Source organism: Empidonax traillii, unplaced genomic scaffold (genome assembly GCF_003031625.1).
Source record: "Empidonax traillii isolate 1590-97213 ecotype Southwest subspecies unplaced genomic scaffold, ASM303162v1 scaffold157:size2224338, whole genome shotgun sequence".
In the NCBI taxonomy this organism is placed as follows: Eukaryota; Metazoa; Chordata; class Aves; order Passeriformes; family Tyrannidae; genus Empidonax; species Empidonax traillii.
In genome coordinates, this window is record NW_020955350.1 from 1,231,729 (window position 1) to 1,303,659 (window position 71,931).

The 71,931-nt window shown below is 41.3% G+C and overlaps 2 protein-coding genes and 1 non-coding gene across 3 annotated transcripts; 1 reads left to right on the forward strand and 2 right to left on the reverse strand.

Moving 5' to 3' along the window:
* The first annotated feature begins 24,493 nt into the window (after positions 1-24,493).
* On the forward strand, positions 24,494-24,566 carry TRNAY-GUA. The gene has a single exon. It is a non-coding gene; the product is annotated as a tRNA-Tyr (tRNA).
* Positions 24,567-24,785: 219 nt separating this feature from the next.
* On the reverse strand, positions 24,786-34,246 carry MAL2 (mal, T cell differentiation protein 2). Its single transcript, XM_027884923.1, has 4 exons — positions 34,059-34,246; positions 31,750-31,920; positions 27,348-27,506; positions 24,786-25,076 (listed from the first exon to the last, which is right to left on the reverse strand). The coding sequence occupies exons 1-4, from the start codon at positions 34,191-34,193 to the stop codon at positions 24,996-24,998; spliced, it is 546 nt and encodes a 181-aa protein (XP_027740724.1). The 5' UTR covers positions 34,194-34,246; the 3' UTR covers positions 24,786-24,995.
* Positions 34,247-48,919: 14,673 nt separating this feature from the next.
* COLEC10 (collectin subfamily member 10) lies at positions 48,920-68,616 on the reverse strand. Its single transcript, XM_027884924.1, has 6 exons — positions 68,169-68,616; positions 56,452-56,523; positions 54,976-55,047; positions 52,838-52,891; positions 51,470-51,565; positions 48,920-50,233 (listed from the first exon to the last, which is right to left on the reverse strand). Exons 1-6 carry the CDS (start codon positions 68,314-68,316, stop codon positions 49,842-49,844), a joined length of 834 nt encoding a protein of 277 aa, XP_027740725.1. The 5' UTR covers positions 68,317-68,616; the 3' UTR covers positions 48,920-49,841.
* Positions 68,617-71,931: the final 3,315 nt, after the last annotated feature.

Below are 71,931 nucleotides of genomic sequence, written 5' to 3' on the forward strand. Positions count from 1 at the left end.
CTTAAAAATAGGTGTGTGTATGTCTAAATTAATATCCAAATTAATTTAAGGATGTTCACGATGAAGTTTACCTTCAAATCACAATAACAATAGATCTTAACTGCTTGAAATAAAGGTGACAGGATTTAAAAATCCCACTCTGCCCATATTTGTAGCACCAGACTTCAGAAACTTTGAGGGGTTTGTCTCTTTCCAGGCCTAATGTGATGCGTCTCAGCATATTTGATTCAAAGTTATCAAACTTCACCCAGGAATTTTAGTAGAAGCTGAACCTCTCCTCCCACACTGTATATTAGTTCTATTTCTAAGGAAAAGTATGTGTGTGACAAGAAGCAAACGATCAATTAATCATTTGTCACAGTTCAGGTTCTGCCTCTGCAGTGAAGGCAGTAGAGAAAGGGATGAGTGTTAGGAAGGTACAGGAGGCCAGGAGACACCAAAGAGAGGTGACCAGAATTTAAGACTGGTCCTGCACCACCTCTCTCAAAGCCACAGTGTTAACCAGGGGTTGCCAGCCAGTGGCATTTTAGCCACATGTAGTTCATAGGTGTGTAGCCAGCCTGAACTGGGCTGTGGACAATATCTCCAATCTGCCCTAAGATCCAAGCAATGTCCCAGCTCTATCCCATTCCTGAGCAGAGCAGAAGGATTCATGGAGACCCAGGGACACCTCTCATTTGAGTCCTCTGGGGATGGTGGATCTTAGCCAAATGAGGATAGGGGGCAAAAGGATTAATTTCACCTTCCCTTGCTTTACCAGCACTTACAGCCTGACGTAAATAGTGTTTGGAGAAACTCTGTGCTTGCACCATACAGGAGACTGAGTTAGACAGAGATTGTAACCCTCCCTTCCAGCCTTTATGAATTTATAAGTTCACAGATCCTTCCCTGTATTTAAAAGACCTGGTACTACTGCTGGTAGCTGAGCATCTGTGCCTGTTGCCTGTTTGTAATTAGCTGTACAGCAACTGGAACAGGCAGCACTCTCCTGACCCACAAATTATTCAGCACACCCAGTTCAGAGTGATGCCCTGGTCAGAGGCACCAGCAGAGATGCACAAACCACAGAAGAGCTTGAGCATGCAGAGGAAGGACTGAAGGGACTCACCTGTCTTACGCAGTCAGGTCCTTGTTTCTTACAAGTCCACATCTCAAAGAATATTGAGCGATACTGTACAGGGGTATAGAGGGCAAAATAATCCACCCCTTGCTTCTGCATCAATGTCAGTAATTTTCTAAAAAGTGAGATGTAAGGAGAAACCTAAGGCTCGTCATAACCTTGTGCTAAGGTTTTATTCTTTGATGGAAAAAGTATCATATAGGCCAAACTAGTTGAAATAGTTCTCCATGGGTAGCTCACAAATGGAGCAAAGAATATTTCCATGTCAAGTCATAAATAAAAATGGACTACAGGATGATTTAATCAGAACTGGGTACTGAATGTAGAAACCAGAGTTGATATAGACTTCAGAAATATTCAGAAATATGAATATACGAGGTTATGATCCCGATGTACTTTTATTCCATTCTATTTTCTGTGCAGGAAAAATGCGGGTATATTTCTATGAAGAGTCATTATGGCATTCTTGAAGTATACTGGTCTGTTTTGACCATTCTGCTGAGTATTTAGGATTAAGAGATACAGATTTCTGACTTCTGAATTAGAGGTATGTTTTGTGACATATTATATTATATTTCTCTCTCAGTCTTCCCACTTGTGCAGTGGAGATAAAGCTATCTACTTTCTTTTTTCAAGGAAGCACTGGTGGGATTAAAATATTTATTTAGGATTTTAAAAATGGAAAAGATCAGACAAGCACCAATTGATTTTATTATAACCACGCATTTCTTGCCTTACATATACAGTGAGAGGTGTTTCCCTTTGCCTCAATTATCAGAAGATTGCGACAGCCCAGAACATTCAGCAAAAGCAATCACAGATGTTGACTACACCCACATATTTCTGAAGCTTTTGGTGATAAGCACGCAGTCTGCACGCTACAGGAATAAGCATGTACTGGTTCACATAGAAAATGAAAATACAGCAATTTAAATCAAGTGCTGATGAATTGTGTCTATTCCCCTCTAGCTATTTGCTGTGATTAAAAAAAAAAAAATTAAAAAATTCAGTACTTTAGGTTCTTCCTACACAAGAGGATAAGCTTTCATTCCTCTTTCTTTTATTATGCCAATGTGTCAAAAACGTCAGTAGATCAGATATTGAAGATCAAAGTGAGAAAGAAATTGGAATAAAACTCACAATTGAAATTCGAATAATACAGAGAAGTTTAAATGTTAAAACTGTTAAACACCTGGGGGTTTATAGTTAGCTACTATATTTTTCTGTATACACAGTTTGTTAGCCAATACTTCTGGCAGAATGGGAGGCAGGAAAATGGAAAAAACTATTATATTATGGAGAAATATTATAATAATTCATTTAGTCTTTCAGAGACAGGTTCATGCTCAAATATGCAGTGTGATACATGTGATAATTTAATATGAGGACACAAAAGTTTCAAGTTCTGGTTTGTAAACTCCAGATTTTCAAATAGAGAGTTTTAAGTCTCCAGGCAAGCAGATTTCACTGGTTTGAAGGAATTGGTAGTTCTAAGACTCAGAAATTAAGAATGTATATTTAATTAGTAATTAATTCCCAGATTTGGGAAGAAAATGTTACTCATAAAAATAGAAAAACACTTGACCATAACCTAAATGCATCTTCTCATTTTCTCTATAACTGTTTTTGCTTTCAAGCCCTGTCAGTGACAAAGCCACATGAAAGCAGTAACTAAAATAAGCTTTCTAAGCCAGTAGTTTTGCAATCACTGAGTCGTTATTCTGCAAATGGGTAGCCAGGTCCCAGGTTCTCATAGTTAGCCACAGCCCTGGCTGAGCCCCATTTGCTTCTGTCTTTGCTCTGGGCATTTATTAATCTGTTTTGAGCACACAATTACATTCCTTATGTTTTAAACTTCTCCAAGTAGCACAACCAAGCACTGGCTCTAGTTTGTGCTTGCTGATGCAATGCAGAACCTCCCTTTCTTCCCTCTGAGGATGGAAAGCCCAAGAGTGATCCATTTGCATGAACAATGTCTAACTGTGTAGAGGAATGTGATATCAGAAACAAATGAATTTAGCAAAATTACTGCTTTGACTAGCAAAAGAAATGTACACATGTTGATAAAACAATAAATACACAGGTGTCTTCACTGGTCTTGTTTCTTTACTTTTGGAATGTGTGGATCTTGAATGAAGAGACACTATAAGACTCAGAGTCCCTCCCCTTCAGTGTTCGCTATAAATGGATTTTCTGGTAACAACCTTGAACCTTGCTTTAAAAGGGCACATGAAGGTTATTTTAGAAGAGTATATACCTTAGCAATCCAGTTTTGAAACAAGTCCGTGCATCCAAGAGCTACAAATTCTTATGTATTTATGTATATGTAGAGATACTTATATTCATATTTATATCTATAGACACTGCTTTTGATTTAGTCTGGATGGGCTGATGCCCATTACTTTGAATACACCTGAAAGCAGAGCAAATGGCCAGGGACTGTCCCATTTAAAAAAATCCAACTAATTATCTCAGAAAGAACTCTGAAATACTCTTGAGTGCAATTGTGTGGAGGGCTGTTGAGTTTGGCCTAAAGCTTAGCCCTAAGACTTCTCTTATACAACAGAACAGATTTAACCAACAAGTCTGTGGCTACTCACAAACTTAAGTACTTTGTGTTTAAGGAAATGGTAGAAGAAACAGCGAGAATGTAGACTGTCAAGATACATGGTGTTTAATATTTGTAGAGTTTTAACAGAATTTTTTTTACTAGAAGATGACACCAGGATCTTCCAGCTAACACTGAGGTAGATATGAAGACAGAGATGGAATAGGAAAAAAGGATTTCTGCCCAAAGTGCTAGGAGAGAAGAGAAATCACTGTAATTCCCTGTCTCTGTCCAGGTTTAAAAATGGCTAATAAATATTGGTGAGTACCATACATTTTTTTTGTTTGACCTTTTGGTGGGTCACATAATCACAGTGCTTTCAGCTGTCCTGGCATTCCTTACAGGGGTGGGTAGGGCACACATAGGTTCTGCCATTAAAAATAGCCTTATGAGAAAGAAAATAACCTTTTGGAATCTGAACTGAAAGACAAATACATGGGTTTTGCCATAAGTTGACATAATTTGGCTGTTTTATTAATCTTGATAAATCAGGTTCTACAAATAGATTCACAACATGATTCTGCTGGTAGAGGGAGTCTGACGTGTACCTGATAAGTATCCCAATCGAGAGACCTGTGCTTTCAGTGCTTTCTTAATTAAAGACTCAGTTTTTCCTTACTCCAATTAGACAAGGTGTAGCTGGGATGAGTTCTGCCAGTGACAAAGTATCAGAGGTGACAGCACGACCTCAGCTGTACCTGCAGAAATTCCTCCCCCCCCCCAGCCACACCTCTGTCTGACTTTCACTGTGCATGTGATGGAATTGCAAAATACATTACCTGATGTGTCCTCAGGCCTGACATGAAAACAGGAGGCAGATTCTGGAAAGACAAAGACAGAAAACTCTGTAAAGCCAGGTTCTGTCTTTAGGCAGTCTGTGAGATGACCTGTAACTTCACTTTCCCTGACGATCCCACAACAGGAGCTGTTTTCCTCAAGGTCTTATGGGTACACAGCAAGCTTATTCTTAATAAAAAGCTGTCATGCTGACCTTCCTTCATGGCCAAAGCCCTGGAAGCAGGCTTGAGACTGCACCTACTGCCACAGAAGTGTAATCAGCAAACCAGGACTGGTGGTGCCTACCCTGCTCTCTCCTCATTCACTGTGTGTTACTGAGATTTGGAGACACAGTACAGGCAAGTGTCTGTGTAACTTATACCCCTTTATGTCCCTGCAGACTCTCAAAAGGAGCAGCCACAATGTAATTCCATATTAAAATGCCATCTTAGAGATATTTGGCGGGAGTTCTCATTGCTGCTGTGCCACTTGATTTAATTCTACCCCCAGTTTAAATGGAGAGCCGGGCTGCTTTCCTGTCTCTGTTTGGATTTTAAATCCTCTCTGGATCCTGCTGAAATAATCTCTGCCAGAGACAACTTATCACTAGGTATTACTGAAAAGCTCCCAAGGAGCACATTTATTTCTTTCTTATTCTTGGCCAGAACCAGGTCACAAAAAATGGGAGGAATTTTAAAGAAAATTCCCAGAAGTGGATATCAAAAATACTCCTCCTTTTGCCCCAGTATTTCATCTTCACCAGGTTTGGGGTGAGCAAGCCAAGCATGGTTTTGCTTCATCCATATCCCTGGTCTGTTTTCCAGGAACAAAACATGAAGTGATGTGCTTTGTGAAGGCAAGATCACCTGCCTGTTTGGGGACAGAAGTGAGACAGCTTTCAACGATATGGAAGGCTCTCCAGTAGCCCAGACATCCCAGGTAAAAGATGGGTTGTTACTGGGAATTCCTTTGTTTAAGATGTTGGCAATAGGCTTCTACAGAGTTGGGATTTCCTATACCTATATGCATGTAAGTATAAATTCCACCTGATGCATTTTTAAAGCCTTTCTAGTTACTAGTTCCATCTTACTGTGTCCTCCATAAACCTACGGCCAGGGAACCTGTGCAATACCTGAATTTAAGCACTTTTTCATAGCTGCCTTTCCCAATGGTTTTTGCCAGCTCTGGCCATTCAGCAGATCCTTCCTCCAGGGCAGGACTCCAGGGACAGCTGGCAATGGTTCCACCACCCATCCTACTCCCCTCTAAATCCCTGGACCTAAGGCTTCCTCTTCTAGCCTTGTCAAGGACCCGGCTTATGGTTTGGAGTTTGTGTGCTGAGCACTTAACCAGGATCCAGGAGAAGGTGTTAAATATTTGTGATACATGGTGAAGGAATATAAAAATAGGCAAGGAAGGACTGTTAACAAGCTGTCTTCTAGACTACTGGAAAGAAAGTGGCAAGAGCGACTGCAGGATTTTCCTAGTGCTGGTACCAAAAAACCAGCAAGTGTTTGAGGTAAATTAGTGATAAAGGACTCATTACAGATACCAGAAAAATTTCAGAAAAATGAACGTGGAAGATTCCAATACTTTAACTTTTTAGAGTTAACTCCTGAAGAAATGTTTAGGTTTTTATCTCCTTCAGTATTTTAGCAGGATATACTGCATTTGCAGTGAACAGAGGTTTGTATTCCTTGTGAAGTAGAAGATGTTTAATTTGTTGAGGAAACTTGTTTGCAGGAAAATAAATATGCGATTTTATAAAAAAGATGTTTTTCTTTACAGGTAGTAAACCAGACTCATTAGGAGCAGTTGACATGTCCTGTTTTTCTCACCATATTTTTTGGTTCTTGACACTCCAGGTTTTGACTATCAAAGAGCAGTAAAATGTGCCAAACTTCTATTGCTCAGGACACCAGCCAGCAAAGTCCCCCTGCCTGGACCAATTAAGAGGCTCCAGTCCTGGATCTGATTCTTGCACAGGGACTTGCTGTCCCTTCCAGGAAAGCATTAGAGAACTCTATTTGCAAAGGTTTTTCATCACTTCTGATCTTAGACTTGCATTTCAGATTTGCATTTCTAAACCAGTTGTTTAGGAAATTAGCACTATATCCTCAATAAACTGAAAGCAGTGATGCACACACCCTACTCAAAATGGCAGGGGAAAAGGAGTTGCTGACTATTTTAAAGAAAGGTAACCTTAAAATGTCATAATCTTGATTGTGGTGTTCCTATTCTTCCCCAATAAATAAACTAAGCATATAAAATAGATTGTAATAGAATGCAAGAATGCTTGGAAAAGTATAAACCATTTACTGAGGGAAACTTGAACTTCCTGTGAAATGGAAACAATTTGAGAGCAAAATTTTAAGATCATTCATTTATTATATTCATTGGCCCTAAACTCCTTATTTATGGAGAGTCAGAAAAGATGGGAGAGGTGCTAGACTTATCCCAGCCACAGTGTATATATTTCCATTATTGATACTAAACCCTAAGTTATTTTAAAGAGGCTTGGTGCCTTCAGCTTACCTTCTGCTTTTAATAAAAATAGCATTTTCAGAGAAAAACTAATAATGACTTCCCTTCATTCCTCCAGATTTGGATTTTGCTGTAGACTTCAGTATTGGAATAGGCACAAGGTACAAGGTAAGACTTCCTAATGATTACTTTTATGCCTAGCCATGGCAGTAAAATCATACTCCTTTAATATATGTATATAAATACACATAAAATATGCCATATACTCTTTAAAGGTTAGGAGAACATTCCATGAGTTACTGATGTGGTGGAGATACACTGCATACACTGTATATGTGCTCCAATCATATGAAAGCTGGTGGAAAGACTATGATGTTCCTCGAGGAGAACTGGATCAGGCTTGATTAAAGAAGCAGGTTAAACATTTCTGTTGCCCTAACTCATGGGATGTCAGCAATACAGAAAATGTCATTCAGTGGTTTTCTTTGGTTAAATTTCACTGCTTTATAGGACATCTAACACAAAGTCTCTGAGTGCTTTGTAGTTACTGCAAAAAAAAATATAGGCTTATGCCTGAAGAAAAGCCATCTGATCAAAAAACAGGAGAGAGAAATATTATCATCAGTGATAACATCCCAACTTGACAAAAAAAAAAAAAAAAAAAAAAAAGGAAGAACATCTCTCAGTGGTATAGATTTGGAAAAACTAAGAGAAAGAACTCCCCAAAAAATACTCACAGACAATCTCACTCATCACAGTTATGATTCCCTCTGCAAAGCCCAGGGACTGTTGGATGCACCTTTGGGTCTGGATGGTAATGGAAATTTCACACCCATAAGTCCAAATTTGCCATCAGGGTGCTTTGCCAGTTGCACTGATTTCAGCTGATTAATCTTTCAGGGCTGTATCTAGCTGGGGTTTGGATGTCTCCAAGGATGGAGCCTCTCTGCACAATCTGTCCCAGTGTTTGACAAAATTCACTGTAAAAAAAAAGTGGTGTTTTAACATTTAAATGGAATTACTGTAATTTAGTTTGTGTCCATGGCCTCTTGTCCTGTTACTAGGCACTGCTGAGGAGAGTGTGGCTCTGCCTTTTTTGCTTTCCCCATCAGGTGTTTACTCACATCTATGAAATCCCCTTGCACCTTCACTTCTCCTGGCTGAATATTCCCAGCTCTCTCTGTGTGTCAAATGTTCCAAGCACTTAATCACCTTCCTGTCCCCTCACTGGGACTCACTTTACTTAGACTCTCTTGTACTGGAGAGCCCAGCACTAGAAACATTACCAGGATCTGTCTCACCAGTGCAGACCAAAGAGGGAGGCTCACATCCCTTGGCCTGCTGTCCATGCTCTGCCCAGCACAGCCCAGGAGGCCACTGGCTGCCTTTGTTGCTAAGGCACACCATCACTGGCTCACAGAATCATAGAACCACAGAATGGTTTGGGTTGGGAGATGGCTTTTAAGATAATGTAGTCCAAGCCCCTGCCATGGGCAGGGACATCCTTTATCAGATCAAGTTTCTCAAAGCCCCAACCTGGTCTTGAGCAGTTCCAGTGATGGGGCACCCATGGTCAACTTCATGACCACCAGGACCCCAGGGATTTTTCTGCAAAGTTGCTCTCCAGGTGGTTGACCACCAGTGTGTACTGGTGCCTGGGGTTATTCTTCCCTGGGGGCAGGACTTTGCACTTCCCTTTGTTGAGCCCTATAATATTTCTGTCTGCCCCACTCTCCAGACTGTCCAAGTCCCTCTGGATGGCACATGATCCCCTGGAACATCACCCACTCCTCCCAGTTTTGTATCATCTGCAAACTTGCAGGTCATTAATGAAGATGCTAAAAGCCCTACTGAGAGAATATTTGAGATGCTGTGTTTTCAAGGCATTAGAAATGTAACAAGTGTGTTGGACACAGGCAGCCAGTCACTGGGACACTGAAAATAACAGAAAGAGAGGAGAAAGGAGGAAGAGATTCAGGCTTTTTAGTCCAGAGTTTGCTGGAGAGCAGATTTTGGTGGGGGGTAGTTGGCCGCTGCTGTTTATTTCAGTTGTGATTTTAGTGAAAATAAGGGTTTTTTTAAAAAAACTATTTTCTAGAAATACAGGGGTTTTTTTCCTGAGTGCATATCTAAATCATATTAACTGTTTCTCATTCAATGGGAAATGACTCTTGAGTTCAAATATTGGCTAAGCACTCAGAAAACAAAGAAAAGGTTTAAATTGCTTAGGAACATAGGACGGAGGATGAAACCTTACTGAAAAATAAACTGTGATAGCTGCTTGCCATAGATGTACTTCCCCAGATGATCTTCTTCACAGCATCCTCTCAAGACATTAGCAAATGCCAAGGACTTCATCTGAGGTTACTGGACACTGTGTTCTGCTGTCACTCGGCTTGGAAGCCACTTGGTGTGGCTTCTCTGCCACACTATGCATGTAAAACGCATCTGGCATCTTTCTCATCAGGCCTCTGATGCTCTTGACTAAATAGCAAATCTTTTCCCTCTTCCAGTTCCAGGTCAGACTCACTCAGCAAGGGGTTCACCCACCCGTGCTGCGATGATGCACTGGGAGAGTCACCACTCCTCTGCAGAACTGGCTCAGCTTATGTAAAACTGGTCTGCTGTTAGTATTTGATCTCTGTAAGTCTTTAGTCTCGTCAGCTGAACTAAGGAGCCATGAAATACAAGGCGACTTCATCAAAAGCCAAATGGGAATAGAATAACATTGGAACTGGGAGTTGGTTTTGTTCTGACTTGCGTGCAGAGCTGTCGGTGTAAGCCCCAGCATGAGCACTTGGCAAGGAAATTGTACAAAAATGACTTGCCAGAGGCTTGCAGTTTATGCCTGTGTAGATTTCTGTGGTGAAATTTGTGCCTGCCAGCCAAGCCAACTTGTACTCGGCACTTCATTGGAAGACTCCTTGCAAAGGCACGCCTGTAGCCTTCCTGAGACACCAGTGCTGGAGGCTTTTCCATTGGCACTCCAGCTCTGCTTTTCATTCTGGGACACTCAGTGCCTTGGAGCATCACAGAGTCAAAGTAATAATCAAAAGTATCTTTTTGGTATTCCAGTACAGTGTGAGACTGCAGGGGTTTACATGATATAAAACATCTGGTTTAACCCCAGAGCACCACAGAGACATTTGCTCACTCCCCCACCAGGGGATGGGGAGAGTGTCTGTAGAGTAAAAGTGAGAGAACTCATGGGTCAAGATAAAGACAGTTTAATAAGGTAAGCAAAAGCCATGTACACAAGCAAAGCAAAACATTCACCACTTCCCATGGGCAGGCAGGTGCTCAACCATCCCCAGGAAAGCAGGTGATGCATAATAGTGACTTGGGAAGACAAACATCATCACTCTGAATATCCACACACAGCCCTCCCTGTTTCTTTCTTCTTCCCCCAGCTTTTTGTGCTAAGATAATTCACTGTATGATATGGAATATCCCTTGGGTCAGTTGGGATCAGCTGTCCCAGCTTTGTCCAGCCCAGTCTCCTCACTGATGAGGTGGGGTGAGGAGCACAAAAGACCTTGGCTCTCTGTAAGCACTGCTCAGCAATAACAAAAACATTTCTGTACTATCAGCCCTGTTTTCAGCACAAATTCAAAACACAACCCCATACAAGCCACTGGGAAGAAAATTAACTCTACCTCAGCCAAAACCAGCACATAAGTGCTGAGCCTTAGAGCAGAAAAATAATAAAGAAATTCCTTGTGGAAACATACTTTCCTAATCCTCTTCGCTTTGCACGGCTTCTGATTAACCTAGATGAGGAGATGCTTTGGAAAAGCCAAAGAGTATTAATGAATGGATTTGTATGCCTAATTTCCGTCCCTAATAATAAAAATTTTGCCCTGAAATGTGTAAAGGCTGACTGTACAATTGGAATTTGGCTCAATTAAAAATCACAAAAGGATTTCTACTGGGGTCATCACTGACTACTCTGCAAAAGAGCAATGAGGTGTCAGGGCATAGAGCATGGCACTCTATGGAGAGAGCTGCTTCTCACACCCATGAGGTCTGACAGCTGTTAGGGAACATGAAGACATCCTCTAAGACAGTCTTTTGGGATTTCATGGTCTGCTTCCTAGCGAGTCAACACAGAGTACACCTGCAGAGCAACAAGGCAGGTGGGAACTCAGTATATAGAACAGCATATCTTTACTAACAGAATTAGGTGGATAAATGGCTTGTGCCTTGCTTGGTAGGCACAAGGCACACTTGCAGGACTTCTCACTGCAAGTCTTACAAATTCACTGCAGGTAACCTCTGAGCTGGGGTCTGGTTTGCCTTGAAAGAATTGTTCCCAATAATGGCCGTCTGCAGATAGATCCCGCAGGCTGTCCCATATTGTAATTCCCTGCTGGTGAGTTCTGCAACAGCTTGAGGGAATAATTTAGCACTGGTCCCTGCTCCAGGTCTTCCAGTATAGAACAAAACCACGTGAAATTCATAAGCTAGACCAGATGCCAACAGGAAGAGAGAAATAGGGTATTTCCTACCAATCTGCACCTCAGCTTCACTGCTGGGTGTGGGTGAGGGGACTGGTGTCCTGGACAGAGAAATATATGCACAGTCCTTGCCTGAAAAAAGGGGGGTGACAAGGGTACATCTTGTGCTGTGGGAACTCCTCTTGAGATTAAGTGAAACACTGAGCAGGACTGTTCAAATTAAGAATGGAAATGGAAGCACAGGTAGCAGCAATTGCCGTTTAGACATCTGACATGTGCTTCCTCATCTCTTGTACTGTTTCCCAGTATGCTTTGTCACATGATACCTTTGAAATAAAATGAAAATTAGCTATAGGCATCACAATGTCTCCTGCCCATGCACTGGGACACCTTACCTGCCTTCTCACTCTGAATCCTGTCAGGAAACTCCAGTTTGGGCATTGAGCACTCATATTTAGGTATGGCAACAGTGGTCATAATTTTGGCCTCTGGGGAGCTGACCCTTTCTGACTTAAAAAGACAATGGGATTCTTAGCATTTCACATCATATACATGGTTTTAAAAATACACCCCAAATTTAACTCATGTGGCATATTGTTACAGCTGATGCACTGCATTTTCTTATCAGTTTTCTTGTTTCTCTGAGCATAGTGAAGGACTGCTTGAAAGATGAACTACAGGTTACTCACTCAGTGGCAGCATCTAGCATGTCTTCCAGCATCCTAGAAAAAATCAGCAGCAAATCTCAGGCCAAGTGTCATATGAGGTAAGAGAGACTATCTGACATAATTTCTTTCTTAGAAACTTTCAGTGTTGAAAGTCTTTAAACTTTGGCATTTCACCAAAATCCACAATCCCCACCACAAAATTAGAAGATATCTAAAAAAGAGGTCCCTTTCCAGGAATGACACAAACAGAAATAAATACAGAGAAAGGAAAAAATATCCCACTGTTCAGGATAGATTAGACATAATATTTCCTTTTTAAATTTACAGGGCACTGGGGATTTGGTCTTAGAGAAATTATTTTCCAATTACAATTCTCAGACCTGAGTTCTGCTCTTCCCACAACTGATTATTTCCCAGAAGTCGTATTTTTCATACTTTTGTTTGGTTTTTTTGATACTGAATGAGCTGAAACCAGGAGTCTGAAGAGAAGAAAAAACAAAGACACTTAACTCTGAAGAAAGTCCTTTTCCCTTTGCTGCACTTACCAAATTTGAATAATTTATCAAAACTGCTATAAACACAACCTTTGCTACTCAGGCAAATTCTAGCAAGGTTGACCACCATTCTGTTTGACTGAATTTTAAAGTATACTTTTAGGCCACTTAATATAAAAGAATCTGCTTCTGCAAAAAAACATGGTACAGCTTCAGGTCAGTTCACATTTCCAGTTCATTTGTCTGTGGCCTTCGCAGAGACAAGCTGTTTTTCTATTCTTCAGTGAAGTTTATTATACTGTGGGCAAAACATCAAAGGGAGTTCTGGACTGAGCTGTAGAGTAAGCCACAAGGGGAACACTGTTGAACTGGAACAGTCTAGATTTTTCAAATGTTAAAGATAGGAAATATTTTAAATACTTTCTCCTGGATGTGCTGCTCAGTATGCCTTGCCCACGTTTGTGGAGAGAGAGAGAGCTGCCAGCTCCCTGCGGACAGGTACCCTCCGTGGGGCCAGCAGGCCAGGACGGGGCAGTATCATCCCTGGGATGGCAGTAGCAGCCAGGGAGGGGATTTCCAAAGCTGCTCTCAGAAGCAGGCTCACCTGAGACTACGTCTGGGGCCAGACTTCAGCACACTGTGTGCTGTCAGAAGAGCAGAAAATTCATCCATGCTGATGGTGGCTGTGGGCATTAGTAATGACCTAATAGGCCAAGGATTTGACCACTTTCTACAGCTATTGAAGTTTTAACCTGTAGCCTGTTTGGGATATTCCATAGCCATTTGGTAATGGATGACAAGGATATGATGGGAAAATGGCTATCACTTGGAGTTTGTTTTTGGCTGCCACCATGTGAAAACAACACCCTTTTGTTCACTATGGTACAGCTTCAGCATGTGTATGTATGTTTGTGAGCTATTCCAGCCTGGATGAGAGTGTGGTGCTTAAGGATCTCTTTTGACAGTAGGAGAGGTGAGTTTAAACCCATTAGGGGAATGGAGGACAAAAACACCAGTCACTTGGAAGAGCTTTCACCACAGGAGGGTTATATGAGAAGGTGAAAAGGAAAGGACTTCTCCCTAAACCTTATTTTTGGTGAAATTCTTCCCCCTCTAGCTACAGGCTTTGTTTATGTGCGTTACCAGCACAATAGCATGAGCTAGAAGGTCACTTGTCTCCCTTTGGACTTACATGACATTACTGCTAAAGCCAGCAGGCTGGAAAATGGAAAGCTTTCCAGGTCTGCCTCGTCTCCTGTTAAAGACAATCCAGGAAGCTGTGCAGTCTCAGTGCTGAATACTCAGAGATATACTGAATCCCGTGGTTACTTGCTACCCTTTAATGGATATTTGAGTAAAGAATACTCTCTGGGGGAAGTTTGTTATTGTGAACCTCTGAAACACTGGTGCTGGAAGTTTGTTCCCTTCACATGCTCCTATCTGCTTGTATCTCTTCTACTGTCAGTTGTTCCTCACCATCGTGGTGACTGCTGGGTAAAGAAATACAAAGCATAAGGATTCAAAAAGAACTTAATTAAAGGCCCGGTTAGATGCTCAGCTGATGTGAGCTGGCACAGCTGAACAAGCCAAGACAGCTGCCTCACAGCAGTAAGAGGAGAGGTCCTCAGCTTCAGACCTTCAGAAAAGTGGTGCATATACTCAGGGAAGATAGGGACTTTAAAAGTGGCAAATACTTTTCTCACTCAGTCTGAAAAGCAAACTTCATTCTCATTTACTTCAGAAAAATGGTATTTAGATTGTAACTGAGAAAATTTGGTCATAACAATACAAGCATTTTCCAGTGATGATCATACAGCTGAAATTTTATCCAAAAAAGGCAGTGTTGCTTTGGTGTCAAGGGGACTTGTTGGTGTGAAGGCTTAAAGATCCTATGGCCAGAGCAGAAAGCATTGCCTATCATTAAAGAAATGTAACACTTTCCTTTGAAAGACTTTCAGACTGAAATTCTCCATGCTGGTTGCTTATTCCCTGCTGAACTGTCTGGGAAAGATTTTATCAGAAGTCATTCAATCCTTTTAAACAGAGCAACTTGGAAAAACTGTTCTGCCTATAGTGAAAAAATAATTCTGTATCTATATTACTAAGCAGCTGCGAGTTTTACAAAGGAAAGGCAGCCACCTCCAAGGCCCCTCACTCAACACACAGAAGCAGTGGCGTGTCCAGAGCAGAGTGTAACTCCTTGGTTACCTCAAGTCCCCCAGCCCTGTTCAAGTCACTTGGAAGACAACACTCCCATCTTGAGTCTAACACAAGTGATGAGTTGGTTAAGGCTGACAACAGGGAATATTAAAACATGACACAAGGACAGTGAGAAAAAACAAGCATGAAAAATCAGCATGGCATTCTGGCCTGAAAACACTACACAGAGGAAACTGGGACTGTATTAAAAGAAAAAAAAAAGCAAGATGAAGCAGAGAGAACGGCTGAACCAGGATGCTATGGAGAGACTGGGAAGGGAATTAGACAGTAAAAACTGTGAGTGGGATGAAGAACTGTGTGTCTGTCTGTGTCTCTGTGTGTGCATATGTGTGTTTGTATGTGTGCACAGGCAGCCCAACTCTCACAGAATTGTCTAAGGAAAGGTAATGAACCAGGGGAGAAAAAAACAAGCTAGGAAGTATCTAGGAGATAACATGAAAATTTCCTTAATCTTTTTTCAATAACTTTGTACAAACAGTTTTATGATTAGCTTTCAGTTTGTCACTGATGAAAAATACTTTGGGGACAAGTCTGAAGAGCAGTACCAGAAGATAAGGTAGAACTTCCTCAGCTGAGTTGGGTATCTTGTACTGTATGCATTTACTGCTCCTAAAACTGTGTATTAGAGCATGATCTGATCTTACCTCTTGTTCTCCAATTGCCTGGTGAAGAACCAGGAGCCAACACTGCTATTCATTTGTACAAAATCAAGCTGTTCTGTTTATGCTAGGATATACAAGTTGCACTTTTTCCTAAAACTCTTAATTTTAGCTGGCTTGATTTTAAACCATCAGCTGGCCTCAGCCTGACAAGGAACTCAGCATTTTGGTGATGGAGCAAGGACTGAGCATTCAGGTGAGGCTGTATCCTGCAGGGAAACCTTGCCACGTGGAAGAAGTTACAAGCTGCAAATAAGATACGGCCTTTGTGTCACACAGTGAGCCATCTCACCCACTGCTCTGCTTCCAATGGTGGCAAGAGGACATGCTGTTTAGGAAGAACATGTGAGGCTGGTTGTTATGAGCAGTCCTTTCCCCTAAAACGCAGCATTCACAACTGTTGGATTAGGGATACTAGAGGTATGCTCCTGCCTCATCCTTTTAGCATAAAGACCCATTAATTTGTCCAATCCCTTTTTGAACATGCTAATACTGTCTGCTTCTGCAAGCTTCTGTATTGGCAAGCTTCAGAGGTTCACTACTCACTGTGTCAGCAAATACTTTCTTTTATCTCTTTTAAACCCATCTTTTGGTAGTTGCCTGAAGTGTCCCCTGGATCCCATACAAGGTCATTGTAAACAACAGCTACATGTTTGCTTTAACCAGCATGTTCATCATCCGGTAAATTATGATTACCCCACTCCATCACCTTCACCACCTCCACTTCAGAGTGAAGTCCCAGTATTTTCAGTCTTTGTAAGGCAACAGCTTTAACACCTTGACCATTTTTTCTGCCCTGTACTACAAGAATGCATCAGGGTGGGTTTTTTTTGTTTGTTTTGGTTTGGTTTTGGTTTTGTTTGTTTGTTTTGTGGTTTTTTTTGTTTTGTTTTCTGTTTTGTTTTGTTTGTGGGTTTTTTTTGTTTTGTTTTGTTTTTTTAATGTAGCAGTAACATTACACCCTCTGTCCTGTTCCTAATAACTTTCTTATGAGTTCCAACATTTTATTGGATTTTGTTTGCCATTGCATACTGACCCGATGATTTCAGAGAACCATCAGCAATGGCTCAGAGATCTCTTTCCTAAGTTGTAACTCTCAGTTCCAAGTCTGATGTGGATAATTTTTTCCTAGATGCACTGCCCTGGATTTATCTATATAAAGTTCATCTGCCACCTTTGAGCCAACTCAGTTTGATGATGCCTTCATGGCCCGCACAGAACTTGACTGTGTAAAGAACTCAGTATCATCCACAAACTGCAATGACAGCAACTTCACGGTATGAGCTGGTTCCATTGCCATTTTATATTAGTTGACCTGGTTAACTTTTAAAAATCCCTAGGAAAAAGAAATCCCTCCAAAATCCCCTTAAGGTTTGAAGGCTAGTTTGTACTTCTCTAACCTAGTGGAGCTACATGGATTTCAATCACAAATGATTTCTAGAAGTCAATAAAGCCAACTGTGTCCTAAAGGGAGAAGAGAGAAGTCTTGAGCTACCTCAGCTCCAGAAAAAGGGAATTTGCATTGTAGGATTTGTGTCCTAGGATTGTTCTTGATAAATATGAAATTTTTAACACAACCATGGTGACAAAAGTATAAGTCATGTACAGTGCTGAGCTGTTTCTATGTCTTCTTATAACAAAAAGATGAAAAAGTAAGTCCGGTCCTTTCAGATGAATCACCTAAGTTATAATGACTGTTCCTAATTGCACTCCTGGGAGCTTTGTTTGTTGAGGATTAGGGTAGGAGCCCTGCAGTGGGGCTGGCACCGAGCGGCTCCCGGCGCTGCGGCTCCATCTGCCGGTCCCGACTGCCCCGGTCAGCCCCGGGCTGCGGCAGCTTCTCGGTTATCTCCGCGGGTCTCCTTTTACCAAAATGTCTTACGGTGTATTGGATGGAAGGGAATTCGGCACGGATCTCTTCTCCTGCTACGCTTTCGGCCAGCAGAGGTACTCAGACCCCTAAAAGCCCACTGGAATTTGGTGATAACATAGCAGTTTTTCATCTTAGGATCTTTAGGCTATATTGCACCTCAAACACCCTCTCCACTTTGCCAGCCCTAAACCATTCACAAGCCATGTCTGGTCCTTCAAAATAATGAGATTCTACAAGTGCTGGATTTTTATCTTGGAGTCTTCAGACTTTCTAAGTCTGCCACGACCACAAAGGCTATCTGTCCCTCAATGGCAGCCGAAGCATATCCCGGCAGCACCTCACTCTAGCAGCAGGATCCTTAAGAGAAACAGCAAATGACACAAGGCCAAGGAATTTGTAATACCATTTGTTTCAAAGGTCAGCTCTATTTAGTGCTGAGGGAAAATTCTGCTCTTACTTCCACTAGTGAAATTCCTTGCTGGCGACTGGAAGTTGCATTTATATAACTAAAAGAACAATTTGGCCTCTTGTTCACCATTAAATTTCTCTCTGAGGTAACTATGTCTTTTTCTAAGAACATTTGCTCCAGCTAAAACTCAGCCTTGTTGTTTGACAATTTCATTATTGCACATATTTAATTTTTATTATAGGTCTGGGGCTGGACATTTGATTTGGTCTAGGAACAGCTGCCACTGCTGTGGGTAAGTCAGGCATGTCTCAGGACTCAGATGACACCTCTGTCCAAGTCCTTCTCCTTTCTGTCCCCCAGCTCATCCAGGGTCCATGGCAATTGGAGCCAGGGAACAGAGGTAGAGGAGAACCTTCTCCCAGCTCTTAGAGCTGATACCAAGTTAGACAGTGGACCTGAAAACAATTTCCCTTCTCCTCTGCTCCTGAATTTTGGGTTAAAGCATCTGGTGATGATTCATCTTGCCTCTTATTCCAACAGCCCAAAGCTCTAAGCTAGCCCTACAGGTTCCCCAGGGCTTTAGATCCTAGGCCAAGGTATTTAGTTTGAAAAACAGGTATATTATAGAGCTAAGTGCTGGATTCAATGCCAGATTTTATACAGCAAACAACTGTAGCCAAGTACTAAGGTCGTATTCTCTTTTTTCTAACTGGCAGGTCTCCCACCCCATTTCCCCATTTGCTGTATCTTATCTTGGTGTAACCACCTTAAGCCCATCCACACCTTCTTGTGCTACTCAACAGGGAATCATATTCCAATACACCACATTGGGGTTTGGGTTATTCAGCCTGTTTAGATCATTCTGCAGTTCCCTTCTTTCTTTCCAAAACCAGGTAAGAGGCAGGAAGAAGAAAAAATGCTTTTTGAGGATTTACTGTGGCATAGAGCTGTAACCAAGCTGGGGAGTTCACACTGACCCAGGTGTCTGGAAATACTCCCAGGCCATGCAATTTGCGAAGCATAAGACCTATGATATCATTAATTATATTATTAATTTATGTTAAAGTATGTTTTCCACTTTAAAAATGAATTACAAATTAAAATGGCTGTGATCCTTCTGGGGGAAAAACAAGAGTCAGCAAAGCGTTTACAGAAATTAAAACCCTTTTTGCATCATTAGTTTGGTAAAGCTTATCAAACCCAAAACACCACCTGTCACAAAGTAATGTTAAAAGCCAGTCATTGGTGAGTACTGCCAGCAGAGCTGCCCGAGCCCATAATCAGTTCACCAGGAAGTCCCAGCACCTTTGTAGAGGGTCATGGGGCTGTGAGAGGTCTCAGTTCTTCAGCAGGAGGGCAGAACCTTTAAGGTCCCTTCCAATCCAGTCTATTGTATGACACTATGATGTTTTTCTCTGCAAGGGAAGTAGAGCATTTCTCTGGCCTTGTTCTGATCTGCTGCTTTTGCCACACCACTGGTCCAGTGACATAGGCCACACCTTGCTGAGATGAACAGGAAAAGGTGTTCAGATGAGATTAAAATCTCCAGTCATTCCTTTAAGATTACTAGTAATGGTGCAATCATAATTAAACTCTGTAGGGATCCATAGAGCTCAGTCACAGAATCCCAGAATTGTTAGGGTTGGAATGCACCTCCAGAGATCATCTAGTCCAAGCCTCCTGCCAACGCAGGGTCACCTCAAGCGGGTGACATAGGGATGCAAATAGCTGTGTTTTGAATGTCTCCAGAGCACGAGACTCCACATCCTCCCTGGGCAGTCTGCACAAGTGCTCCACCACCCTCAGTGGAAAGAAGTTCTTCCTCATGTTGAGGCAAAACTTCCTGTATTTTAGTTTATGGCCACTGCTCCTCCTCCTGTCACTGGGCACCACTGAAAAGAATCTGGCACTCTTGGCACCCACCTTTGGGATATTTATATCACAAAATCACAGAACATTCTGAGTTGGAAGAGACCCACAAGGATTATGAAGTGCATAAGAGCCTCTCTGGAGACAGGCACAGTAAGTCTGGAACATGTATGTGAATATTTTGTCCATAATCTCAAGAATCCTTACAGATATTTGCAATAACCCTATGGCAAGAAAGGTGTTAAAACCACACCTAGGCATAATCATGTTTGATCAGTGGGTTCCCTTGAACAGCTTGACAGGTTAGTTGCCAAAACTTAGCTCAGGTTTCTGAACTGAAAGGTGTTATGTCCTGGCAGGTTTAAGGCAGGTAATGCTTTACCAGCACCAAGAATTTAGGGCTCAAACATGCTGTATAGGAGGGAGCAGCTGAAACTTGCAGATTCCTGAGGATCTGCTTCCTCTCTTAAAACACAGGAGGTAGACCAACACCTCAAACAGAAACTCCATGTAGCCTATTTATCACCGGATAATCAAAATTTGTTAGAACACCCACCCAGAAACTATGATGTTTGATATAGGAAAGCCAGTTTTGCACGTTAAACCTCCATTTGACTCATAACTCTCCACATTCTACCTTTTAACCCCATGTAACTAACTGCCAGAGTAATACCACGAGGACAGAGACAGGAGTGGGACCGGTCACACACCATCCGCACTACGCTGCTTCCTTCCAGCCCACAGTGGGCAGCAGTAGGGGCTGCTGGGCAGGGCATGGAGAAACTCACCTGAGACACCAGGTTTCCTTTAACTGCTCCACCACAGATCTCCTGTGAGAGGCCTTCAGCAAGTAAGTTGTTGTTTGGTGTCTCTCAGTTTCCCACCTGTGAAATGGGAACAGCACTTCCCCCCTTTCCAGGAGCACCTTGAGGATAAATAATGTAAATTCTGAGCTGGTCATATTATAAGGGTATCTAGATAAACACCATCATTGACCAAGAGAAACTTAACCCAGTGGGAGAAAGGGGTATAGTCACTCGACTTATTAAAAAAAAAAAAAAAACTAAGGGCTTTCCATTGCTGTTTACTGACTTCAGTACCTCAGATTTGTTTTTTCTTCCGATGGTTTTCTCTGTGTTTCAACAAGGCTAATGCGTCATGACCAACTGTACAAAATACAGCTAAGAAAGAAATACAACGTGCTCTCATTTTCAAGTTTTTCTTTTTGTAATATTGAAAAGAGCAATGTTCTATTTGCATCTCAGTCTGAGAACTAGTTAACTGTTATCCACAGACAAAACCCTGGGAAGCCTTTCTGTATGACTTGGGCAGCCTGGCAGAAGAACGTGAAAGGCATCAGGGCATTTGCTCAGAGACCGATTTCACGGTATCTAAACAAAAATGGAACAAACAAGCTATCAGAATTTTCAGCTCTCTTAGCAATATTTTTTCAAATTCAGATGGAGAAATTACGAAGGTCAACATTTTTTAAAGTTATAAAGCAAATGCAAAAATACAATGACTAGAGGAAGTGCAATGGGAGTCAGCATTGTCATCTTGTTTTGGAAGCAAAAGAGAAAGAAGAGCGGGTTTAGTGATTATCCAGTGCTTTAATTTTTATAATGGGCACAGATTTGTGGTTCTGCCTCTCTCACCTTTTACAGTTGTGTTTTACAGCTGTATTTTAAGGCAGCATTTTACGTAGCATAACTTTACTCACATCAGGAGTTACAACCAATGTACACAGCACAGAAATCATGAGAATCTGAACAGAATGATCTTCGCAGATCAATAATTGCTGCAGGACTTGTATAATTTTTGATTATTTTCAGACATTCAGTGAGAAAGAAGCAGAGTCTGGACTCTGCTCTGTGAAGCACTTGCATATTTTCTGACAAAATTCTAATAAAATTTTAGCTTTCTAAAATCTTAACTGTCACTTCTCTTTAGCAAAACGCAATAAACTGCTGCTTATCTCTGCACCCTTTGAAGGAAAGTCTCCTTTGAGGTTTCTCCTTATTTACCAGCAGCTACCACACAGTCCTATCCAAAACACCTAGAAGTATTTTCCAAGAGTAGGGACCTGCATGGTGTCTTCAACACTGCTGCACTGCAACTTCACATCAAATAGAGATGTTTGATGAAAACACTATTTAGCATCTGTGGTCTTCTTCCTTTCACCTTATTGAGATAATTTATCTCCCTACATTCCTTCCCACGCCTTCCATTCTTTGGAAGGTCTAAGTTTGCGTTCTTCAAGGTCATAGGCTTGGGGGAATTTTTGTACAAGGAAGAGTGAGACTTATTAGAACCAGCTTGCATGTATCCCCTGTAATACCTATCAAAAGGATTAAGCATTATTCCCATATCAGTATCTGCATACAGACAGCCAGCAACCACATACCATTTCTGAGTCACACCTATCTTTTTAGCTCCCAGTACAAAGTAATAGCAAATTAACTGCTGACTTTTTTCTTTTTTTTGAAAGAATGTTCTGGTGTGTCTTTCCTTAGATCTTCCTCAAAGTGCAGTGCATACTAACAGAAAAATTCCATTCTTTCACTCCATTTTAGGTCTTAAAGTCATTCTTCATTACTGTAGTTTTTACCTTTATCTCTTCTCTGTCCTTTGTTTGCCTTTGATACTTAAGAGGGAAAAGTTCAGTCTTTCCTCACTGTGCAAACAGTTTCCATACTACACTAACCACACTCTGCTATCTGGACTTCCACAAGTAGATTGGCAGGCTTGAGTAGCACCCATCAATCACGACCTTTACAGCTCTGGTTTGAACTTGTAGGTTAGATATAAATGCTGACAAAACTTGGGAAGCTTTTTAATTGACACCACGTGTGGGATTCACACTCTGTAGGTTTCAACAGGCCAAACATTAGGATCTGCTCTCCATCACCCCAGCTGGCTGCCAAGACCATAGTTGTGGCATGCAGAGACTGTGGTGAGCAGTGCAGAGCCAGGTTGCAGGATATAGGAGAAACACACCAAAAATCAGCATCCACTTGAAATGTTGTTGTAGCCGACCTTACCATTCTCACTAATAGTCATGCAGTGTCACATGGCAAAACAGCTGTGAAACTACACATATATATGAAACCAGTCCCAATGGAATTGTGCCTTCTCAAGAAATCTTAGCCTCAATTTTGTATGTCTAGTGTCAGTGAGTCAAAGTTGCAAGGTAGTTTTTTGACTTTCCAAAGACAAAGTTATTCACCAGACTACTGCCATAAATACATTAAGTAACTTTAATGCTGCTTAGCATAAGTCTTTGTTATATACTTTCATCCATATACTCCAGCGTAAAGGTATTTTTTACAATATGAAGTATTTTTAAAAGTATATGGCTCTAGATAAAATGTTCACAAAAAGTCTCAATACAATTAGAGAATTAGGGGAAAAAAAATCAGACAAGAGTACAAAATCTTTGGAAGAAAAAAGATTCAGAAAACATATAAAGGCAAACATCCCACTGCAGTAATTCTGGATGACCACGTGGTTCTGTAGCCAGAAGGGCTGCCACTCAGTGCTGTGTCACCCATAAGAACCTGTCCTGGGTCAGCAGGGACTGCAGGGCACTGCTGAGGGTGGCTGCCTCTCAGAGATTTTTGTACTTAACAAGTTTGATTAAGCAACTTCCACGGCAGATAGCGTTGTTGGCTCAAGGAGAATGAGTAGGCCTGGGAATGAAGGAAATCCTGCCTTCCCTTACCCAACCACTGGTGGTCTCTGCAGAATATTCAGGTGCACTGGCAGGATGTAGTCAACAAGCTGTTTTACGAATGATAGGGAGCTTTTATTCTCCCAGGTTCTATTTGGCACTATTCACAACAGCAAAAATTATTTGCTAGCACTATAAAAAAAAATTTCACCATCTGCAAAAGGACATGAGCGTCAGGGAGCAGAGTACAACGTTATCATTTAGTTTTGCTAAATCAATTATCTATATATAATATTGCATGTCATTATTACAACAGGATATTCAAGAAAGGCTCAATTAAACTTCATTTGTGTGAAAAGCAAACTCCATAGTGGTCAGACCGCTTTGCATTCCACTGCTTTCAGTAAGATGTTGCACAGGCATCTCTCCAAATAAAAACACCTTTACAACACTGCAGGTTTAGAATGCAGCAAATGACACACTGCAAGAATGGAGGTCAGACATTATTCACCATTTGGTAACATTCCATTCAAATGATATTGACTCACATAACACCTAATAAATGCAGCACTTTAAGTAACAAAAACAAATCTCTAGGAAGTAAAACAGTGCGAATATTCCTGTTAAACAAAAATACACCATGTATATACACACAACACAAATGCACTGTTTTGTTTTGCAGTATAAATAGATCTGATAAATAGTTCCGAAAACTAATGAACTACTGATTGACAGTCCCAAACGGTTTTCATCTAGTATGGAACGTAATGAGCTTCAAGGATCAGATGAATATAGACAGATATGGCAGATACAAAAGAGTATCAAAAGATTTCACTGCATGGTTATTTAAAATATATTCTCTGTACATCAAAGTTAATAATACATATATACTAAGTTGGTATCTCAAAGTCAGCTCTGATCACGCAAAGAGCAGCACACAGAACATCCATGACTCTACAAGACGCCTCAAGGCTGGACCCGTGTGGAGTGCACCGTAACGCTGCAAGACACTTAAGGTCCAATCTCAGGAATTAACAAGGGGGGAAGCTTTTTAGCTGCCTATGCAGTCAATATCTTGGCTTAGTTTCCATTTTCTTCCTCTACTGATGTAGCACTAGAGTTCTGCTGTCTGCTAATGACATGTCTGTTTATCCCTGAACTCTCTAATACCCAATTTTTTGGGAGCCCCTGGTGGTCTAGTGGTTAAGGACGCGGCGCTGTAACCGCCGAGGCCCGGGTTTGATTCCCGGACAGGGCCACTCCCCTGGGCAGATGGAGCTCATTAGCCCTGTAAGGCAATCTACGTCCTGAGGACCTTGCTGCCACCATCCAAGCTCGCTTGGCCCCGGCAGATGAACCTCAGGATTAAAGGGTGGGCTCAGTTCCGCGCACACTGTGTCTCACCTAAAAAATCCAATGCGCAGGCTGGAAGGTGTAAAGACCTTCCCCGGTTCTTCGTTCACGAAGACTGGCCCTAATACCACACAATTAGTACACTTATAATGCATACACAATAAAAGTAAATATTAGAAAGGGAAGAGATGGAAACTTGTTGAGGAAATCCTAATTAGGGGTTATTTGCATTTAAAACAGTAGAAATAAAGTCTTTTTGGAATTAGATTACAGTAAAACAGACAAGTAGCACTTAATTTGATCTGAAGTGGAACACATGGGTGTTAACCTCTCTTCAACTGTTATTTAGCCTCCATCTCCTTAATGCCAGGGCTGTGCTGAAACCGTAACAAACAGCTGTTGCAAAGGCAAAAATCTAGAGAAGAAGCAGGGGAAAAAGGAAGAAAAAAGGAAAACATGAATTACATTATAATATTCTACTATTTTTTTCCATTCTAAATGAATATAGGGACACAAATGATTCAAAAGTTATCCCCTTCCAACCAAAACACTTAAGGTAAAGATAGGTTTGGGATCCTCTGAAGTCTCTTCAGGAACTTCTCTGTTATAACCCCATTTTAATACTACCCCATGCAACTACTTTTCACTTGCTTGCTTCAGAAGACATTTGAAATAGAATATTAAATAGAATTTCTGCAAAGTTATGGTACAAAGTAAACACATGTACATACACTATGTATTTCAGTTTTCTCTTATCTAGACTGATCAAACATTATTCTCATATTTGTTTCCAAGTGTCTTTATCAGCAAACATCAAAGAAGACATCCCTCTAAATAGCAGAGCTCTTTTACTTGCAGAAATACAGAAACAACTCCAAGTCTGGCCTCCTTGACCAGATATCCAGCCATTAGAACAACTTCCTGAACAATATCAGGAAGTTGCTCTTGCTCAAGAACTGAATTGGATAGATTTGAACTGAAGGTCACGTCACAATGAAATTGAATACGTAATGATGGGTTATCTCTCTTTGAACATACAAATTCAATCATAACAACCTATTCCTTGCTTTCCATACAAGTCTTAATTTGACAGTTAAAGTTTTGAATAGATGCTACACCATAGAAATACCATCTGTAAAAAATGAACATATATATTTTTAATCATAGTATATGAAAGTAATTTTAAAAGACAGAATGTTAGCAACTTTTTATATTTTTTTGTTATGTAGCTTACAGGACTGTTTTAATGAAGTATTTCAAAGGATTACAAATTTTTTTCTGTATGTTCTGACTTTCTAAATATACCCTTCTGCAAAAAAGTAAAAAGACACTGAAGACTACAGTTATCTGATTCACCATTTTCAAGCATCTCTTAATTGAAGATACTGAGGCAAGTTACAGAAGAGTCTTCCCTCCCTTCTCTTGACAGGGATTTGAGGGGTTTGAAGAACTGAATTTTTCCTTAAAAAAGTAGTATGGAAGGGGGAAATGGTCTCTTGGAGTACCCACTATCCTGCTGTCAGACAAAATGACTTAAGTGACCATAATTTCAGTGGGATCTGAACACACTAAACTAGGATTGAAGGGGTATGCTTAAGGGTAGAATTTGAGATACCCGCTTAGTATAAAGATCTCCCTTAGTTCAGGCACAGCTATGAGACATCCCCTCTGTCCTTGTGCCACATGGCCACACAGATCAGATGTACTTGTGTGTTACTGGGAGGTGGGTAATGGTGAGGAACTCCAGACTTGGAGACTGACCTGACCACTTCACCTCTTCAAAGTGTCCATCTGTTTTTATCTTAGGATGAACTAAAGGTGTTTACTATGCAAATTTTATGGTGTCCTTTAAGGACAACAGATACCCGCAGAGGGTTTTAGAAGCTTAATAAATATATATTGTTCCCTGAGGTATGCAAGACCCTCTGGATGGAACAAAAAATAAGAGCATTAGTTTCAGTTCTTTCAGCTAAGCCTACATGGTATACCTCTACTTGCCTCTGAGGAGTCCAGCCAGGGAGAAACCTAGAGCCTGGTATATTCTCTGATTTGGCTATGCACACCCATATTAGCAGATACAGGGATTCAGTGATGATGCAACCACACAGTAGGAAAAATGCTTTCTGAACTTAGACTATCAAGAAAAGCACTCTAATAATTGCCATAAGAGAAAATATGGCCCTTACACTTAACTTTTATGTCTGATTTAATAAGTACACATGTGGATCTTCACAAAGATCTAGTCCAAGTTTTATTTCTCCAAGGCATGTTCAGGACTATCTAAATGGTATTAAAAAAAAGATAACTGAAAATTTGAGCACAGGCATGAAATTCATACCTCATCCTTTGATAAAGCCTCAGTTATTATTTTTTCTTCAAATAATCAACACTGCTTTTACAAATTACCATGTCTAAAAATTATACACTGTAGTGATCATCTACTTAAAACGCTATGGTCAAGAGTAGCAACTCTACACTGCAGTGAAGAGTAGATATCCCATTAGCTTATACCAATAGTTTTTGCATGTTTCTGTTAGACACTATTTGCTGCTCTCAAAGACAATCCTTTCTGTCACAGCTCCTCTTTCTATTCCAGCGTGCTGTTAAGTTCCCAAGTTGAATGGCTGGCTACAAGGACTTACAACAGATTTCTGTTCCCCTGATACAAATACACAAAAATACATACCGAAGCTGCTATGCTGATGTTATATTGATGACCAGTTAGAATCCTCTCTTGTGCGGTGGAATTGAATTTGCGGGGAAAGTGATGCAGAGATGTAGTTGCTGCTTGGAGTAGAAAAGCTCCAAAATAGAAGACAAAAGTAGCTCCATGGAAAATAAAATCCTAAAAAGCAAATAACAGAATCAGTCTGGGCTGCAATCCATATGTAATTCTTCTCGTCTCAGTACGAATGAAATCCAACACTGAAACATGAAACGAGCACTGATAACAATAACTTTGGATAAGCTGTGTTAAATCCATGTGAGAGCTTAACCTGAACATGTTTTCACAGCTGCTTGTACTTATAAGCAACTCACTAACATTAGTCGTGATAAAGGACAGCTCTCCCTCTCCCCAAACCTTATATTCTTTCAAATTAGGAGGCGCGTGCTCATCTTTATGTACACATGCTGACCTCTCAGATCACTTTAAAGCTACTGGAGCTTACAGAAGTTTCCCTTCATACAGCTTAGATAAAAACGAAGGGACATACAGGGCAACTTTATCACATTTCAAGCAGTACAATATGATCTTGCAGTCCCCCACATCCTTTCTTAGCTACAACCAGAGCTCAAAAAACACCCCCTCCATGCCTAAATTTTGCTTCTGTGAAAGCCCAGAAACATCTCAGCCTTGACACAGATGAAATTTACTTCTCAACATCAGAACATAAGAACAGAGGCATTTCCTCAACTCACTCTGACTTGGCTCTACCCAACAGTCAGTAATCTAAAAGTTCTTCCTGATACTGTGGAATAAAATGCCTGAGACTTGAGAGGACAGGTGTTAGGGTTTACTTTAAATATGCTTCTCTCTTAGACCTCTCTAGGCAATTCCCTCCTCTGTGGTGAATGCTAACTGATCAAAATGTTTAAACATCTAACTTTCATTTCAGGGTTCTGTTACTGACACACATGGAAAAGGCCTGATGCTCACATATCTTTGCAGGTTCTATTTCAGAGTCCAGTGTTCCAGCAGCAAGATCTAAGACATGCTCCAGTACAGTTTTAAAACATCTAAAATATTCTTCCAACATCTCCTTCTGTTGCTGAGTCTGAAAATTGCACTGACATTTGCACTGCACTCGATTCCTGAGTCCACACAACATGTACTTTGTGCCTATACCTATGCAGGTCTGCAAAAGCCACACAATTTTTAAAATACACACAAGTATATGTATACTTTTTGATGATATCCATGATATCATCAAAAGTCTATCTCCAGCATAATGAATTCTTTATGAACTTTAACTTCACTTGAGTGCAATGGACGATCAGCATGCCAAGAGTGACAACCCAGGGTAAACTATGTGTGCCCAGCACAGCAGCAGACAGCATTTATATGCACTAGAAATTACTGTGTGACATCCTTACCAACTGTCTGCCTGATATCAAAGTGAGAATGTGCTGCATTTCCCTGTTTAGAAACATGCATTGTCTTGGCAGATGTGAGATTTTCTTTTTATTACAAGAATTTTCTTTTCAAACCCATGACTTGTTCCATATTTGATGGCGGCTAAAGCTACTTGTCACACCCTCGTCAGTTGTGATAAGTTACAACACAAGCTGCTACTACAGTTCCCCATTCCACTTAGATCAGGACTGACTGCATACAAAAATATTTTCAGAAGACAAACTCTTTCATTTCCTTCATTCTCCTACCAAACCCTCTAATTTCCTTCTCCTGGAAGCAATTACAGTGAAGCTAGGTAGCATCAGTAAGGCTTCAGTTCACATGGTTATGGTTTCTGTGACCAAAAACCCCAAGGTCTTATGAGGGAGAGTTTTTTGGTTTTGAATAATTGTCAGCATGGTGCCTAACTCTCCCTTGCCTCCACATTTGTATAATCATTGGAACCTCATACAAAGTGTTTGTAAAATACTGACAGATCTGCATGATAAGTTAGTTCACATCTAATTTTGTAAATGAGTATGTTGTGAGTCAGGCTGTAAAGGACAGTATTGGTCATACCATCTGGTTTAATACAGTGATGTACTGAGTGATGTGGTTCCATAAGGTCCATCTTTTCTACTGTGTAGCATCTTATTTTTAAAATATCTTTATTAGCATTAATGGATATATCCTTTACATTACTAAATGCAGAGCTGCATTTACCGTAACAAAAACAGTTCTACTGTTTCTAGTAATGAATTACTGATCTGCAACAGAAGGTAAAAAAAAAATCTTGTGAAGTGCTGCTAACAAGTTTAGTGCCAACAAGTTACAGAACATCTGGGTACTTGAAAATAGTGGTCAAATGATCTATGTAGTCTTATTTTTATTGAAAGCTGGAAGGGGCTGGGTTTTAGTTACCAAGTTAAAATCATTCTTTCTGCATTTATTTAAGATGCTGATTGAGTTACGACAGCTTTTCAGATGAAGCTAAAGATACAGCTTTTATACGAGTTTTGTAGCTATTTCCTGACATAGAAAGTTTTCCAGTAACTATATGCAAGAGGACAAAATTAACAGTACAACAAATCATTGCCAGTATCAAGTAGCCAATGTGAAACACACACACAATTGTCATATGATGAAATTTGTATAGCATTTTCAATCTATAGAAGGTTTTATCCTTACCTGGCAACCCTTAAATAGATGCATGATTGTAAACTGGCAAACAGTTTCAATGAAACCCAGGACACTATTAATTTACTTCAGTTATGCACATGCTCAAGGGCTTTGTTGCATCATAATTTGTGAGGATGTTGCAGCATAAATCCCTGTAAAGGTCTCTGTGATCGTAACTCATTATTAGCCTAATTACTGCCTGTACTGTGCTGGAAAGCTGATGCTGTATGTATGTGTACTCACTGTTAAAGTGCTAATGTTTGTTTTTAGTAGAATCCAGTCTGTTATCACTGATAGGCTTTGAAGTTATCTGAGCTCCAAACTCATGACGCTCCATGATTTGCTTTAAAGACCTTTTGTTTTAAGGGACTGTCCATGAATAACCTGAACAGATTCCACAGATGTGGATACTGAAGCACACAATTCCAGCTGTGATCAAGGAAAGTGTCATCAGGAAAACTAAGCCATGTAGGAGGAAGGTGAAGGTGATCAGCAGTTACAGACACTTTACACTAAAACATTTTAGTGTTTTAGAAGTTGCAGTCCTTTTAGATTTATTTGAAAATTCCCATTCTGATCAGAGTTTTGCCATCCAACTTTCAGTAATATAAGAGAGAGTGTGATATCATCTCATGCTCAACTATTTGAGTACTAAAAACTCAAAGTAAAGAACAGCTAATTACAAAAAAGGAGCCCACAAATCAGCAGCCAATAACCTGAGGTATCCATAAGCTCAGCAAAACCAGAGCAAACAACTTCCCTTTTTTAATAGGAAGGTACAGTCTGTGAGAACTGCTGGCAAAAGCCACAACAATCAATTCCAGCAAGAGTCAAGTTTTGTCTTCATAACGAGTAAAAGCTGGGCAGAGTATAATTATATCTGTAGTCTCACCAGGCAAACGTTAAGTCTCCTAGTAAGAAGCTTTATCATCCTGCAGGTTATTCTGTCTTTGACCACCTAAGGTCTAACAGTCATTTAGCATTGCTGCCTTAGTTTTAAGGAATCAACCCAAGTCACCCATAGACTTTCTTAGGAACTGGAGGGGACCTTCTGGGTGCTAAAGTCCAGTCTGTGGTATCTGTGATGGTATCTGTGATTGGAAAAACAACAGGCTACAGCAGGCCTCACTCCCAGACAAGTGAGACTGGCCACAGGGATCTGCTGCCTTCAAGCCCAAGGGAAGAGAATAGGGGAGACTCTCCTCTCTCCTTCTTATTTATACTCTCGCTTATGTAAAAAACAGGATGGAATACTGGGAATGGCCACTTCCCTAGTTTCGACCTGGTTACCAAGGAAGGCCTATATCAAACTATCACAGTATCTCAGACAAGCCCATCACACAGAATGTTCACAAATCCATCCCTTCCTTTACAATATTAGATGCATCTTTCTACGTCCTATTATTTACAGGGTGTTACTACCACTTCTTTAATAGCCAGAAAGTATTTTCTGATTTCCAGTCCACAATAATTTCTGGCCATTTAAACCAATTTGTTGTCATGCCTTGTTAAACTATCCTCTTCCTGCTGCTCATACATTTTATGTGCTCATAGAGGACAAGTATACTCCAAACTAGTTTTGAAAGCTCCTTCAGCCTCCATCATAAAACAGGTCCTGTATTTCCTCTGTCATCTTTGTAACCCTACTCTTTTTCAAGTTTTGAATTCCTCCATTTTGAAAAACTTTCCCCTGATACAGAAGTCCAGCCATTAAGACTTCAGATCGGTACTTCTCATTACAACATTTTCAGTTTATAAAACAAAGGGAATCCTTAAATAAAGAAAAAAATCTTACCGCCTGGTTCCAGTTGAGAGCAATTCTATTTGCATAGCCGAAGAGGAACACAGAGAGGAACACAATGGACAGGAACCATGCAGTCACTGCTACAAACATGACCCATCCCTGCAGCAGCGGCAGTGGAACTTGGGTAGAAGCGACCAAAATCCAGACTATTGTTCCGAACAGCTGCAAGGGAAGGAATACAGAGAATGAACTGAGCGATAACTTTCATTCAGTCCTTTCTGCCTAAGAACTGATATCACACATTACACATCATCAGATTACTCTTAGGAAACACTTCCAAACTACTCAGAGAGCCAAGTCCTCTTCTCAGAAATGGTAGGCATTAAGTCGTGGTAAGACAAAGCCACTCTGAAATTCTTTACAGTTCCTAAAATAGTCTTGAAAATGGGATATACAAACCCGGGTGACTTGTGTGCTGCTACTGAAAATTTTACCCTTACTCTCACTTTGAGGAAAATATAAGAAATGTGAAGCAAATCTATCTACATATACTAAAATTGTCATGAGAAGGATGTACTTCAGATTTTGATTCAATCTCATACTATTTAATTTAGTAGTCCTAATCAGATGAGATACAGAAAAGATGAAACTACTTCTCTTTTTCAATGTATTTGTAATAATAAACTGAAAGAGAACACATTAAGCAATAAAGTGAAGGAGAAGACTAGAATATACAATAAGGCATGTGTAAATTACATTGTAAAGATGATACAGCTTTCCAGAATCATCATAACTTGAGGAAGAATTCAGCCTGCCAATTTTCATTTCAGCATACTGATCACAGAGAAAGAGCGAGAGAAACATTGTGCTATAACGGACTGATGGAGAATTTATGTACTCTAAGACTTCTTTCATTTAATCAACTCTTGCTGTAAGGAAGGGTACTATTTCTTCCTGCAAATCCTGCCTCTTTACAAAAAGGGATAAATGGAGTGAATCACAATTGTCATCTGAAGTATACGTTCATTTATTACAGAAAGATTTAACTTCATAATCCAACCTGCTAAATAGTGACAACTACAATCAATTTCCAAGCAAGTTACTTCTGTCCTGTTTAAATTCTACAGACTTACAACCAGGAAGTCAGAGGTTACATTTTCAGGTTCAGAGAACTTTTTTTTGTATCAAGGTTGGATGAGAGACACGTTTTGAAAAATGCCTCCTATAAAATTAATTGGTTCCTCCCTCAGTTACTCTGCAGCAGCACATATGTAAAGATGCACTGCAAGTTTCAGTTCAAAGCTCCCAAGGGTTTATGTATTAGTATTCAAGTTGTTCTCTAGGGTTCCTTTTTTAGCTGCTGTGAAGAAGCAAACTTTCTCTGGTTTCACAAGACTGCAGGTGCAAGTCTGTTACTCAGTGACCAGATAGTGATGGGCAATGAGGAAGCAGAAGGGATATCAGAAAGCGTCTGTTAAACAAAAAAACAGAGACATGTGAAATGTTTTCAGTATTTTGAATATGCAAACTTGCAGGGTTCTTTAAAAATAAATTTAGAAAGGTACTGTAGAGACTGCTAATCTCGGCACCCACTATTGTGCTATTTCCCTCACACCACACCTGTCCACTTCAGCTCAGCTGTCAGATATACAATAGGTGGGCCAACCTAATTAACCTTTTGTTCCTACTGACTCAGGGCCTGATTTAGTGCCCGGACTTGTGTTTTGAAGTCCTTGCTCAGGTAGTGTTTTATAGCTTGCAGGGCGGGCAGGGACCCAGCTCACAGGCAGGGATCCAGCTCACAGGCAGCATTTTGCTCTGACCCCAAGAAAAAGAAAAAAAAAAAGAGAAAAAAAAAAATCAGTTCTACGGAGTTTGGTCCCCCCCCCTCCCTCTTACTAGTCAATACGAGGGCACTGCAGAGCCTCATGCACGGCCTTAGCTCAAAGGTCTCAGCCCTGTGTACACCAGTGAGGACTTACACGTACATGACATTAAACACACTTGTAGGAGTCTGCACGGGACCAGCAATACACGCGCAGGAAAAACCCGGTGTAACTCTCCATGGTGGGTTTTTGGGTCTGGGTCACGGAGTGGCTTAAAGTCCTCGACAGCTCAAACAACTCCGCGAAAACCACCTCGGCAGGGCTGCGGTGAGCGGACCCGCCGGCTCCGGGTCCCGCTCCCCGCCCGGCCCGGCCCGGCCCGTCCCCCGCACCTGCCCCGCTCACAAAATGGCAGGTGAGGAGCCGCGGCTCGGCCACCCCGGGGAACGCGGGGGCAGCGGGCGCGGAGCGCAGGGAAGAGCGCGGGAAGGCGGTGTCCGCTCCCCCCCTCCCCGAACTCCCCCGCGCACTCACGATCTCCAGGAAGATGACGGCTCCCGAGAAGGTGCGCAGGATCTCCAGGCCGGAGGGCAGCGTGACCCGGGCAGGCGGGAAGTAGGGAGCGGGGTTGGGAGGCGGCGGCATGGACGAGGCTGCCCTGGGTAACATGTTGCGGCGGCGGCGGGTGCGGGGCCGAGCGCGGCGGGGCCGCCCGAGCCGCGGCCAGGTGGGCGAGGGGGCGGGGGCGGAGGCGGGGGCAGGTGAGGGCGGACCGGGCAGCACCTCCTCCCGCCCCCCGCCCGGCCCGGGCCGGCACCGCCCCGCCTCGCCCGGGGCTGGCAGGGCGGCCCCGCCGAGCCGAGCACCCGAGCGGGGCCCGGCCGGGCTGGGCCGAGCCGTGCCCGCCCGGTGCTTGTCCGGCTTCCCCGGGAGCGCAGCGCTCCGCATTCGCAAGCCCTGAATCAGTCCGTGATTTCCTAATGCCAGTTTGCAAAAGGTTATTTACCTTCTGGTTACAGATACTTCGGGCTTCGAAATTACGAGGTTGCACTTTTTATTTTTTTTTAATATTTTTTTTTAATTTAAGGAACTTTTAGAAATAGGAACTTTGCCCATTCAAAATACTGAAAACATTTCACGTGTATCTTCTTTTCATTCAGTCTGGCTCAACCATGCAGAGCTGCCCAAAAGTAATAGAAAATGTTTGTTTGTAAAAGTTTTGGGTAGGTAAGGGTCTAGAAAGGCACATGTTCACCAGACCACTTATAATGCGTTTTTTTCTTATGCTTCTTTATATAAACATTTTCCCCAGATAAAGGATGTGGCACCGTGCAGCAGTTTTGTTATTTCTCCCAGACTGGTTTAGAATGAGGTGTCCTGACTGAGCACTGTTCCACCCAATTGTTAAACCATGCAGTCTTTCTGGATGTTTATCCGCAACACATACAGCTGCAATTTTAAAGATTACATTTTAAGAAGGTTTCGTTCAAGTGTAGCAGCTGCTCTGGAAGTTGAACTAGCTCAGCTGTTAGGACTATATTCCTTTATGTTTAGATGCATGATGTTTCTGGGATGTGCCTTTGTTATGGCAAGAAATGCCACAGCCTGATGCCTGGCTTCCCCACCCCAATCCAAGGTCTAGGTGGAGAGCAGTTGGCTCCAGTAATCATGATTCATCGATGCTTCTACCATAACTAGTACATAAATAGGTTTATGATGCTTTTAAAATGCAGTAAAAGCCGCTTGGCTTTGAAATTGGGGCTTCTAATGGAGGAAGAAGCAATAGTTTGCATTCCTTATTGTACTGTCTTTGTGCCTATTATAACTGGATGCCTCTTGCATTCTTAAGTAGGAGATGAGGGATTGAAACCCCATTAGGCTGAGGAAGGCACTGAGCCCAGCCTTCCCTCTTTTTAAGTGCTTTACCCCATCAGTTACTCAATGAGATAATATTTCTCCTCTAGACCTATTTTAAAAGTGAACCTTGTGTCCCATCCATTTATCTTCAGGAAAGGACTTAGGCTCTGGAGGTGCATACCTACAGGACGTGATTTGGGTGTGTTTTGGAAAGGAATGGGATTCAGACTGGTGCCTAAGTGATTAGGTGTAGGTGGTTCGTTCCTGGAGTTGTGTTATGGAGACCATATGTCCAATTAATTTCACGGTCTGGCCCTAAATCTGTTGAGACTGTCGTGCAGAGGAAGAAATCTGAGTGGGTGGAAAGCTGGGTTGATCAGTTTATGATTCAGAATGAGAACTGTGATTGTCCTTATCTTATACAAAGGAATTACAAATAAGATTTGGTCATAAACATCTCCAGCGTTATTATCCAGCTGTACATTTAATCTGTGTGAACTCCGGCAGCACTGGGTTTCACTAATGATTACATACCACGTACATTCACTTTTTCTTGCTTATAAATACAATTCCTTTTAGTCTGCACGTTCCTTTTTACACTTCTTTTCTAGAATTTTAGTAGGTTTTTACAATAAAGTCAAAATTTCACTGGGAGGTATAGGTATGCTGAGTAGATTTTTGGCAGGGCTTTTTCCTGAATCATAATCATTTAAATGAAACTTAAAAAATTTATAATATTTTTACCATGTTCAGGCAGGATGTACTACAGCACTATATGGGATTGCTTTTATACTGATTCATGACTGTTTGAATCTTTAAAGATCTGGATTCTTTAAGGGATTAGTGTCAGGATTGCATTTTTAAATTTCCATGGCAAAAGCACATGTTTGTGTTTGACTGCTTTTTAATAGCATTTTTATGTAATTAATTGCATCTTGGTATCTTACAAGGTAAACTAATGATGCTGCTTCAAGTCCACCAGAGTCAACAAGTAGACAGAAGTATAAAGATTCACTGTGCATAGGAAGGTCTGTCTATACAACCACAAGGACTAAAAACTGCTCCTAAATGGCTATAACATAAAGTCCAAACTCTTTCCCCTTCATATTCTTATGCTTATGGCAGACTAACACAAAGTGGACATTGTCACAGAACTACAAAACCTGTTGCTATCAATTTTAGATTATGAAAAGTAATTGATAATTTAAGTTCCACGTACAGTGATGTAATATGTACATATCTTATATATAGAAAGTAAAATATCTGTTTTGGAATACTGTAAGTCTCCTCCCTCAACAATCAACCATTAGAAAAATGCAGTAAGGATATGAAAAGTACTTATACAGCAGTCCTATACAGCAAAATTCAGGCTACCTTTTGTAGTGTGTACCATGACACTTATGGAAAAGCTGAATATTAGTAATGATACTACAGTAATAGGTGAAAGTAATGTCAGTGTAAGCATTCATGGTCCTTGACACCTTATCTGAGTGCGTTATCAGAAGCACTTCAGGAAGAGATGTAATCTCATGTCCCATGCTGCAGTGTGCACAAGGGTGGTCTACCAAAATGACCAAAGGGATGGAAAAAAAAAAAAAACACAACAAAACCAACCAATAAATGACAGTAGCCCTGTTCTCCTGTGGCTGTGTTTACACACAAACAGATTTCCCCAACCTAGAGCAGAGCTAAGAAAGTACTAGGATCAGATAGTATTAGGATCTGCTTCTTTATTCCAGAAAGTTTTGTTTTCTGGAGGAAGTTGCCCCCCAAAGTTGTCTGTGTTTCTTTTAGATTTGCAAAGCTACTCTTTCTTAAGAAAGAACACAGACTCTCTTAATCCCATAAATAGTTACATATCAAAAATAGAAAGCCCGAAGCTGATCGTATAAAATGCAGACTGTTTTTTTAATGGATTAATTAATTTAACATGCTCCGTGGAATTGCATGCAGGATTCTGATCTCATACTGGTACAAACTCTGGAGTCATTCTCCTTTAGCCAATGAAATTATATAGGCACAAAACTGGTTTGCATAAGATGAGTGATAAGGAAACCCTTTCACGTCATTTGTATAATGTATTTGCTTAGTGGTAACAGAACTTGAGGGTCATGGTTGGACCTATGCATATTATGAATTAGTGTGCAATACCATTACATTGTTGAGGTTTCTTGGGAGGCAGTGCAACAGTTTTTATTTCTAACAGGCAGGGCCAGGCTTGTGAATGCATGGTGCCCCTTTTTGCATCATTACACTAAGGGAAAAATAGGTGTTCAAATCTCTCACTTCATCCAGTTAAACTGAGCTTGGGATGTGTGCTGAAGAGGGGAGGTTAATAAATGTGCCACCTGTTTGGCCCACCAGTCCCAGGGATGGCTGGTTACCAAACCAGCCCCTAGAGTAGCTTAAAGCAGTCTCAGAGTTGCTCTAAGCAGTAATTTCTGGCTGGCTCATAAGGCTGGGGTAGTACTCTGGATATGGCCTCTTCCCACAGAAGTGTCTTCTGTGCCCACAGCTTTGGGATGAAAGGCATTGACCTGGCTACTTTGGCTCTCCGCAGACTCAGGATGCCCTTTAAAGCAGGGAATCCTTAGCTGGATGGTTAAGGGCATTTGAGGGTCCCTTCACACAGTTACCACACAGCTGGAAGTCTGGCATCGAGCCAGGGACCCTCCTAGGTGGAGTAAGCCGGTGTTACTGAGAAGGGACTGAGGTCTCTGACCTGTTCCAATAATGTCATTTCCATGTTCCTAAGGTTACCATCACCCAAATTGTTTAACTTGGTGGCACTGCTGTTCTCTAGCAGTGTAGTTTAAGTTGCACTCAGAGGGCTGATTCTCCTTTAATTTACTTTGAGGAACTCCTTTTAGATGTGTGAGGGTGCAGCAGAGGTAAAAATGCAAAATCTCATCATAGAAGAGAGGAAGATCCTGAACTGGCATGGTGCAGGAGGCGGGGTGTGTAGAGAGGGACATAGCAGAGCAGAGCCAAGCTACCTAATGGGATAATGTCTCAAGAACTCAGTGTGCTGCTCTTGGCATAGGTGACCCAGCAGGAAAAACGTTTTGCGTGGATGATCCCCGGAAGGGAATGTGGAAGTCTCAGAGGTACAAACCAGGAGCATAACATTCTTGTAGATGAGAGATGAGTAAATGGCACTGGTTGTTTATGACAGAATTGCCCACGGAAACCAGCAGACAGATTGCACAGCAGCAATACTTAATGCTTTGTTTTTTTCCCTGTCCCCCTCCAGCATCAAGGTGTAAAAGAGGACCAGTCCAGCCGGTTGCAGAGGAACTCACATTCAGCAGCACAGGCAGGAGGACGTGCTAAGTGCTGCCAGTGCAGGATTCAGTACAGCACCATGCCATTGGTACTGCTCATAGCATGGGTCTCTTCTCACTCTGTCATCACTCAAGGCTTGATGTACTAATCTTTACTCATAATGTGTTTGCCTCTGATCTTATCTGTCGTTACTCAGGAGTATGGATCTATGGTTTTGATGAACGAACTATCAGTACTGACGGGAAGTCACCTTTTTCCTCAGTTGCAGTTTGTTTGCCTTTTGGGGACTGTTTGTTTTATTGAGCAAATTCCTGGCTAAAAATCCAATAGATGGCAAAGGATAATTAGGCAAAAGACAATGGTGACTTTATTTTGTGATGAATGAATTCAGGAAGGAGAAGGAAGGAGACATTAAAATAGAGTTGTATAAAAAAGCACTGTAATGGTTTAATATGCATAAAAATGCTGCTGCAAGAGGAGTGAATGCATAGATTTGAAAGCACTCTGGATTTATTTAGTTGTAAATAAGATGTATTTATCAGTGTTAAAATGTATACACATAATTAGGACTTATCTGATGACTGTTAGTAGGATGATAAAGAGTTATTTGTATGTAAGTATGGGCATCTTTAAGGGATATATAATGTATATTTGTAGTTAGTTTCAGTTTGCTTGAAACAGCAGGGTCTTACTCTACTGACATGTTATTTACAGTAACTACTGGAGTTATAAGGCTGAGAGGGAGCTTTTCAGCTACCGAATTACTGACAGACCTGTAATCCTTTTACTGACTATGCATCATTTCAAAACTGTCTCCAAGCCTCCAGCCTCCAAGCATCCAGTGCCTCTGGTGTCCACAAACTTCCTCGTGGTAGTTCAAACTGCACATAAACCAGTTTGACTGAGCTGCTGCCTAAGGAAGGGATCACATCCCCCCAGCTGTGGTTTCCCTCTGCCTCCTTTGCATCAAAGCCAGTGAAAACGGGGGTACAAGAGGGGTTCAGACCAAGGCAAAGCTGTTCCTTGTTTCTTTTTGGTTGATTAAGTTTGTGCTGAAATTACTTGATTTCAGTACAAAAGGACAGTTTAAAAATGAACACAAAAGTTGTGAATCAGATACATCACCATATTCTGTCTTCTTTATGGAACGTACAGTACATGGATGTTTTTTTCTCTTTTAAGGTAGATGGAAAACTATTATTAGGATTTTTCTTTTCGATAAGAAATGCTGATGCAGCTTCTAGAATCCTTCTGGTGGTCTGAGCCATGCTTCTGAATCTTTAGATGCTCTACTCCTGTGCCCATATTAAGTAACGGGAAAAATTAAATTATCACAGTTATTCGTTTGTAGTGGAAGAATATTGGGTTTATTAGGAAAATCAAATTGTTCATAAAAGAAGTATTTGGATGTTCTTATATAAAGGTGATTTTAAGGAAAATGCTATCTGGAGTGTATTTTCTTGAGTGAAGTTTACAGTGTTTTATGTCCCGGAGGACTCCAAGAGATGAATGGGTCACAATATATTAGCATTTTTCTCATTTTCTTTACTTAGAGTAAACAGAAATACGTGTTCTGTAACCTTGAACTTTAGAGTTATGACCTTAATATGAATTTGCCTGTCCTCTGCAATGATAACTCCCACAGGACACTCAGGTGTTTTCAGGACGTGGATGCCCCTTATAGAACAGGAACCCTGTTTTTAATGCTTGATCTTCTGACGTCATACTGAGAAATACTTCCTGCTGATGTGCTTACATCCTCTGAAAAACAGCCCTGATACTGATGGCAAGTTCCAAATAGTAGCTGTTTCTGATTCACCAAGTGCTGAAGCTACAGCAGAAGTTAATAGAACACATGAGAACAATATCTTTATTTCATAGAACTACTATGAATATGTTTCTTAGGCCTATCTCAGCCCCTTAGTTCCTACTGAACCCAGGCCCAGATTCTTTCACAATGTTTTGGTAAGTTTAAGCATTTGATCAAGTAGGTTCTGATTCACAGGGAAGCAAACAGGTTTGATTTTTTTTTTCTTTCCTTTCTTTCATAAATACTAAACCAGTTAAACTGCATTCCTGTTGGCCTGGCGTCCTTCATGAAGAAATAAGTGTTACACACAGAATGTATGCAATTTCTGGATAGAAAACAAACTGTGGTTCTACTAGCAGGTTTAGCTTACGAATGATCAAGGAAGATGAGGTGGTTCATGTTGTCCTCATACTGAGACACAGTCTGCTAAGATGTGGTTTAGATTATAAAAAATAAGTTAAAGGCCAACTGCCTCACTTTCCCTCCATTATTTTAAATGAGACTACCACAGAATTTACTCAAACAGAGAATGAATATTTTATTTCATTCACAGTTACTGATGGTTTCTTGTATTCATTAATGTCTTTGTGCTTCCTTTCCTGACATTTTTCCACTTCTTGCACATGCTCTTCTTATGTAGTGGGTGTTTTAATTCACTACAATAAATAACTCCTCACAGTGGACTTGTTCTCAGAAGTGCTGGATGAGTGGAGAGAAAGGGACAGTGGACTGGCTACCAGGAAAAATTTGTCATTTATTCACAAGGCAGTAATTAATAAATAAAACCAAACAAACTTTAAACAGCAGCTTTCCTGCACCTTTAAACAAAATTATTCTTCTACTCTGGAGTCTGATTTGGAATGGGACCTTAAGTTCACATATCATTTGAAGTGTTTACAGTCTGTAGCAGTACATTTCAAATACTTGAATGGCCTTGCTATTTTCTGCCTACCAGTAGTTTTGTGGAGCTATTTAAGTAGCTTAAATTTTAATCCACAGGTATTTGAAAGAAGGATGAATCAGTGGTCAAAAACCACAGCTCATTAATTTTACATAATAGCAAAAAAATAAATAGGTCACTATTCTTTGCCTTATTTTACCAATAGCATAGTCTAACTGCTGTGTAGTTAGTGTTTATGGGGTACTTTGAAGATGTAATTTGTTGCACAGGACTAATATTTTGTTCATACATTTCTACATCTAGCTATACTCAAAAAGAAATACTTAACTTGCTTGAAGCCTTTTTGGGTTCCTGGTGCACAGTGAAAGAAAGCACACTGGGATTCAGCTGACCAAGAGCCTCTGTGTATCTCTAGTTACCTGGCTAGACCCCCCACTACAAACAGGAAAGAAATGGCTGCATTTGAGGAACGATTTGTTTTGTACTAAAGTACATATCTGGAAATAGATCATATGAATCACTTGTGTTCTGCTTTGTCTTTGGTTTTGCAGAAAATGTATTTCTGCTTCTTCAGGTCCTGAGCAAGCTCTCTCTTGCATATGTGAGCTTGCAGAAAGCTTTTAGATTTCCTCTGACAGACTTTAAATCATTTTCAGGACCTAGAAACTGTCTCAAAGGGGGAAATAAATTGATCAGTTCACGTGCTAAGCATCTGCCAACTCTGTATTCACATTTTTCTACATCATTTTTACTTAGCCTTCTACTGAATGACTGATCATCATTGTTACTACTTCCACCCTGCCCAGAGTAGAGTGCTCCATGTGCTCAGGCAATGTTGTGGGGCAACTGATATAAAGACTTCTGTTGTATGAAGTTGGGAAAATTAGCCTCTTTTGCCAGACAATTCTCTGCTGAGGGGTTAGTCACATAGTAAAAACTTGGAAGGGAAGAAAATGAACGGGGGATTCATGACTGAAATCTGTGTCCAAAAAGACATTACTTTTATTTGTTATACTCTCAAGGATTGAACTATGTCTGCGTCAATAAAATCAAAGTAATGATTGGCATCTGACTGTTTTTATAAAGTACTTTATAAAGTTATGTCTATTTTGTAAAGCACATGAGAAAAAACAAATGTGACGAGAAGATATGTAATGAAATTGCCTTGTCACTGAAGGTCATGGCTCTGCAGATGCACCCATGATGGACTGCATCACACCACTGAAAAGCTACAGTCCCTTTACAGCTCCATCATCTGCAGATCTGCACTTGATTAGGCACAGGAACTCCATGGGATTTAAGCACGGGTATAGCACTGAGGGTGCTGAGGTGAAGCACTAAGGGCCATAGGGATTCAGAACTCAGAAATGCACATGCCCACACACACTTCCCAGGCGTGGAGTTTTGTGTGGTTAGACACTGTGCTTCGGCAGGCTGCTGCTGCTGCCTGCAAAACAGGGTGACGCGAGTTACTGGTCCCACCCACCTAACGACAATCAAGTGAAACTTTTCCTCCTATGTTGAAAGATCCCCATGGAGAAACCCTTCCAGGCCAGGAGCAGGTGGGGCCCCGGGTCTGTAGTCGGGCACACTGCACGCAGCAGGTAGGCAGAGAATTCTTTTAGAATTTGCTGTTCTCCCTTACCACACAAGCATAAAAGAAACCCAGATTAAGCTACTGCTTTGATCTTGCTCATTCTTTTTTTCCCCATGTGAGTAGGTTACATGTGACTTCAATAAATTACAAAAGAGGGAGGAAAAAAAGAAATAACAATTCACAGCTTCTGTACCTGTGCAAACTTATTAAATCAAGACAATCTAGAGCAATGCTTTCCAAATAACCATGTTAATCCCTCTCTCTGTGAGACATTTACTATTTTTATCATCGTATGTGGTGTCAAATTGCATTTCATTAACCATTTCAGTCAGCTGAACTACAACTGCAATATACTATTCAAGACTGTATGTGAAATTAAATAGAGATGTCTACATGTTCTTGTGGTTATGGTCAAGAATGTCACATTCCATTGCTTTGGGTGCTATTTTTTTTTTTTTTTTAAGAAGTGATTAAAGGCAGTTAAAGACTCAGAAAGAAGGAAAGAATTGGAACTGCTGAATGCCCATGTGAGCCCATGAAATGCTTGAAGAAAATGTTTTCTTAATGGGATATATTGATTCTGTGATCATTTTTATTAGAATTAGTTTTTAAAACATTATATTTACCACGGGTATCTGTGCCTTAAGTGTGTTATGAGCCTGGGGAGAACAGGATGATAATGCTTGCACTGAGTCAGGTGACAGTCTTCAGAATATAGAAGATCATAAATTCCTGGCTGTCCGAAAAAGAGCAGGAAGTGTGCTGAAGTATTCCTGCTATGATGTACCAAGATCTTAAGCAGCTATCTTGTATTCACTGTGTATCCACAAGCAAATGTATCAGAAGATTGGAGTGGCTAAACATGGAGCTTGGTGGAGCTCCAATACGAAGAGGGGAGTATAGAGGGGATGGAAGCAGGAACAGGCTATAATGGAATAATTTAGAAACATTTCCTGAGTTTGTAGGGGTAGCCTCAGGGGCTCCAAAGCCTAAATGCCTTTGAGACTTACATGGGAAGCACAGCAAGAAGAGCTTCCACTGCTGCGTTAGTATAAAAAGCCTGAGCAAGAATATGTGGAACCACTGCTGAATGGAGGAGATGATGTAGTGACAGCAGACATGGATAGAACAGAAATGCTCTAAGGTTTATTTGACATCTTTACCACCAAAATATGCCATTCCTCTGTGCTTAGGGAAAGGGTCCAAAGAGAACTTCCAGTGTTTGACCAGGGATTACTTAAGAGAGTTTATGAGAAAACTCCATGGGAGCACATAGATCATGTACTGATCCAAGGTGCCAAAAATACTGATTGGATGTCTCTGCAGAGCCACTCTATCAAATCAGAAGAGTAATGGAGGTAGTGGAAGGTTCTTAATAACTGTAAATAGGTAAATGTTGCACCCTTCTTCAGAAAGGCCAAAGACAATCTGGGGAATTGTAAACTGATCAGCATCACCTCGGACCCCATGGAACTTTAAGGAGTGGGCCCTCCTGAAGCACATTTCTGAGCATATGAAGGAGAAGGTGATTGGAAACAATCAGCATAGGTGTACCCAAGGGTAAATCATGCCTGACAACCTGATTGTACTTATGATTCCATGACTGGATTTGGGGATGAGAGGAGAGAAGTGGATGTCATTTACCTCAAATTTAGCAAGGCTTTTGACATTGTCTTCAACAAAATTCTTGCGTCTGAGTTAGGATTTTATGGCCTATGGGTGATTTGGTTCACAAGAGAATGGTTAAATGAGTTGTTCTCTACTCAGAGAACATTTACCCATTTTTCTAGTAGAGTACCTCAGGTATCTAGATGCTGGAAATGTCCTGTTTAACATCTTCACCAGTTACCTCGAGGAGGTGATGAATTCCACTTTTCTCAGGTTTGCAGATGACACCAAACTGGAGGGAACAGTAAACATGCTGTGGGCAGTGCTACTGTACAGAGGAACCTAGGCAGGCTGGAGGAATGAGCCAAGAGGAACCTCATGAAATTCAGCAAGGACAGATGAAAGTTTCTGTCACCTGGGAATGCTGAGCCCTTGCATGCTGGGGCTGACTGGCTTTACTGTAAAGGCTCTGGGTGGTCCTGGCAGAGAGCACACTGCCAATGCATCAGGAGTGTGTCCTGGCATCAAAGATGGTAACAGCATCTGTACTGTGCTGGAGGGAGCACAGCCAGGAGCTTGTGGGAAGGGATTATGCTCCTGCTCAGCACCTGTTAGACCACATCTAGATACCGAGTCCTTTTGAGCCCCTCCATGAAAGGCATGAAAAATTGGAGCCAAGTTCTACTGAGACCCCCAAAGGTGGTTAGAAGTCAGAGCCATGTGAGGGGGGAGCTAAAGGAGCAGGATTAAAGTGGACCTGATAACAGCCTGCCAGGACCTGTAAGGGAGTCTTCAAAAAGACAAAGCCAGGCTTTTCACAGTGGTAGCTGGTGGGAGGACAAGAAACAGCAGGTATAAATTGAAAAAAGAAATGTTCAGCCTGGCAGTAATGAAAAGAAAAACATGTAAAAAATAATATTGTGTTTGGGTAAAATGGTTTAGGTGTCAAGCACTAACAGACCATAAATCGTGAATAGTCAGACACCATTTCCTGTGTTCCTGGCTCCATCCACCTAGCGCAGAAATCTAAGATACTTTACCCACCACAGTGAATTTCCATTGGCTACCAATGAGACCCTTGATATATCCCATATTCTTAGTTATAACAAGCATATTTTTTTCTGCAAAACACCACTGTAGTATTTCAGTTAGTGAAGGCTCAAGCCAGTGTCTGCATGGCAGGGTGCAGGGTTGTATGCACTTACCTGCCAGGTTTCCTCTATGAGATAGCTTAATTTTTTTGGCCTGGCCTATGGGTTAGGCTCCTTGGTAGAAGTTATTAACTGGGACCTAGTACTGCAGAAATAGGTTGCACAAGCACCTGATCACACTTATGCCTGGCTGGCTTTAACATCTGCTGTGCTCCTCTACTGTCCCTCTTCTGTAGTCACCAAAGAAACTGTGACCCCAAAGTCTGCTTGTTTCAACTGGCCTAGCCTTGCCCAGTGTTACATTACTACATAGTGTGTAAAAGGGTTGGTTTTGTTTATTTTTCTCTGTTTAAGAAAGGATGAAGCTGGTGTGGTAGGAGAGGATGAGGGCAGTTCCAACCTTTCCATTGTAGAAACCTTACACAAGGTCCTCACTCACTTCCCTCAGCCATGCAGCCAGAGGTTGTGACAATCACTCCTTCTTGTATGTGGAGCATGCTCCAGGATTACTCATAACTCATGGTCACCTAAAAAAACCCTAAAGTTTCAACTTAGATATGTATTCCCTGATTCTGAATGTGTAGATGAGTACCTGGTCTAATATGAGGCAGAACTTGATCCTGCAGCAAAGTAATGCTCCTCTTTCACCTTCTCCCAGCTGAGTTTCCTCCTAAAGAACGGGAAAATGTGCAGTTCCTGATGGTTGTAGCATTAATGACACCTCTAAATTTTGTCACCCAGTGGTCTCAGTATGGCTAGAGGGTTTCAAAATATGGCCTCCAGTCTGGCAAGCATGTTTTGGTGGCTTTTTGGGTCAAAAGATGAGATGAAGAGAAAGGATTGTGCCTACCCACAGGGATGTCATTATGCCACTTCTGCATGACTGATAGGAACTGCTCTGCCATGAGTGAGGCCAGCAGCCCTGGGCTTGAACTTCTAAAAGGCATTACTTTTACTCAAGAAACTTAGTCTTGAATTAGCCATTAACTCTTTATCATTACCCATGAATGATTCTAAACCAAAAATGTTTAGCTTAATGAGTTTATTAGTATAGATCCTAAAAAGTGTAATTCTGCTTAATTTTGGGGAATCAATTCTCAGCAATTCATGCTGAGTTATGTTATGGTGAGTGAACCTGTTTGCCTAAATACTCTCATAGCACAGTAGGGGAGTAATGAAAACATTGAATAGTTTTCTGGAGGGCGTGTAGCAACACGGATAATTTACTGCTGGTAGCAACGAGTGGTTTTCTGGAGGAACAAGTGTCAGAGAAACTGGATTACAAGAGTGGTTCTGAGTCACAGAGTCTTCTGGGATCTTCCTGCATTGGTCATTGCTCAGAGGTGAACCTGGAGTCAAACTAACAATCAGCTAAATGGTTTGGAGGATTTTTGCGCTGAGGGTGAGGTTGAGGAAGTATGACTATTGTCTGTTTGCTTTGCAGTGCTATGCAAAGTAGTAGGAGACTTGGAGCTCATCCTCTGCATTACCAACTGGTGGCATGTCCACCTCTTCATATACCCAGAGGAAGATTCTGTGCAGCTCGTACTCAGAGTGACCGACAGGGTGCATTGCTGCATGATGCCTAGTGTCTAGCATTCTCCTTAGCTTCCAGATATCATTCCTTAATTTTTAGTGTCAAGTGGGAAAGGAAACTTTCATTGCAATGTCCATGGGATTTCTCTTGACATCTGCTGTGAGGAAAGGCGAACCATGATTAAGAATAGGCTCACTTCTGAAGGCAAAGTCGTTGTTGTGTCTGAAGAAAAAAGTTCTGTCTATATTCTCAAAGACATGAAACTGTGATCCCTTGTGGGCATTCTGACATGCAGATGTGAACAGCCAGGCACTGACAACAGAGCCTTCATGTTCACTGCTCATCATTTTTGGGGAGTCTCTCTGAAGTGTGTGATTTAGTAGCTCATCCACACCTGAATTCTTGGGGCATAAGTTGTGTCCTGTGTTGCAAAGGCATGGGTGATTTTAGCATTAGACATCATATGTCACTGCCTTCTGAGTTAGGGAGTTAATATGTTTCTAGAATCACTCGTTAAACCAACAATGCACAAGGTGTAGCTTATACTACATGTGCCTGTTTACAGCCTATAAGTATTGTTCTCTTTGTGCTATATTTATTTTTCTGTTTTTTTCATAGATTTTGGGAGACTTCAGAGGCTAGGAGTTCTCCACCTATTCTCAGGTTTCCTACAAACTGTGCAGGCTTGTATGCACACTAATTCCTCACACCTCAGACCGGACTGATGGAAGATAGAGTTAGAAGCAGAGATAAGCAAGACCTCTCCTTTGTAAAACCATAGAATGGCTTGGGTTGGAAGTGACCTCAAAGATATGGTTCCAACTCCCATGCCATAGGCAGGAACAGCTTTCTTAGACCAAATTGTTCAGAACTCCATACAACCCGTCCTTGAACACTTCCAGGGGTGGGGCATCCACAACTTCTTTGGCAACCTGATCCAGTGCCTCACCACTCTCACAGTGGTTCTTTCTGATATCTTACAGAATTTCTTCCTGATATCTAATATAAACCTACTCTCCTTCAGTTTAAATTTATTCCCTCTTATCCCGTAACTTCCTGCCCTTGCAAGGAGTCTCTCTCCAAGTTTCCTGTAGGCTCCCTTTTCAGGTACTGGAAGACCGCAGTTAGGTCACCCATAACCTCCTCTTTTTCAGGCTGAACAAACCCAATTCTCTCAACCTTTCCTTGCGGGAGAGGTGCTCCATCCCTCTGATCATTTTGATGACCCTCCTCTGGTCTATGTCCCTTCTGTGCTGGGGACCCCAGAGCTGGATGCAGCACTGCAGATGCAGCCTCACAGGAGTGGAGTAGAGGGGCAGAATCCTTTCCCTTGCTCTGCTGCCCACGCTGCTTTGGATGCAACCCAGGGCATGATTGGCTTTCTGGGCTGTGAGTGCACCTTGCCTGCTCATGTCCAGCCTCTCATCCACCAGCACCCCCACGGCCTGCTCGGCAGAGCTGCTCTCAGTCTGTTCATCCCCAGCCTGTTTTTATACCGGGGGTTGCCCTGACCCAGGTGCAGCACCTTGAACCTGGTCTTGTTAAACCTCATAAGGTTCCCATGAGCCCACTTCTCGAATTTGTCCAGGCCCCTCTGGATGCCATCCTGATCTTCAGGTCTGTCAACTGCACCACTCAGCTCGGTGTCATATGCAAATTTACTGAGGGTGCACTCAATCCTTTTGTCCGTGTGATTAATGAAGCTATTAAATAACACTGGTCCCAAAATGGACCCTTGAGGGACACACACAACATTTGTCATTGATGACCATCAGGACTCTGAACCATCAACCACTAACATCCAGATGTGACAGTCCAACCAATTCTTTATTCGTCTAATAGCTCACCCAGCATATCCATCTCTCTCCAATTTAAAGAGAAGGATGTTGTGGGCATCCACGCAAAGGCTTTGCAGAAGTCCAGATAAATGCATATCAGGCAATATAATTGCACAGTCAAATTAAGGGAGTATTCCAACTTCTAAGTTTGAAGTTGGCCTTGCTTTGCATGGATGATTCAACCAGATTACTTCCAGAGATCCCTTCCACCTCAGATTACTCTATGATTCTAATAAACGAAGAATTTTTTCAAGAGAAGCTGTAAATCTGTTCTCTCAGCTCTGAAGTCACCAGGGAGATTACTGGGACTTCCTGCACAGGTCAGAGATTAGTGAAAATCGCACTCTTTCACTTTTTTTCCACTTTGTGGACTTCACAAATCACATCAGTGATTAATATACCAATGAGCTTACTATTTCTGGCATTGGTGAAATTATATTCACCTCTGCAAACTCTAAATTTACCCCTAAATTACACATAGAAATGCCCACCCTAAAATACATGTATAAATGAAATAAAAATTCACAACTGGCTGGATGCCCTCTGCAGACCTTTGCTGACTTTACTGTCACTGATGACTAAAGAGTAGCTACTCTTGCTTAACATGATGATGTGAAGGCTAGATTAAGTTCCTATCCCTAGTTGACTACCCCTGATTCACTCTCCCTACAGTGGATGAATGAAGATGGTTTATTGTATATACAGCAGGTGCCAGGCACATTCTCTGGCACTTTTATTTCCTCTTCTTGAGGAATTCACATACAAAGTAGATGGTGACTTGGCACTCAGAGTCGTTCCACTCTCCTGTGCTGAGCATTTCCACACAATCCTCGCGGCCAGCTGGGTCGTGAGGCTCCCCTTGCTTCCAGTTACTGTAGTTCTGCAGTGGGCTGTTGTCTGCATACACAAACTGTCCTTCTTTTTCCATGTCATTCAGCCCAATGAAGGCTCGGAAGAGACCACTGCTGGAGATGTAGTCAGCAATCAGGGCATTGGTTGTCTGGTCTTTAGGCATGGCCAGTGTTCCTCCTCTGTCCCTGCAGTGGATCAAGGCTTCTCTGTAATTCTTCTCTTCTTTCACAATGTAATAGAATTTCTCATCTGTCTCCCTGATACCTGCTATTACTTTGAAGGAGAAGAAAAAACACTTAATGGCATGTCAATAGACGCTCTGAAGGTGCTTCTATTCCAACATGACAGTAAAATGATTTTTACATTAGAATTAATAAAAGGAAAAGAGGAAAAGTATTCCCAGCACTGAATTTATGATGACCAGTGAGGACATGATTGGAGAGCGATGCAAGTAATGGGACTGACAAGCACCTTGCACACGTTAGGACAAGAACTATTCAGTCCTTGTTGGTGTGTTTCCTGTGACAATAAAGTTTTACTTCAGCAATACCTAGTACTAGCCAAATAAAGGCATACTAAATGGTCAAATAGCAATGTCTAACTCTGGATCACCCCCACTGTATGTGTTTGAATATAAATGGTGAATGAGTGCCCAGGGATAGAAACATAGTGGTATAGATAGCTTTTCAGGCCCTTTCCATGTAGAGGAAAATGAATGTGACTGCTAAAATAAGACATTTTAAATACAGCCTGATATTCAGAGCTGCTGTAACACTCTGTGGCATTGACTAGGAAGAAAACTGTGGCTGCTCAGCAGCTTTAAAAGGCAGACCTCTCAGTCAGTGTATGACCTAGTGAATTAAGCAGTGACAAGAGGCATGCCTGGACAGCTGGAAGTTGGTAGTCTTTGCTGATGGATTGTTGGAATGGTCCTGAGCAGTGTTTGGCCTGGGACAATTAACACTATCCCAAACAATTCAGGAGTTACCCCAGGCCCCGCTTAGGGGTTGGTAGAGAGACACTCCTTGAGATTATGTTGTTCAGTTTTGTAGAATGTATAATACAGCTGACTTCTGTGCTGGATGCCTGCAGTGACAGAGAACAGTCTCAAATGCATTAAATTTACTGATGCAACCCCAATCCTGGAAGCAGTGGTGGAACTGTCTCAAAATCTCTGATATTCCAGGAAACTTTCCTTTCAGTGGGGCAGTTTTCACTGTCCACCTGACAGCACTGCCCGCAAATGTGGCTTCTTATAACCCACGTCTTTGAGTGTTGGTCCCCTGTTACAGGAAAATGATGCTTGCACTGAGGGGAGCACTAGGAATACAATGTCTGCAGCCTTCCTGGGCAGCAGAAAGATCAAGAGGTTCCTATTGCTTTTCCTGCCTCCTTGGAGCAGGTTGGGTCATCTGTGGATTCTGCCATAGAGAGGCAATGGTAGAAGAATACCAATGGTAACTGTTATTGGAGCCAAATAAAGCCCATCAAATACATAAAGATCCTTACCATTCTTTACAAACTTGATGGAGGTATTAAGACGAGCAACATTGATATTCAGTTGTCCAACAAATCTGCGGTATCTTCCACAGTCACACACCGTGCCTGACACAATGCAAAGGGTAGAGGATTTATCTGTTTAGAAGAATTTGTGTGTGTGCATGGAGAGTCACCTATATCCCACTTCCAAAGCCTCTGAAGAACAAGGCTCCACTTGTGGACAGCCAGTCTCACCTTGGCCCACTGGCTATACTTCTGTTGATCAAAGCACTAAATATTTTGTCTCTGTAAAATCCCTTGCTAACTGGCTTAAGAATCCCTGCTTTTAAAAATGCAGATAGAAGAGTTTGTCATCTTTTTTAGACCCATATCAGTGCGGGATTTACACACTCTCTGCCCCCTCATTATTGATTCCATCTAACTTCAGAGATGTGACTTATCATGAGGATCACTACAGCCTTGCATCTGAATACCAATGATCTACCTTTGTATCTGTAATCAGCACAGGTTCCCCAGCCTTCTAACAGAAGCAACAGCACCCATAAAAATGCTACTTTCTCAGTGAAGATGTTTTGTGAGTATACATAGAGGTGGGATTGGCAAAACTTCGGTATAAGGACTATGTTAGTGAATACATACAGCTGTGGTACAGCAGTAAGTCAATACCAACTCAAATAATCAATAGCTTTCAAGCACTGAAGTCTTAGTTATATTAGTTTTTTGAGGGTTGGGTTGTTTTGGATTTTTTTGTAAACTGAAATTTGGCATGGTATAGGTTTTGTTTGTTCTTTTGTTATTCTCAAAAGAAAATAAGTTATTAATTGTTTCCCATTATGAATCAAAACGACATTGCATATGAGATCTCTTAAAAATGAACACAAGTGTAAGTTCAAGGTGGGTAACCATTCAAAGTTATTAGGACTCAGAAGAACTTTCTAACTCATCAGACTCAAATTCTCCTCCTGTAGGCAAGTGCATTGCATTCATTTGACAACAGATTATGCTCTATCCTATTTTTTCATCCCCATAGTCCTATTAGGAAACTGTTAATGAATTTAATTCCTTTGGTATTAAAAAACTTTCTTCTAGAATCCAGTATAAATGTAAACTGCTGGCCTGTCTGTGTGCTAGTTTTTGTGATAACAAACATTGCCCATTAATTTGGTTGGCTCTTTATATTTGTTGGTGTATTCATAGGCATCAGCCATGTTCCTACCCTAGTCTTCATTTTGCTCAACAAAACATTTTCATTCTCCTCCTGTTTATTCTCATATTTTCCCATGGGCCTCAAAATGTCCAGAAACTCCAGATAAACCAACACTGAAATCAAAAATCCAGCAGACTTGACCGTTCTGCAGAGAAGGATGCATAGCATACCTGCTTTTCCTTTCTTTCCAGGAACCCCTGATAAGCCCTTGGCTCCTTTGTCACCTGAATAAAGAGGAAAACATTCGCAGATCTCAGACAGTGCACATGTCAGGGGAGTGTATTCGAAAGCCTGTTTAATAATATATTAACAGCATGCTTCTGATAGGAAGCTCTGATGTACTGTACTGGAAGACATGCCAAGTTAAACAAACCATGATTAATTCTGGTGTATGGAAATGAGAACCTTTTAATGGCTAACTTGCTGATAACACAGGCATCTTGTGTGCTGCTGGTTCCTGGTACTACTTACTTTAAATATAAACTGCAAAACAATCCTGAGAGGCTGAAAGCACTCCAGAAACCTTGGAGAGGTGAGATCTGTGTTCTCTCACGGGCCTGCAGGACAGAGCCCTTCCCTGGGTGCAGTAGCTCTATGATGGGCTGAGGCACCAGAGGAGGCTGATGTGCACTAAGCCACTGAATTCATGTGTGCAATGGATTGTGTGTGTGGGCAGCAGTTGGCACCTGCACCTGCACAGAGGGAGGTCAGTAAGGAGCAGCATTTAACTTTGGTTGCAGTTTATGTAAATGTGAATTATTTTCATCCAACTGATTTCCTCTTCTTTTGTAAATCATAAAAATGATTTACGATGCTCTGCTACTATATAAGTGGAGGTGCCTAGCTTTTAAAAAGATCTCAGCTGTAATTTGGATCAGGGGCAGCTGGACTTTATCTGGAATTCATGTCAGCTCTTCTTTTATGAATTAAACCTTTAGAGGTGAAAAAGTTCTGCTTACTCTGCCTTATTGATGGCCATGTTTTGATGAACTTTTTACTTTATATGGTTGTGATTTTTAAAAGAATTTACATGTTGGCTGTCATTTTAGTTAGCATTGCTTGACACTGCACGCTTGCAAGCTGGAATTTCAGGGTTGCTTACTTAAGAACTAGAATGTTTAATTGTAGATTTAAACAGTGAGTTAGTGACCTTTGCTTCTGCAAATAAAGAAAATGAGAAAACTGTAAGGGCAAAATAAATTATGCATTCAGATTGAGAAAGCTTGGTTTAAAGGCTCAGAGCATTGGTTTATTTTCAGATAAAGAAAAGCTATTTGTGAGATACTTAATTTTTTGTTTCCTGGATGATTGAAGACCTCTTAGGAGAAACTCTCTGGGTTTTCAGTTGTCTAGGTACTTCTGAAAATCAGTTCCTCAGAAAAAACCCTTTTCTTCTCTGATGCTAAGGCTGGCTAGAGGCCATCAAAGGTTTATTAAAAACTCTGGTTTGAGAAGCTCCCTGGAGAGATTGTTCCACCTACTCACCAGCATACCTGGGCTGATGCACCGGTTAGAGACCACAGAGTTCCACTGGGGGTGATGGAGTCCCTGATCCGCTTTCAAAGCAGGTCTCCTTGTGGCAGAATTGATATTCCCTCTTAAGTGGCTCTTTAGAAATACCAGAAAGAAATGCCCAAGCTTCTTCTTAAGATAAATAGAGCATTTCTGAATAGAGTAATTTCTGAAATTACTGTCCAGGCAGACTTGGAGTCTACTTTGATTTGCAAGCAGTTGTCACCCCTGCTTATGTGAGTGTCTTCTTAAAACTCCTAAATCCCTTCCTTACCAAGCTGTCCTGTGCTCACATGACCCAGAACAATAAAGGTGACCAGGTGTGGCATCCTGAACAGCAGCAGAACATTAACTTAGGTCTTCAGAGTCCAAATCAGAGTCACAAATTTGTCTTTCTCTTTTAGAACATTCAGAGAATTTGCCTCACAAGGGCTGGATTTCTCCTTTCCTCTTTTACTGTAGAATCACAGAATAATTTGGGTCGGAGAGGACCTTCAGAGATCATCTAGTCCAACCCTCCTGCAATGAGCAGAGACACTTTCTAGATCCATCAAAGAAAATTGTTTTTTTAACTCATAAACCAAATTATTTTATCCAAGTAAGTCAGATAATAGTGCATGTGGGAAATAAAACAAGAATATCTCAGTTAGCTCTCATCACAAATTTTTATGCATAACTTTATTTGGAGAGCATTTGTCACAGCCATTATCTGATATTACTCCATCTCTGGAACTCTCACAGAACACATATTTATCTTGAGGGAAAAAAACAAGAAAACTCCCAGACCAGAGCTTACCCTTGCCACCAATCGGTCCAATTTTCCCAAGCATTCCCTGGTCACCAGCATCCCCCACTGGTCCTTTATTTCCTAAGAGAAGAAATGAAAAGGAAATGAGTATGAATGGTTTCTGTAATTTCTTTTCCAAGGCACTGTTTAGGCATCTACTGCTGCTATTTTTTCTGAGTGTGGTCAGTCTGCATGTGTGGCGAAGTCAGAATGAGTGCAGCCCTGAGGACATTTGGAGGAGTACAGCACAGATCTCTGCTGCTGTAGGATGCAACAGTAGGACATTGCAAGGCACCTTAGTAGAAGTGCCTGTTCAAATGCCCAGAAATACCATATTTTCTTACAGAAAATACAAACTAAAATTGCTAGTGAATATTCAAATATTGATTTTACTTCACAGTCAAACCAGGCTGCCAGCAGCTTTATTTGTTTTCATTTTTCTCCACTCCAGACAAAAGTCTTTCCTTCTTTCTTGAGGTAAAGGCCTTGCAGCTTTGCTGGGAATCCTTCTCAAAGCTGGATTTCAAGTAGGGAGCTAGTTTTGCTGTATGTGCTTTCTCTGTCTTCAGAGCACCAAAATAAAGGATGTGCTTTTTAACTGATTAGTAGTTCAAGTTCTAAAATAGCTGTCTAATGATGACAGGCCAGTCTAGGGAATCTCAGTTTGCACACTGAATTTAGCATCAGTAAGATGCTTTGTTAATGGTTGGTTAGCTGATTCCCTCATATCTTACCTGATGTTCATTTTAAGGTAAGAATCAAAATCATAAGAATGCGTTTAAAAATGGGAAAAGTTTTTTATTGTATCAATAATAGCAGGGTGATTTTAAAGGTTCTGTAAAAGTAGAAACTTTCCTGATTAGTCTTATACCACTATCAAGGAGGAAAGACCGTGCATATCCATTATCATCAAACTTTAAAGATAAATTAAGCTTTTGAGTATGCAAACAAGGCTGACACTATCATGTTTGTTGCCTCCTAATGCCCTCCACAGGTCACACTGTGGATGTGGGATATGTTTAATTGAGTTGAGTCCTGAAACATCTGTGACTCTTTGTTCTCAACTCAGATGCTCTTTGATCAAAGGAACTTCTGTTTTCAGTGTATGGCTTTGTTTGCTCTTTTGCAGAATACAGACAACTGAGACCCAATTTTATTTGGCATCCTGATGTATTACTAGGAAATAGATTTCAAAAATCAGTTCCAACTAAAGGATCATTTGATTAACGATCAGTAATCTTTCTGACTATACATATGATCTGGGTCTTCTGACTCACACTCATGACAGCCATATATGGTATCGGTAGGAATTGCACCAAGCTCTCTTAGTATTGTTAGGTTCTCTGATTAATGTTTGACAGGATTGTGAAATCCACTGGTGCAACAGGAATGAAAAGCATTAAAGATCACCAATCATATGCACCAGTACAGTTGTGTATAATGATATTCATATACCGGTAATAGCCAACAAAATGTTATAAATACCTTTTGGTCCTTTTGGTCCAACCTTTCCTTGTTTGCCTACTTCTCCTCTGTCTCCTTTTTCACCTTCATCCCCTTCCAAAAAAGAACAGAAAATAAACCAACATGGTACATTTCTCTCAGTGCAATAAATACAACTATACACAGTCAGAAAGTAAAGTTCACAGGGCTTTTTCCTACTCATTTCTTTCTATTTCACATTGAAGGCACAGTAGTCATGGGATAAATTTCCAGAGAAGAGATGATGAATCTGACCATCATTAGGAAAAACTATTAACTTTCCCTTTCAAAGAGGCTGTTACAACATGAGAATTCTACAACACCAATTTCTACTCCTACGCTTTAAGCCTTATTAGCCATAAAACAGATAAATAAGCAAATCTTTCTCTGTTGGGAAACTTGTGAACACCCAGACAAACTGCCAGGGGAGGCAGTAGGTGTTTGTTAATTGTTCCTAGTGATTCTCTTCCTAGTGACTCTGTGTTCAAGGTATGTAGATGCTTTCAGAATGGGAGGAATGTAAATATGTTGAAATATTTCTTAACATAGACCTTGGCACTTAATATGGTAGAATTCTTGCCTTCAGTTTTTGACAGATGGCATTTGTATGTTGATATAACAAACTTGTTTTGCAGTTACTCTGATGCTTTATTTTGAAAAAGTCACACACAGGGTATCTGTAAGAGGCAAAATCATTGCATTTATTACAGTAGTGCAGAGATTTCTCCAAATGAGATCAAGACCCTATTACACAGGTTCTTGTATAGTACTGTACAAACACTTTTGCTGTTGTGACACACAGTCTCTCACTGTGCAGCTTACAGTCCAAAGGTGCAAGGCAGCAATTAGTGAGAACCAAATGTTACCTCCTTCCGTAGGTAGCATACAATGTTTCTTTGCATTATGCATGAAATTTGAGGCACAACTAAAGTCGATTTTCTTATTTTTACTTCTTAGTTTTGAGTCAAATCCCAAGAAGAGATTTGCTCTCTCATTTCCTGCCCACCTTCCCCCAGCAGATGCAGGCAGGGGACACAACTCACCTGCACCAAATGGCAGCACTGAATACAGGCAGCCTTCCAAAGCCTCTCCCCCTGTTCCTGCCCCTCTTGGCAGTAAGCCTTGCCGTGCAGAGGGAAGCAGTGCCACAGTCTCTTGGCTCAACCAGGATCTCACGTGTTACTGGCAGCCGGTTGTGTCTGTGCCTGCAGCCCATAAGAGAAGAAGAGGCTGCAGTTCAGTGTATGGAGAGCCAGGGGAGGAAAGTCTGCCTGGGTGTCAGCAAATGAGAAGTGAGGACAGGACAGCAGTATGTGACAAGACCAATAACCTGTCTCACTGAGGATGGTGTCCCCAAGCCCTGGCAGGAAGTGTTCAGGGAACTGGATGTACTGAGGGTGACTGTTACCCAGGCTGTCATTTCCAGACTCTCACCAGCAGTGGTTTAAAGGCTCACCTGAGCCAAACACTGCATCCAGACCTCTCATGAACTACTGATTCTTCCCTCTACCGAACAGCCTTGTGCAATTTAAATCCATGAATACTTTTGGCCCTTATAATAAATATCCTGTGCAAAGAACTCAGTGATTTTTTTTATGTGCTGGGGAGAAAGTACCTTTCCAGGATTGCTTTAAGACTGATCATTACACTGGTCACTTTTTTTTTTTTTTTTTTGAGAAATACTGCCCACTCATTCCTGATTTACCTTCTACTTCTGTAGTCACAGGTCACATGCCATGGGCTGTTCTGGGGAGTGATACTAGATGAGAAGTGCTATATATTACTTGCAGCACATAAAACATAGTTTTAGGCATTTGGCACCTTTCCATGCCAATTATATGGACTGAGCTGAGTCTGTCCCTTGATGCAAAAAAAACCCTTCAGTGTTGGGACTCTTTTGTGGAGGGCAGACTCACCCTGTTGGTCAGGATGCCCTTTGGGGTAGAAGGTCAGTGGTCTAAGATGAGGAAGATAAAGGGCTGAACTTCATCTGTGTTGGAGGGAGGAAGCAGTTACTGGAGGGGTAGACAAGGAGGAAACATGATGTGTATGCGTGGGCTGGCTCACTCAGGCACTTTGTTTTTAACAGCAGCTGCCACAGGACAAAGTAGCAAGAGAAAAGGCTGTAAGCAGTCAGCAATAGACATTGTAAACATATCTATTTTCACTGGGCCTTAAAAATACTGTAAAACTCAGTATACACTATTTCCAAATGCCAAGCTCCTTAAATATCCAGCTGAAGCTGTGGGTCTGAGCCTGAAGCTGATGGAAGGATCAGCCTGCTTGTACTGGGTTCTAGCCCTGCTGAGAAGGACTGGGGGGTGCTGGTGAACGAGAGGCTGGACATGAGCTGGCGATGTGCACTTGCAGCCCAGAAAGCCAACTGTGTCCTGGGGTGCATCTAAGGCAGCGTGACCAGCAGGGTGAGAGAGATGATTCTACCCCTCTGCTGTGGTGAGACCCCACTTTGAGTGCTGCACGCAGTTCTGGGGTCCCCAGCACAGGAGGGACATGGACTTGTTGGAGTGAGTCCAGAGGAGGGCCACCAAGGTGATCAGAGGGATGGAGGAAATGTTGAGAGAATTTGGCTTGTACAGCTGGAAAAAGAGAAGGCTCTGCGTGACTTCTCTTGCTGCCTGCCAGTACCTGAAGGGAGACTACAACAAAGATGGAGGAGACTATTTACAAGAGCATGTAGTGACAGGACAAGGGGAAATTATTTTAAACTGAAGGAGAGTATGTTTAGAATAGATATGAGGAAGAAATTCTGTACTGTGAGTGTGGTGAGACACTGGATCAGGTTGCCCAGAGAAGCTGTAGATGCCCCATCCCTGGCAGTGCCCAAGGCCAGGTTGGAGCTCTAAGCAACCTGGCCTAGTAAAAGGTGTCCTTGCCTATAGCAGGGTAATTATAACTAGATCATCTTAAAGGTCCCTTCTAATCCAAACCATTCTATGATTCTACTGATCATCAAACAGCAGAGCTAGAGAATGTGCAACTTAATTTTGCTGTTGACCTAAGTGGACAAGATGTTGTCCTTTCCAAACCCACCTGTGAAACCCTTGAGAAAAGTGTAAAAGTCACTTCTCAGTAGCTCAGAAATTTAGAAAAGGTTCCCAGAGCTGACAAAGGGCTTGTGAAATGAAATTCTGAGAGGAGGTTAAGAGCCAATATGGTCATGAAACCCATACAGGGGGAAAACTGTGCGATAATAGAAAGGAAGCAGGGCATGATTCAAAGGCTGGAAAAGCTGAGTGAATCTTGACTATAAATACAATTTGGGGATATTTAACAAATGGACTGTGTTCTCTGACGAGAGAATTGTGGGAGGCTTTTCATGCCCAACCTTTCCCTGTGCAACTAGTTGCTTTGTGTAAGATAGGCCGTAATTCTGGCTCTGGTATAGAAGCTTTGTTTCTTTGGAGATTCTTTGGCCTGTGAGAAGCAAACCAAATTCCTGCTGACCTTTCAAACTAGGGTTTATCACCCTGGCAGTCCTCATCATCTCTCAGGCTGGCTAGTTACATTCCCTGTGGCCTCCAGGCTGCTCTGTGGGGTTAAAGGCTCCAGAGGGACTCTTGTTTGCTGCAGAAAGAAGACCTCTGTGCCAGATGCCTTTTCCTTTTTTTTTTTTCTTTTTAAAGAAAACTTGCTTAGACAGTTAATCTTAGATATAGAGCCAAAAAAAGAAAGTCAATATAAAAGTGGAGAGGCTATGACTGCTTTCCAAAGACGTTTTATTCCTATCTCAGTTTCAACATTTCAAGCCACTGAAAGCTACAGTGACTTTTTCTGAGAGATGCTGGAGTAAACTTTTCACACATGGGACTGCTGCAGATGAAGGTTGTGCTGTATGGACCATCAGATCGAGAGCCAGCAGGTGAAAGGGATGGAAAGTGTTGAAAAGTTTATTCTGGAGATTTTGAGAGGTTATGGATGGCCTCAACTTTTATTGTTTTATACCTTGCATAGTCCAAATTTTTACTTAAACCGTCCAAAAGCCTAAGGGAGAGGGAAGAAGTATCTATCACCTTGGCACAAAGCAGCCTACCACATTCTGTCTTAGTTTCCCTATCTAAAAAAATGGGAAGAAAAATAATTTGTCTGTAAAAAAAGAGTAATCCTGCTTTTCTCCCCATGTCATCTGAGAATAGGTAGGCCATTACAAAACAAGAGTAGACACAAACTAGTATTAGTTAGTGGTACCATGTCATTGTTAATTTAAGACTGGATTAAGCCCAGTGCTTGCTAATGTGGTGTTAAAATGCATTGTGTCCTCCTTTAGCTGCTGTGTGCAGTGATCTCAGTTTTGGCACGAAACGTGAACTCTTGTATTGTGCTCCCCTCTTGTGGTCTCGCTATGATTTGCAACCAAGTAGGAGGGTTTGTGAGAGGTTGGCTGAGTGCTTTGGGCAGGGGTTGAGTTGGCTTCGTTTCTAATTTATAATAACTATCCCTCCCTTTCCTCTGAGGCTTCATGTAGACGTGCGATTTTTTTTAAATTATCTAAAAAAATAATCTGTCCTGCTAGTACTCTTAAAACTGTGTTTGCAGGGATGTCAGATAGTGCACTGCACTGGCATTTGAAGCATGAGTAAAGAAGCACTTGAAATCAGTAACTGAAGTAAGACCATTTCTCAACCTTGTTAGTATTCCCTCAAGTTGATTTGTTTCTTCTATTACAGATTTAAAATACCAAATTACTAAAATGAACACCTGAAGCAGTAAATTACTTGACTATTCTACCTTGGGACTGTGCAAGGCAAAATAAAAGCAGAAGCCATAAATAGAAAGTGACTTTTGCAGCGATTAGAAAATTTTAATTATAATTGAGAGGGAACAACAGATCTTCTTTCTCCTATAAACAAGCTCTTGGAAATGCTAAAGGTCTAATTACTAGCAGGATTTTTAGGCAATTGAAAGGGGCTCTATCTTTTTAGGACTTTCACTAAAGAACACAATGCTGAGAGGTTACATTTGGTAAGAATTTAAGTAGTAAGATTTTAATGACCTTCAAGTGGCTTAGATTTCCCTGCTGAATCTTTTGTAGGCAATTTATCTGGTTTGTATTCATGAACTGAGGATGTTTTCTGCTTCATATATATTGTTCTCATATATCTAGTGACTCTACAAATCTTGTGATCAAGGGCTGACCCTGGTTTTTGGAGAACCAGGTTACAGAGCCCCCGTTTATCAATAGAGGCAGCCCTGCATCATTGGGAGAGCACATCTGCAGGCTGCCTAAGGGGTGACGCCAGGGGGAGACTCCTATCTGGGCTTACGCTTGTGTACATCTCTCAGCACATAGTCCCTTCTCTTGGAGCTCTGCTCAGACTCTCTGGGTCCATGCAGGGACACTTTGTCAGGTGTGTTGGCAAGCCATGGCCTCAGGTCAGCTCCATCTCCTCTCTCCTGAGCAAAAACACTACAGAAATGTTAATGCTCTCTCATCCTCTCTTTTGCAGGTATATCTTCCTCCACACTCTAGGGCGTGCCCACCCTTTCAAATGAAACACCACTTACTCTGGGCTACAGCACAGTTGCCTTCTTACATCAGATACTCTGAAATGAAAAAAAATCCCACTACCAGCCAAAGAGTCCTTGAGAAGTCCTGCACCATGACTAATCTGCTTGAGGGGGGAAGAATGGTTAATCTCGATTAGTATACCACATGGGTGCTTTGCACAGCTTGCCTTGGATGCATTTGGCATTCCTGGGCATAGCCAGTGTCCCATCACAAGGGTTTTGTATGGAATTTGTTAGGCGGTTTTACCCTCTGATCACGTGTGACACAGTTTTGCTGAGCAACATATTTCATGCACTTAGTCCCACCAGAAGTGACAGAGGGACAGACCCTCCCCATCTCCAGAGAGAGAGAGTGAAGAGTACAGGTGATTTCTGCCTGTCCTGGGTGTTAAACTAAAGAGATAAGGATATGTGCGTAATTCTGAAGCCTTGAGAACGCTTCACGAGCAATTGAATGACTCTTCCTCCTGGAAGAACCTTGCAGGTAGCTCAGGATTAGCTCTGCAGCCTGGGGCGCTGACTGACCCTGAGCAGGGAGAACCTTTGCAGCACTTGTGCCTGCACAGTAACTCCTGAGAGAGTTTGTCACCAAAGGGAGTCACAGACTTTAAGAAATAAGCAAATACATCCCAGTTTGTATTTCCAATGTATGAGCGTGTCACTGTTACACCAATGGAAATACTCAAGATTTCCTCTGATTTCACTTTCAGTGTCTGTTAGATCCTTAGCAAATTTCCCACAGCAGTGTCCATTCTTGCTTTCACACTATACATGGCTAGTGAGGATAGGATTTCTTGATATCATCTGCCTGTCTGACATGATGTCCTCTTCCCTGTCCTTCCTCCTTGCTTCATCTCCCAGAACTGTCCTGCACACCTCCCTCCCCTCTGCCTGATGCTGAGCACTCTTTTGACCCTGTGTTGAAGGAATTCAACTGCCTTAACAGAGGAATATCGGTAAGGCAAATACACATTTTTAGTAAGTGAGCTGAATCAGCCCACTGAAAAGTATGGTGAGTAATTAGCTGAGCCAGCACATGGTCAGAGTGTAAGAAGAAGATGATATTTGGCCTTTCTTTTTCATAGAAAGCCTGAAAGTTGAGTGCAACTGTAGTGGGAAACTGCACCCACAGTCACTATCCCAGGTACATACAGGGCTCCCACATATTCCTCCATTCTTAGACATGTAGTCTTTTTTCACCCAGGTCCAAACTAGACAACAGGATCCCTTCTCTTATGAAATAGAATCTTTAAGAAAAAACTAAATTCTCTGCTTGCTTGTAAACACCCATTTGCTTCAGTAGGAATACCCTCCGCTGCTATTTCATTGCATGAGTCGTACCCAAGCCTTCAGTAGGCTCAGTAAACCTCTGCTGACTTGTATTATTTGAAACTGGGTGTGTGTGTGTGTGTGTGTGTGTGTGTGTGTGTGCATGAATGGAACATGTATTATTTCTTTAATAACACAGAAATAATTTAAATTATCCTTGATTCTCCTTTTACCTAATCTACTTGATTTCATTTTCTCAGTCTGTTTCCCTGCCATTCTGGCATGGTCTCAGAGACCCATGAATTATTTTGTCTTCAGGGAGGAATCAGTCTGCCATTGGTAAGAAATACCCACTATCCTTTGAATTTATGTGTTTAAGCCCACACATACATGCTTTGTAGCTCAGGCTGATAAACAATGGAAATTTAACGTACACTAAAATGAGGAATTTTGAAAGCCATGAAAAATAGAATTATGTGTTGAAATTAAAGGGCTTTTCAGATCAAGCTTGAGGCACTAAGAGGGAAGTTTAGCTATAGTTTTGAACAGCTTATAGGATGTGGTAAAGCATTTTATATTTTTAGAAGGAAATGTGCATAACAGCATATCTGGTTTCTGAGAGAGTTTGAGATTTTCCAGGAGTGAAATATCTTAAGTGCAATTAAAGCTGAGAGATGGACAGCTATACTGGAGACCACAGTAAATGCTATTTTGAGGCACCAGTCGATGTCAAAGAGTTTATAAGCATCACTTGTCAGAAATAATGATAAGGAAACATCTAAATTGCTATGGGAAACTCCCAGTACTCTTCAAATTTCATCTCATTCCAATTTCTCAACCTGGATCTGGTTCAAGACTTCAAAGCTCCTGTGTCAAAGGAAATGAGCTGGGACCTGACACAGATAGCAAGATCTAGAGCCAGCCTTCTGAAGCACTGAGCTCCCATGAATCCATGTGAAATCAGCTTCCACAGAGCCAGCCCCCGCCCCAGTCATCTTCTCCTCCTGCTCACTTTTTTAGTGGGAGTTTAGGAGTCAAAGCTTTGGATTCTCTCCTTGTTTTTACCCTCATATTCTTGCTTATTGATTTACTCAGAACAGGTCAAATCCCATGTCATCTACGTCAGCCCACTTAAAATTTCCTTTGCAGGTTGGACAAAACTGAGCTTCCAGTCTATAGGCAAGAGCAAGCTGGAAGAAAGGACAGAGCTGGGACACCCCTAGAAGGCAGAGCCCAGGGGAGCAGAGCCTGGTGTTCCTGACGCTGCCAGGGCATGGACCAACAACTTTGCCTTTGCTTTCACTGTGTTAGCTGCTACCTCCCCACAGTCCCATATCCTTTCTCAGCAGCAGGAACAGCCAGTCTGCTTCCAGCCTTGGAAGGGTAGAAAGCAAGCAATAGGGCCCTGACTAGTTTTGCAAGGCCAAGCACCTGGCTGCCCTGGAAATTTCATTGTTTTATTTGTGCTTAATCTGGTTCTCTTTGGACACAAGAAGTGGATGAAGTACAGAACTTGGCCTTTATTGCCCCAGTTACTCAGCTGTGGATCAGCGTTACCTAGTGTAAGTTTTCAGCCCATTTCCTGTGCCACAACAACCCAGCCAGGACCAAGTTGTTCCTAACATCTCAGATCAAACACCAAAAATCACTAGTTAGGAACAATGAAAACCTGTACTTTTTTTTGGTTTGTTTTGTTCCTTGGATATTTCAATAAGAATCCTAGAAAAGGCCTCCCACTGCCACGTAAGCCAGATTGATGTGTACCTCAAAAGCTTTCTCAGGAAGGCAGCACTAGACAGCCATTGCAGTGGGGCTATTTTCATCCTTTGCCTTTCTCTTATTCTCTTTTTTTTTTTCTTTTTTTTTTCCTTTTTTTTTTTTAATATTCCTTTTTTCTGGAGTAACTATTTAGCAAATTTCTTTGCATAATTCTTTGCAAAAAGACTTCAATTTTCGTTTGCTTGCACCAGCGATGGAAAACAGCAAGCAGATGGATGGCAGGGACTGCAGTCGCCTGGCGATCATTGCGTGAACCACCAGAGGTCAGGCTGAAACTCCTGATGGTTTGTCACGCTGAGCAGTTTAACTCGGATGCACTTCTGTCATTGCCACACAAAGTGCAAGGGCTGACAGGACATTGACTACATTCCTTTTGTTGCTGTGAGACTGCAGTCTTCGAGAGTATCTTCTAGCTCTTAGTGTTATACACACGGTTAAACACAATGGTTTTGTCTCACGCTTTTGGGGAGCTGGTGGGAGTGTCATGAGTGGTTTGAAGGCTTTCCTGATAATTAGCCTGGAGTTACCCTTTTTTTTTTTTTTTTCATCCCATCACTCATGTCCTACTTCTCTTGTGACATCTCAGGTATGAGCATACCAAATAGTATATTTTTGAAGGGGAAGAATATGGCTTGCACAGAGTAACTTGGACAAGTTACATGTGGCTTACATGTTGACAAGGTGGCCTATTTTCACAACACTAATGACCCTTCTTAAACGGGATTTTCAGGGTGAGCATATGGAGAGGTTGAGAGTTTGCTTCTGTAGCAACTGTGAATGCCTAGATGATGAAGTGAGAAATGCAGCCCCCAATAGTGCAAGCAATAAAGGGTTACAAATTCTGACCCTCTTCCAACAAGTTCACTTCTCCCTCAGCTTTCTACTCTCCTCTGGGCTAAGTGGTGGAAATGGCAGTATTGCTGTTGCAAAGAACCAGGGACCATCCCACTTGTAGCACACAGACTGGATCTAGCCTACAGGAAAATTTGTACCTTGCGCTGGGGTAGATGAGGTGGAACAGTGCAGGAAGTCTTAACAGCTATTGAATACCTTTTAGTTCCTTTGACTTCTGGTTGCTTTGGACCATTAGACACTTCCATGTTGTCATGGAAGCAGGAAGTTACCACTACAGGAATCTGGCCTGTGGTGGTAGAAAAGCTGGTCAGTATACCAAGTGACCTCAGCACCTCTGTCTAGTGGGAGCACCACCATGTTTTACCATAGCAGGGATGGTGAGCAGAGGGAGGTGAGGGGCTGAAACTTGTGCCAGGTGGGCCAAAACCCATTTTTGTGAGAACAGTGGGCAAAGGGACACAACAGATGTAGCACAGGAAATAAAACCTACAGCAGCAAAGGTTAGAGGCTTGTCCACTATTGAGGTTAGAGTTTAAACAGCAAAATGCTGCCTGTGGCTGTGGTCGTAAGCTTGGATCATGTGCTCAGAGTTCATAGACATAAGATGGATAGAGGAAAACTGGCAGCAGGACAGACTTTTTTCTGCCATATTAGGTCAGCATATTTCATACTTGACTACAAGGGGTGCCTGAGGAGTAATAGGATAGTTCATACAGTCAGCCTGCTTGGTCTTTAGTTGCCCAGATGACTGGTAGTTAAAACAACTAGTGCCATTGAGAGCTGTTTGTAAGGGTCCTGGATGAGCTCAGCTCTGGTAGGAACTGAAATTAATCTATAAAGTTACATCACATAGTCTGCAAATGGATGACCTGCAGTGGATGAGAGACAGTAATTTGGAGGTGGTTAATTTGATAGTCCTTCTACCAGTCATGGATCTTGGGCATAGTAATCTAAAGTAGTAGTGTGGGCTACGTCAATACGTTGATTGTCTCATTTTGTGACTTGGTGTCAGCCAGGAGGCAGTAGGACTGCTAATGACTGAATTCTGACTTTCTCAGTACCACACTTGCAAAGAACCATGATACCTAACCTTCAGATGCTCCCTGTACAAGCTAGACCACAGAAACCAGTTGGAGTCCCATCTACTCTGTGTTGTCATGAGACCACCTCATTAGCCTTGTGACCTGTTAAACACAATCCTGTCAAACTTTGTTCTCCAGCCTGCCATTATTTAGATACTAACTAAACCAACTCCCACTAGCTCCCTTGGGGATCATTAAATCTCTCTGCATTTATGCTGTGGCAGCAAAAGTTTAAGCTTGGATTGTAATCATGAAGAAATTAACTTGCTGATTAAAAATAGTCCTTTAAGCAACATGCATTTGAATAATCCATCATAAAAACAAATGAGTCTATAGCAGTGCTCTTGACTTGATAATCTTTTTTCTGCTTTAAATTTACATCAGTTGCACTTTTTTTCCTCTCAATCTGTAGCCCATAGAAAAATACAACGAATTACTAAAAAGAAAGCAATGGTTTGAACTACAATAGCCATGGTGTGGAATATATATTTTAGATCTGTTACTACAAGATAGATTTGTATGTCATGGACCTTATTTTTTTGCTAAGATACCCTCCAGGCAATTCCAGCAACATTAACTGTGTTACAGAAAGGGTAAGTTAATGCAGAAAATTTGGTTTCTCGTATTTGCAAAGTGTTTTGAAGATAAAAGACCTGTATATGCCAGGGCTGATCCAGTTCTTATTGAAATCTGTAGCTAAGGTCCTGTTTAATTCAACAAGAACTATTGGATCAGTCTAACAAGTGCAGGAGAAATGCGTTTGCAAGTAAACATTTAGAAATAAAGACGGTTCTGTCATTTTAAATACTGCATACCTCTCCGTATCTGTAAGTGCAAAGCAGACCATTAGCAGTTCACAATAGGCGCCTACTTTTAGATGAATTCCTCAGTTTGTAGCTGTACTGGTTGTGTGATGAACACAAAAAGTTAAGAGAAGATTTATGTGGCTGGAGAAAGATGCAAAAAGGCACCTCTAACTTATATGAAAATATGTGACACTGTTCCTGAAACTGAAGAAAAGCAAATTTAAATATCCTTGCTTCATCATTTTCCCCCATTACAATTCTACTTTCCTAGATGTCTGTACAGTCCATAATAATTCACATCTTTCGTGCCCAGCCCATGCCACAAGCCCTCCATGTCTCTATTTTTAAAAAATCAGCCTTTAGCAGTACTGGTCTCAGCATTAGCAACCTGATAATTCCTCACCTTTTGGTCCAGGTAAAATTGTGTGTGTTGAGCAGACATCTGTTGTAGGTCGATTGTCAACATCAAAACCAAAAATCTGAACTTGGAAGACAAAAAGCACTACAAGGGTCCCATATTTTCTTAGCTGTTGCTCTTTCTTGCTGCTCATCCTTGCAGCTTCTCAGGAAATGCCTTTCGTTGTTACTGTCTTAAGAAATGCAGCTGACTCAAAAATAAATGCTTCACTAACTGGAGCAGTGGAAAGATTGGGAGCTACATGCAAGAACAGCTAAATAAAGTGAAGAGAAGAGTTTGACGATGTTGTAGTTATTTCTGTCCTGTACATTATCCAGGATATTTATTTAACACTGACAGCTGTTTATTCCAATTTATCTCTTATCTGTGAGACATTTAGCTGCATTTACTGTGGAAAATTTCTTCAAAACATGGGAATATCTCTTTTGTAATTTTTTTTCCTTTCAGCACTGACTCTTCATGCCCAGCTTTTCACTTACTCAAGAGACAAAAGACTTTGGTATTGTATCCAAGCGTGTACTAATTAGTTATAGGATACTTTTGTCTGGTTGTGTGCTGAAAGTACTGCAGACTCCACATAACATGTAGAGATACTTTTCCACAAAAGCTTTCCTCCAAGGGGGCTGTTAGTGACAACAGACAAGCTGCCAGCTCGCTGTGGGTGGAAATCACCGATGCTATTTCACACCCTTCGGGTGCCATGTACCCACAGTCCCTGGAGTGGCAAATGAAAAGTTCATGTGATTAATGGATATTTTAGCCCAAAACCCACAAGTGGTGGGTTTGTTTTTACAGATAACTTCACAATGCTTAGTCCAAGCCCAGATTACATTGGTAGACACAGTACAGAAAGGGCACACTTCAGAACTGAAGATGCAGAACAAGATGAGCTTGAATGACTGCAGCCCCTCCTCCCATAACATTTTTTCCATGCACTGGGAGAGGCCATATATCGGGACGCTGGTGTAGCATACGTCCAAGGGAATGTTTTGTTTGGGTTGTCCAGGAAGCTGTGCCTGGTTCAAATCTACCAGGTTTTCAGTTGGCTGCTGGGACTTTGAAAATAGGTGTAGGAAGTATCTTGGATGGAGGAACAGGTAGAGTGCATCCTTCCTTTCGAAAGGAACTGTGACAGATATCTCACTGTGTGCAATCCCTTCCTAGAAACAACTCCATCTTTCTCTTAAGGAGAGCACAGTAACCAGGGACAGAAGGATGTTTGGCATAGCCTGGCAGAAAAGAAAGGAGAGATGAGTGTTTGTAATATTTCCAGTAATTTTGTTAACTTCTGGTTTCTCCCACAGTGAAGGAGATAGCTACTCTAAAAGCCAAACTATGCTTTTGAACTGTGTAGTGTGTGAGAGCATGTTTGCTTTCCATTCTAGGCAAAAAATGTATTCCCTATGATAATAGCTTTTTAGAGGTTTTCCTCATTACTTAAGAGAGTATTAGTTCCCTAGTCCTACAATATTTCAGCTTTGGGCAGATAGAATAAGTAGCAGTACTGATGTAAAAGCGAATACCTTTTTGTAAAGGTTGAAGGAAGACTTCAATTTCAGGCTTTCATCTGGGATAAAATGTTGGCCTAAGTCCCAAGAGGTGTCAAGACACTCCTCTCCCTCTTTCCTTCTACACTAGTCACAGACTGTCTGCCTTTTCAAAACACTTCTCTTTTTTGTTAAAATATATACAGTACTTCAGAAATAAATAATGGTCTCTGTCCTAAGGAATGTCATCTAACTAACCCCCTCAAATGTGGCCTTGATACTGGGTACACACAGCTAGAGGGGGAGGAAAGAGAAAGCCGGGATTATAGTTGAGTAGAGTCATACCAGGAATAAACTTGTTCCTCTGTGATTTGCGTTGGGCACTGTGCCTCTGACTTGTACACTGTAAATCTGTTTTATTTATCTTTTTCTTCCCTTCACTTTCCATTTTGTGAGCAGAAGGTCAATGTAAGAGCAAGAATAGAGAGCGTAGGAGTGGGAAGCTAGTGTACTTAGCTTTGGAGGAGGCATTTTGGGAAATGTTGCCAAACTGACATGAATGATGCTATCTGTTCCACAGTACTTGAGAGACTTACAGTGACTTCTTTGTTATTTATCAGGGATAAAGAGGGGTAAGTGTAAGTGAGAGAGGAAACCATTTGTTTAGCCACTTCTGTTACTGTCCAGGACTAAGCAGGGAACATTTTTCTAATAGTGCTGTGATCATTTACAAATGTTCTCATTCCACATTAGAAAATAAATCAAGACCCTACTTTCCCACCACCATGACAATCACAAACCTCCTGAACACACAGTGAGAGATTAATGTATCTAAAAGCTTGGTAACGAAGACACTTAAAATGTAGGAGCTCCAGATTCAGATTATTTCTCTACCTAATTCAAACCAATGTTTACACTAGAGCCTTAAGATAATATTGCCTTATTACAAGGCTGTATGCTAATCAGTTATGTCTTACTATATGTTGGAGCAGAAGTGCTGTCCTGGAGCTAGAAAACCTCCCTTAACAGGCAATCCATCAAAACTGATATACTAGCCTGAAAAGCTTGGGTTTTGGCAAATCAGTATTTATCAAACCAGTTTCACTGAAAAATCTTCAAGCAGTTTCATTGCTGATGGAGATTTAATGAGGCAAAGTGCCTATTGTGCATGTTAATTCTCATTGAACTGTTAAAACAGGCTAAAAGAAATGTCTGTAGGCAAGAGAGAAAAACAAACAGCATTGTCTAGACATAAAAGACATAAAGCAAATACTTTGAAGGGAATGACTGTTTTACAAGAAAACTCTAAGAAGACAAAAAAGAATATCTTGAAAGATTCTGTTCTTTAAGATGAGCACTGGTCAGGTAACCTTTTGTGTCATGCATTGCCTATTTGGAGTCCAAGTAACTTTCTTGGAAATTTGTAATTCCTTCATTTGCTGATTCTTCAGATGTTAGTAGTTAAATGTCAAAAAACTATAAGGAATACAGATAACATCCTGAAATAGTGTTCACCAAAAACCAGTTTTAATAATTTTTCGAGTCTCAGATCTTGTGGTTGGACTCTAGGTTAATACATTCTGCTTATAACTATGGGCTGATTCAACCATCAGTTTTGAGATTCTGGTGACATTCTTTCTAACCCAAACTGAGTATTAAGGAGAACTTTCCTCTTCGGTACCTTACTGCACTGAATAAATTTGGGAGCATCTGAAGGAGGAAAAAAAAACTTAGAGTATTTCTCCACTTTGGGATCCTAGATGGTTTCTGTTCTCCTGGTATCAGAGGTCATGATTATTTGAGATACTTTAGTCTGTCATAGCGTATACATCAATTGCAGTGGCAAAGCTTAGAGAAAATGGAAAAGAAGAGCAGTAACACATGGTTTGCAAAGTGTAGGGAGGAAAGTAATCCTAGGGCTACTTTGTAAAACCTCATTTTTGTTTTTGACACTCTTCAATAACTACTTGAACCTCCACAAGGCTAAACACACTCTCCACCAGTTGTTATTCCTCTGAGTAAGATATAAACAATTACTAGATCTTGATATGCCTGAAAATAACTGACAAAAAGAACCAAAGTAAGGACAAAATTCTCCAAAATATCCTTGTTTATATGTTTAGTAAACAGAGCTTCTAGGACTCCAGTGGTTTTAGATAATTCTTGTTGGATGTTTAAAAGGCTTTATCAGCCTCAGCAGTATAGAAATATATGTCCCCTGTCAACTAAAATCTTCCTGGTTTCCTGCTAGTGAGTTTTAC

What these genes read in the sequence shown, in the direction of transcription:
- MAL2 (XM_027884923.1), bottom strand. Translation starts at nt 34,193, where the DNA reads ATGTTACCCAGGGCAGCCTCGTCCATGCCGCCGCCTCCCAACCCCGCT. An exon ending in CCGTCATCTTCCTGGAGATC is followed by an intron (nt 31,921 to 34,058) that starts GTGAGTGCGCGG and finishes CTTCCCTTGCAG; the next exon opens with CTGTTCGGAACAATAGTCTG. An exon ending in ACATCAGCATAGCAGCTTCG is followed by an intron (nt 25,077 to 27,347) that starts GTATGTATTTTT and finishes CTTCTTCTCTAG; the next exon opens with ATTTTTGCCTTTGCAACAGC.
- COLEC10 (XM_027884924.1), bottom strand. Translation starts at nt 68,316, where the DNA reads ATGAGCAGCAAGAAAGAGCAACAGCTAAGAAAATATGGGACCCTTGTA. An exon ending in TGGACCAAAAGGACCAAAAG is followed by an intron (nt 55,048 to 56,451) that starts GTATTTATAACA and finishes TTCTTCTCTTAG; the next exon opens with GAAATAAAGGACCAGTGGGG. An exon ending in CATCAAGTTTGTAAAGAATG is followed by an intron (nt 50,234 to 51,469) that starts GTAAGGATCTTT and finishes TCTCCTTCAAAG; the next exon opens with TAATAGCAGGTATCAGGGAG.